We start from the raw sequence: 67,692 nt of genomic DNA, 5'->3' as shown, positions 1-67,692 counted from the left end.
AAAAAGTGGGCGGGGTCTGTAAAGTTGCTAAATATTCACACGAAACGTTGAAAAACATTATTTCCCTTTCTTTCCTCTGACTCGGTTCATTCTCTGCTTCTGTTTTTCAGTTCTTCTTCTTACGTTTTATTGGCGTTACGAATGTTACAGCGCCGCTCACAGTCCTGGCACATGTACTACAGCTGGTTTGAGTGGAGCTATTTCCTGAAACAATGGCATCTTTACGGGGGGGGCGCCCGACTGGGCGTGGCCTCAGCATCAGCTGTGTTTTGATCTCGCGCCGCACACAGGAAGCAATTTATTTAATGTTGAGAAAGATGAAGGCAGCGGCATATGATTATGGTCTGCTTTCTGAACATTAGAAACGTCTTTGATCGATTCCACTGCTCACTACGCTGTGGTTATGACCACAAGTGCAAAACATGACCTTCATGGAGGGAACGCCGACAAAAAAACGACTATCTCGGCTCGTTTCGGCGCCCGTTCTCCCTCCATACATCATTGTTTTATCCAAATCTAAAGAGAGAAAAAGGCCATGGACGAGCACAGTGACCAGGAACGCCGCCGCTGTCCGCGGATCGATGGCTGATTACAGCTCCTGCTTTGGTTTAAGCACCTTCTCATCGAGAGCCAAGTGCAGTCCTACAGCAGCAGCACGAGTCGATACAGACGACTGCATTAGAGCATTCATATTAGAGCGGCAGAGCCTTAAGCCTGAGTTATTGTCTCTCATTCATATAAGCGGATTATAACTCACTCCCACTGGTCAAAAACAGGTTAAATAAGCATTCACTCCCAGTCAGTGAATCAACATGTTCATTTCTTCTTTGTTTTTCCAGCAACAATGGGCTAATTTTTGTCATCATCATAAACTGTGTTAAAGAAGACGACTGCTGTGTCTGTGGTGGTGCTGGTTCACTGTGGGAGACTGGACTTGCCTGGCGTTTGTGGTTCTGCACTGGAATGTACTGCACTGGGTCATATCTGGCAGATTGAACTGTGTGTGTAAGGCTTGCTGGTTCAGTATCCTCATCTGCTGCCCTGCCATGCGGAGTCCCACAGGGCCCCTGCATTTCTTTTCATTTTATTTATTTACCTAGGGTTCCGTTCCTTAGGAAACGCGGAATCTCCTTATGTTGATGACAGTCAGATTTATGTAACCCCTAAAGCCCAATGGCCCCTGTGAGACCTGGGCCCTTTAGCAGCGCATGCTAAGCCTACAGTCACAAATCTGGGTTTTAAAAAGGACAGTGATTGACCAAAATTGGATTAAATTAATCCAGAAATCCCCGCCAACAAGGTGTCAACACACTGAGTCACCTGACACCTGAGAATTAGCTATACCCGCTAATTTTAGCATAAAAAGTGGCTTTAGAAAGATGGTGTTCAGGCTTCAGACAAGTCAAAACACTCGACTAGATGAGGACATGCATCAGACGAAGGCCGATTGGGAAGATCCATATTTGAAAATGACACTAAACCTGTGATTTGTTGAGCTTGATCTCGTCATGCAACTGCTTTCAGTCGAGGCTTCACTCGTAAGAGTTCCCCGCGTCTTCTCTTCTTGAAAAGCAACGGCAGAGATGTAAGAAGAAGAAGAAGAAGAAGCCTCTCTTATCTGTTGTCACCGCTCTGAGCACTTTTAAAACACGTCGAGACATAAAGAAATCATTAGCCCCCATTTTTAAGTTTGACATTTAAATGCAGACAATTCTCCTAAAGTCGTCCGGGAACACAATCCTGCTCCTCGACTAGAAATGTCAGACTAATAAGGTGCAAACAGCAAGCGCTGTAATCCAATTCAGTGTGCGTGTTCAAGCAGAAAGATGCGATCCGTGTACGTTCATCCCGCCGGTATCCAAGCAACATGTCTGTGTTTCTCTTGTTCACGGAAGGAATTTGTTTCTTTTCTGTTGTTGTTGTTGTTGTTGTTGTTGACATGGACCGATGTGCAGTATTATAGATAATGTACGTGACAAAACGTAGCTTATTATTAAGCCCAAAATGTGCCTTCAATTTGATGTCAAGCTTTCAGCCGTATCATAGTGCCTGTGATTTCATCCCCTCTGCTGTATTTTGCTGAAATAATGACAGATATTTATTTCTCATAAACATAAAACCATAAATAAATAATAAATATACTTATACACATACCTGTGTATGCATACACCCATATGACAGTGTTGTATGTGTGTCAGCAATCACCCGACGACTACATTTCCACTTTACACGTACAGGCCACTTTATTAGGTACACCTCACGACGACAATGCTGTGACGACCCTTTACGGGAAAGTCAGAGTTGGATGTTTTTACATTTTCTGGTTAGAAATCCAAGTTGAAGGAAGAACTCGGAAAAACGCTGGACTTAACCCGCGACACTTTTTAGTCTCCACTGTGACTGTCGCTGCAGATGGACTCACTTGGATGTTGCTGGTGTCAGCGGTGGATTTAATGGCAGTGCAGAGTTTGTGTATCGGTGTGTGTGTGTGTGTGTGTGTGTGTGTACTCTGAGGACCTTCATGGTGCTGCTGACTGCCCAGATTACAGGATTACCGCTGTTGTCAACCGCGCGACACCTTTAATTCAGGTGAAAGCTGCAATCTTGTTTCTGGCGAGGGGGGGGGCAGGATTTATATCATTCAAATCCTCCGTGCGGCCGAGATAAAACACATTAATATGACCTCACAGAACTGCGACCAGTTGAATTGGAAAATGAATGAACGCTCGGGTCACAAAAAGCAGGGCAAATATTTAAGCCATTGGAGATGTGTTTGATTTATCTACCAGGACACGCAGTCTTAAAGGGAAAAAAGAATCCCTCATGTATCTTTAATGAGGCGTCTGCTGTTGTTTTTGTCCGGGTCACGGCTATCAAGTCGTTTATCAAGCGAATTACGTGCATCACACACTCTGAGCTGGGCTTTTATCACCTCAGTATCGCCCACCGCGCTGATAAACGCGCACACATGTGCACACATAGAGGACTTGTAGGGGTCACTGGGGGATTCTTCACACTCCACACTCCACAAATAGGTATCTTGCACTTGCCCCAATGAGAAGCCATATATATATTATATATATGTGTGTGTGTGTGTGTGTGTTATGACGTGATAGAGGCCCTTTGGGTGTCATTCGGGCAGAAAAGGAACATCCATCTGAGTCCTAAAGAGACCCAGGCCTCCCTTCAGTAGAGGAAACGAAGGGAACCTCTGGGTTGGTTCCTTTATCCCAGGGAACAAACTATCCACACATCTTCATGAAAACGCGATAAAACCCACGGTGAAGTGCGATCAGCAGAATGCAAAGTCAACTGGTGCCTGAAAGTGACACGATCGCACAACTCACCGTAAACACAATCCGTGTGTTTCTATTCAGTTGAGCTACAGTAATAGCTTGACTACTACTTTAACTGGACTACTGCCTTTGTCCAAGTGTACGAGCACTCGCAGGGAATCCGTGTGACCAACTCCACTCCACTAGGTAGCAATATGTCCCCTTTGAGCTTGTTAACATTTTAGTTAAGTTAGTTTAGTTTAGTCACTTCAGTTCCAGTTGACCTGATCCTTCACAGACCATAACAACTTCAGCTGCGGCTAAATGTCCAATTCTTTAAGATGATGCAACAGTCCAAAAATGCACCCGTCTGGATTTCACCAGGTCTTTCTTGCCAGTGTCTTCATTGTCTTCTATGTCCAGAGCGCCTGCGCCAGTTTGGGTTGAGATTGATTTGAGAATTTCAATTTGGAATAGTTTCAGTAAGGTTACCGTGTAAAGGCCCTGGTATACTCACGCTCCAGGGTCCGGTGGTATCCCATGTCACCCTCGGGTGGCGTTACAAGCCTGAACCCAGGGGACGGGATGCATTCCTACCAAAGAAGAGGAGAACGGTGATACAGCTCCCTCGAACACATCTGGTTCACTGATGAAAGGTCTGTCGGGCAGGGGAGTCGGGGTGTCCGCCGGATCGAGGGTCGCCAGGTCGAGGCTCATGTGACTTTCCTTGGCAACGACTTCTTCTGTTGTCAAAATGTTTTTTCCGCTCGGTGAGCGGGACTTAAACTCCACCTACCAGAGGGGCGGAAGTTCAGTTCGCTCATGCTCTGTCCACGCGCACCCAACCTGCTCTTAGCGCGCAGTTCCAAAATCTGGACAATTTGTGCCATGCGCACCATTGGGTCCACGGACGTTTATGCAAGTTTACCCGTTTTAGTTGGGCTTGCTCATTCATTGAATGTGTTGATAAAAAAGGACAAAACAAACACCCATCTACATGTGGACTGGGCCTATATTGGGGGCTTGAACCGTCTGTGTTGGGCTTTGAGCTCAATAACATTGTTTCAGCGCCCGCAGCCGTCACCATGTCACGCCGATCACACGGCTGATTTTGACACGTTGATAGTGACAGGCGCCAAATGACCCACATTGAGGCAGCCAAAGCACGGTTCTCCTCAAGAGTCGGGGGTCCATTGACCCGGTGAATGCCGATGAAAAAGAATTCCCATCCAGGTTTAAAAGTGTTTTTGTGAAAAACACTAACGAGAGCAGTCGCGTTAAAAATCCTACATCTGGTGGATGACACGAACATAGTGAAAAACGAAATCAATTCCATCAGTTCTGACACAGGCACCATTTCCTCACTCTCTGTCTCTCTACATAATGTTTTTTGAAAAGCGGAGCGGGGGGGAGAAATATATAAATAAAGATTTGGGTCATCGCAGACAGCAGATTCATCCGGGGCTAAAAGAAAAATTGTTCATCGCTCTCAGTCTTTGCTGAGCTGGAGTTTAAAAAGGGAACGGGAGAGGAAGCCAGGAGGGGAAATGGCTTCGCAAAGAGATGGAGAGAGCAGCAGCTGTGCTGTCCCTGTCAGGCTGGGCTTATTAAATTGATGTCACTCCTTTTAAACTCCAGTAGGGTTGGGTCACTGGTGTGCACGACTGCGCGTGAGGGAAGGAAGGAAGGAAGGAAGGAAGGAGGGGTAACACAGATAACTGTGGTTTTCCTGTGAATCTGAAGAGCCTGGCGACCTTCCAGAGACTCGAGGAGGTTCCTGAGCCCCGAGGCGTTCCAGCCGCCTCTCCAATGAGATCGAATTCACCTCCAATTTCGCACATATTTGCGTTTGTGTGTGTGTGTAGGTTGTTGCTGCATGCACATACATGTGTGGGTGTGTGTGTGAGTAAACACACAAGTGTGTCTTATCACTACCACACAAGTCCAAATACAAACACACACACACTGCCAATAGCAGGAAAGACCTAAACTCTGTTATCTTCTTTTCTTTTTTTAAATATATCATTTGAACACATCAGACGATCTTTGTCAAAACTTTCTCAGCCTTTTATCAAAGGGAAAAATCAATATGTGACCACAAAAAAAAGAAAAAAGAAAGATACCTGGTGTGTGTGTGTGTGCTCGGAGCGCTTTGCAAGCATAATCAAATTGTGCATTTAATCCAATTTATACAGAGCGCTCGGTTCATGTGTGAAGCAAGAGATGAAATGAAAGCGTCCCGACGGAATGGACCGGCGTTGCCCTGCGACGATGGCGGCGTGGGGCTCTTCACGAGACCTGACCATGTGTCACAAGTATTTTTAAAGTGAGGAGATCAATTATTGACGTGGAACAGAGAGACAGTTTGGCTCCGCTCACTTTCTCTTGTCTCTCTTTCTGGTTGCAATTACAATAATGACTAAACTTGGACATAAATCTTCTCGTGGCCTCTCCACAGAGTCTGCCGCCGCTGCCTACCGACATTTCAATACTCCCTGGTGTGTGTGTGTGTGTGTATTGGAGCGTAACGCCGTCTCGCCGTCGTGAGTCGTGTCACACGCGGTTAACGCTGATGGTGCTTAGATAATGTAAATACTGGCGCTGTGCCTCGGTTTCCCAATAGAGAAGAGCGCGAAGCAAACTAATGCAATCGACCTAACTTGTAAACTGAGGGTTGCAAAGAGGCGACTCAGAGAATTCCCAGTAGATTTCCAGAAACGTTCCATGGGAACTTTTCATTCAGGTGAATTCATTTGCGTTGCTCCATCGTCACTTGGGGATAACACGTTTCTGGGCTTTTTATACGAGTTAAAAATATAGAATATAAAGAGCTATAAGAGCCTAAATCCATGTCTCCAGGTGTCGTGTGAACACTTTTATTGGCGTGTCTCTTACTGTTTGTGGTCCGTGGTAAAAAAGTGTTTGTGTTTCCTATTGCAGTACCACAAGTGGCCACTAATGGAACAGAGCATGTAGTGGGTGTGGCCTCAGTAGCCCAGCAGTAAGTGGCGTGCTAGTTACCTGTGATCGAATAGCACTGACGCGCAACTGTATTTGCATCAAATCGGATCGTTTTAGCCAAGAAATTTCCAGTTAAAATTGAGACTCTCAAAAACAACGTGCTAGGGCGATCATTTTGGACATTTACTGGCCGCAAGTCGCCGTGTTTGAAACAGAAGTGACGGACGCTGGCAAGTATTTGACGTCATCCGGAGAATGCCACCGACTGGCTGTCACGTCGCCACGTCAGCGTCCGGTGTGAAAACAAAACTGAAACTGAGACACTCAAAGAAGAAAAATCTAGCAAACATCTTATAATGTGCTCTGCTCTGCTCGGTGTCATAGCGTTAGCTTGCTAGCCTGGTTCCTGCTACGTACAGTCAGTTATCCAGCAGTCGTGTAGCTTCACTGCTCCTGGAGATAAGTACACTGGAGCTTTTTGATGAAATAACTATTAAAGGAGCACCTGAAGTTGTTTTTGAGCAGGTTTATAAAGCTCGAGTCATTTATGAAGCGGAGGAACTTCCTGCCAACACCATCCGTCTCTACATTAAAATCTCCCTCTGTCTCTTTTCGTTCCTCCCTCCCGTTTCATTCGTCCTCCCTCGCTTCCTCCCCTCGATGGCCCCTCTGTAGCTCACTGGCTTCAGTCCACTTTTTATTGTCTAGCTTAACTACACAGCACAGCAGCGTAATAGACTATTGACTTTTTGTCACGGATTTGCAAATAGGCTTGTACGGCAGAAGGGTTGGGAATAAATATGAAGCAGTTATGGCTTCACCATCCCGTCTGCTCGGGTGTTTGCGGCTCAGCTCTGTTGTCACTGTTGTCGGACTCGGACGTCGGATGCTGTCAGTACAGAATCAGGAGGTTGGACGGGTCTTGACTGCGGTTGTCTCTGTTGTCTCCGTCCTCATTAGACGGCTGGAGATTGACGCACACGCCAAAACCCCAACTCCACTCCTTTCCTTCTCACCCTTCAGCCCTGATGAAACCCTGTGAACACTGGCAATAATGAATCACTATTAGCACGGTCACACAAAGGGCTGACAGCCAATTTAGAGGGCGGGAGCCGCCGCAGACAGTGACGTGCAGGTAAATGTGCACTCGTAGCGGCTTTATTTATCCCGCTGAGAGTGGCGTTTTCAAAACCTCTGTCATGGCACTGATTACAGCTTGTCTGCTGATATTTGTCAGCTTACCTCGAGTCATTTTCATGCACAAAACAAACGCATAAGTAGGGTTCGTTTGAATGTTTGCTGCAGCAGTTGCTGACTTTTCCATAAGTGGGTACATGCTGACATCTAGTGGCAGCAAATAAGTACAACGAAGACATGTTTGCATGTTTTATTGTTTGTTGTTTATAAATGAATGTGTTAACACTACAATAAGGGTATGTTAATTGACACAAATGAATGCTGTTATAAATATTAACTCAACAGTTAATTCACGTTTGAAGTAAATACTTATTGATGTTTTTCAGGTCGACAGTGTCAGTAATAATGGACCACTGTTAAAAATCACATTAAAATCCCTTTTTATTTAGACAAGGGACATTAAAAACCACACTAAACAACGCCTCCGACAATGATGTGATAACTTTTAAGACAACAGCAATAAAAACCATAATAATAATAATAACACAAATAGTCCTGAAACAATTACTTGATTACTAAATTAATTAATTTATTAATTAATATTAACTATTTTGAGTGAGGTTTTTTTTTTATAATAAACAAAGTTTTCAGATTTTCTGAAATGTGAATATTTTCTAGTTTATTTGCACCGTATAACAAATAAATCATTAAAACTGATTAAAAAAATTTGACAACGTCATCATTTTCAGGTTTGAAAAACAAAAATTGACAAGATTTTTCTGACATTTTATGAACCAAACGATGACTTTATCGATTAATCGAGAGAATAATCGCCAATAATCATTAGCTGCAGCTCTAAACACAAACATTACCAATAAGGAAATATACAAAATATTCATAGACATACAGAGAATGGACTAAAAGTTTAGTAGAATAATATGTATACTATATATGTATGTGTATATACATATATGTATATATGTATACATATACATATATTTGTATGCATATGCACATGCACACATTTGTACATTCATAATACATACTGAAATATCTTTACTTTTACAACTACAGTGCCAACAAAGGGTTAAAATGGCTCCTCTGTCCCTGAGACTCCTCCTCTTAGGGATGACTCATCAAAACCAGAAACAGGAAGTGCTCACAGTCAAGCCCGGCTGCTGTCACAGGACATTTGTTGTCAGGTATGTTTTTGGCTCTAACACTTGTCATATGAAGCTGTCGGCTCCTTCGTTTGCCTCCAGAAGCTTTGAGACAGCGACCCTGTGTCTTCACAGAGCGGAAGTCGAGCCACAGAAATAAGAAAGTAAAGAGTTCTCTCCTGCTCTGTGTTTGTTAACTCAGTAGCTGATTGCTTTCACTTTCAGGCAGAGTCTCACAGTGTCAGCATGGCAGGCAGGCTCGCGGTGGACCTCTACTGCTCCATATGCTGTGAGATCTTCAAGGACCCGGTGGTCCTCAAGTGCAGCCACAGCTTCTGTAAGTCTTGCCTGCAGCAGTACTGGTGCCGCCGGGGGGTGAACCGGGACTGCCCTCTGTGCCGCAAGCAGAGTGTGGACGAACCGGTGCCCAGTCTCACCCTGAGGAACCTGTGCGAGTCCTACGCCCTGCACGAGAGCGAGGAGCAGGAGGAGGAGGACCTCAGCGAGCCTCTCAGTGAGCTGGACCAAGCCACCGAGATGTGTCTCCTCCACGGGGAGAGGCTCAAGCTTTACTGCCTGGTGGACAAGGAGCCAATCTGTGTGGTTTGTCACACGTCAAAGAAGCACAAGTGGCACGACTGCTGCCCCGTCAGTGAGGCTGTGGCCGACGTGAAGGTAAGGATTTCAAAGATGAAGTCGGCCGGACGTGGAAAGTTTGCCTTTTCCCCGGGGCTGTTTGTTCAAGGTCCTGCTGAACTGGAAGTAGGCGGGATCGCTAGAAAGAATATGAGGACAACTGAGGCTCCGCCCTCAACCAAATATGTTTATTGACGTTATGCACAGACTAAGTTTCAATAAGCTTTCCTGCATACATCTAGGTAAGCTGTCAGCCTCAGGTAAAGTAAGTGCTAGGACAGAAGATGCTCTTGGAAGAGCTGGATCTTCTAGAGCTTCTTGAAGTTAGACAGGGAAGCCTCTGTTCTGGTAGCGCTCGGTAGGTCATTCCACCAGCGTGCAACGACACTTGAAAAGAGTCTGGATCGTCTTGTGTGGGGCGTTGGCGCCGCCAGACGACCGGTCGACCAGAACCAACTAGTCACGTACTAACCACATTATTTCTCTTCGTAGGAGAAAATGGCGTCAGCCGTCAGCCTGTTGCAGGAAAAGAGGAACACTTTTGACAAAATGCGTAAAAGCTACGAGGACAACATGGCGCACATCCAGGTGTGGTGTTTCCCCGGTCACCAGCTCGTGCTAGTTTCTTTTCCAGTGACCCGCGCTCACGCACTTTTTTTGGCTTTTTAGTTCCAGGCCAGATTTGTGGAGAGGCGAACGCGGGAGGAGTTTGAAAGACTCCGCGTCTTCCTTCAAGCAGAGGAGGAGGTCAGGATGGAAGCGCTGAGGACGGAGGAGGAGCAGAAATGTGCAGAGATGAGACAAAAGCTTGAAGAAATGGAGAGGAAAATGGCGTCCGTGTCCACATCTATCAAAGCCTTGGAGGAAGAGATGGAATTAAAGAACATCCCTCTGCTTTGTGTACGTTTGTAAATGTTTGAAATAAGGATGAATACTGAGGCTGAAGTGTCTCATACTAATGAAATTGCCTTTTTTTTTTCCAGAGATGTCAGGACACACCTACAAGGTAGATAACAGTTTTTTGCTTTTGTTTTTATTTCATAACATGAGAAATAACGGCACGTTTCCCGCAGAACTGAAAGTGAAGGAGAAGATTTTACAATGGACCCGGTGTCTCTCATCAGTGTGGCCGAACATGTGGGCTCTATGGCGTTCAATGTTTGGAAGAAGATGCGCACAATCATCAAATACAGTGAGTAAACAAGGGCCTACTGACCTTCTTTGGGATGCTCTGCGATGTTTCGTTGGGTGATTTGGTTAGAGCCGCATACCGAGTCTTGTTCTTCCGCGTTTTCTTCAGCCCCGGTCATCCTGGACCCAAACACCGCTGCCCCGTGGCTCGTCTTGTCGGACGACCTCACCAGCGTCTGCGACAGTGACCAGAAGCAGCAGCTGCCCGACAACCCGGAGAGGTTCAACCCCGACACGGCCGTCCTGGGCCACGTGGGCTTCACCTCGGGCAAATACGCCTGGGACGTCAACGTGGGAGAAAACACGGCGTGGGTCGTCGGCGTGGCCAAAGAATCCGTCAAGAGGAAAGAGAAAGTGTCTTCAGTGCTGATGAACGGCTTCCTGTGCATGTACTTTTACCACCAGATGTACTTCGCAGGTACTTCTCCCCTGACCCGACTCGCCATGAAGAGCAACCCGCAGAAGATCCGAGTGTTGCTGGACTGCGACAAGGGCAGGGTGTCGTTCTACAACCCACACGACAACGCGCACATCTACACGTTCAAGCACGCCATCACAGAGAAAGTCTTCCCCTACTTTTGGGTCGGCTGTCAGAAGTTTCCACTGGCGGTCGACCCGCAGGAGGTTTCTGTGATGGCCGTGGAGTACTGCTGAGAGAAAGTTTGAGAGTTCACTGCACATCTGATTTTCTTTTCTGTTTCAGTGCACACTTACAGCTACAATGAGTGAAGTTTAAAGTCCGGTGAAGTTGCATGTTGCAGCTGAATATCCTTCCCCTCACCGTTGTCGGAGAGCCTGTGTCGCCTTCAATTAGCATCAACACTCGACTATAAAAAGCTCAATTATCAAGTGAAATGATTTAATCTTCCATTTCTGCCAAATCACCTCAAGTTTTACACTCTGGGCCTTTTCAAATTTCATGTTTACTCTGAGAAGTGCAATTTTGTCGCTATAATTCATTGTATGAACTAATGAAAAATCTCATTTTTATTGCACTATATCTACTTTAGCATGCCAATCTTCTCATGCTGTTACATAAGCCAGGTGTGTTTCCAATGTTCAAACACTAATGATGAAGTTTGTGGGCACTAATTTACAAATAAATTATTTCTAAATATCACGACTCACATCAAGAAATTCCATTTTTCTGGGGGAAAAAAAACAACTGTTCAGAGCTAAGATTATATCACCACACTGCATTACGATATCATCTTTTCAAAATAAAGTTGTGTTTTGCTTTAAATCGACAAAGTGCACAATACAAACATATTAATGTCACCTAGTTGAATAACGTGCCATATAAACTTAGTTACACAGACCATAGTCAGATAATAAGTCCAGTATACACGTCGACATATTGAAAACGCGTTTTAATATTAATATTCAAAGAAGTACGACTTTATTTGGGTTAATTCAATCAGTAAATGCTGTTTCCATGTGGCTTATATCCACTTTGAGACTGGTGTCTTAATCTGGTTTATATCCAAAATACTACGGTGGCCCTGAACTAGGAAAACATGACATTAACTGAAAACACACAAATGACATTAACTGAAAACACACAAACGATATTAACTGAAAACACACAAATGATATTAACTGAAAACACACAAATGATATTAACTGAAAACACACACACTAACAGTAACTGCTAACATAAATGCTGCTGTCCATGTAAACATGTTTGTTTGTTTTTTAAATATGTTTCAAACACTAAAAACTACAAATATTTCACGGCAGCCCCTTCAACACAAAACATTTATATTTATTGTTGTTACTTTCACTTTAATAATTATTAACATATGAGCAACTCCAGCATGAATTTAAACCATAGCTATAAAATACAAAACGTATGTATGATCATGTATAATACGTGATTATGTGAGAAACTGACTTATGGCAAAATAAAACAAAGTAAAAAAAAAGAAAAAAGAAGAAAGCCAGGGTTGTGAGATTAAAGTCAAACTTCGACTTTAATCTCAGAAGTCTGGTTCTTTTGTTTATTCAGTGCATCACAATTTAGTCGAACAAGTCAGTGTGTTTCATAGATTACACGGAACTTTGTTCTCCCCGCTGCTCTTTTTTTAATCCACACAATTAGCGGTTAATTGACTTTTGACGCTGCTTTTTTTCTTCCTCGTGGGTTTTTCCTTCAAAAGAGACGCAAAGGAGCGACACCGCAGCACTGAAGGTAAACGTTGAATCATATTTATCTGCGACATGTGAGAGATAATCCGTGTATTAGCTGCTGTGCTAACGAGGGCTAATGCTAAACTGAGTTGAGGTAAAAATAAAAAATGCAATTTAACTCGAAAAAAAAACAAATGTATGTGTGTAAACATGTGTTTTAGTGTCATTTTAACCAGGGATTATTAATCTGTCAGTGGTTTTATTGAGTTAGATGATCGGTTTTGTCAGTTAGGTCAATCGATTGTCAAAATAAATGGTGATTAGATGAAAAATGTTAAAAATGTTGACCAAACCTTGAAGTGATGACGTTCTCGAATGTTCTTTGTCACATTGGAGCAAAGAAACGAGAAAATATTCACATTTAAGAAGCAGAAACAATCAGAAAACACCAGCCCTAATTTAAACCGCTGAAATTAGACGACTTTATTTGAATTTATCCGCTAAAAGCATTCAAACTGTCTCATCAATCAGCAAAAAGAGTTGTAAAGTGATAAATCCAGCAGTTGGTAGTTGATTATTAAATGAGTAGTTGATTAATTGTTGTAGCCATGACAATCATTTATGCATTTATGTGCCTTTTATTCAATAATTCCCACACAAAGACAATTCAATTATTTATTTTTTTTACAACGTTTCATTGTTAAAATGCTGTTTTAACACTTTAAAATGAAGAAATGTGCAAACTCTATGGAAACTATGTACAAGTGTTCTTCCCATGAGTGAAATAACCGTGATAAACTATATGTCAGCAACTTCTCAGCTTTCAGAGACCGTTGGAATTTTCCCGATAGCGCAGCTACAGTAGTTAAAAGTGTCGCTCGGCATTAAAAGGTTTTGTGAATGTGAATGATTTATAAACTGGTAAATCTTGTGTAATATCAAAACAAACCTTTTCTCCTTCTTCTCTCTCCTTGCTGCCAGTTACCAAACCTGAATTGCTAAAAACAGTCCAGGTTCAGGGTCGAGATGGCCGCCCCCTCTTCCAGCAGAAGAAGCAAGAGAAACATGGCGGCTAGCGTTTCCGAGCCGCTGGCTAAATCGTCCAAAGTCACGCTGCTGAGTCCGTCCCTGCTCCTCCTGGAAATCCCCTCCGACACCAACACCAGCCTCCCGATATGGGACGCCATGAGAGCCCAGCACGTCGACGTCACCTGGACCGTCAATCCCTACAGCGTCAGTGTCCACTTCACCCCCAAGACCTCCAAGCCAGACAGGGAGGGGACATCCGCTGTGGCAAAGCCCTCATTCGGTTCCTCCAATGTTCTGCAGCCTCACATGGTCATTCAGTCCATCACCCCGCTCCACGACACCTCCCAGAACACCACCCGCGTCCTGCTCACCTTCTCTCAAAACACCACCCAGATATTTGCAGGCCAGCAACAGAAAAGACCGCTCCAACCTGAGCCGGCCACCTCCTTCATCTTCTCCCTGCCTCTCATCATCACCCAACCGCAGCCTGTCCATCAACCCACTGCCTCCACCACCGGGAAACCGCCCCTACCCACCATCCAGACCCCCAAGACCCCACCGCCCATAGCACCGGTCCCCACTCCTTACCACACAAAGAGCTGCCCCGACGTCCTAATCTGTGACGACTTCCTCTTGAACAAGTGTCTCGCGGGGAAGAAGTGTAAGCTGCACCACACGCCGTACCCGTTTCACTGGCAGCTGTGGAACGTGTTCACCCAGGAGTGGGTGGACTTCCCCATCCACGCTCAGGCCCTTCTGGAAAGGATCTACTGTGACGTGGAAAAGGACGTGGTAACTATCAAGGACGGGTGAGCGAGAACACAAACGTGAAATCAGAAATCTTGTGATACCTTTGTCCCGTGTTGTTGTTTGGAGCTCACTTTCAACCTGAACGTTTTTTGTGTGTGTTGTAACCCACGCAGACGAGACCGCTACACTCTCACCTTTGACATCATGGAGGTGGACGATCCGTCCATCTATGACGGCGTAAGACGACTCACCAACTCCGACGCGCCCGAAAGAAACAGTTACTTCCCGAGCAGTTGGAAAATCTACTGGTGGAACAACACCACCTGGAAGGAGTATGACGAGGTTTCAACCGTTATTTTCCATTTCTAAATCGTCACTCGTTCTTTTTAATCATCTCTCGCAAACTTGACCTCGTGCCACCGATTGCTGTCGTGTCTTTTGTAGAACATTTCCACCTTGCTGCGCAAGGCGATGCAGGACAAGGAGCCCGAGTGTTCGTTTTACATCAGCTCACAGGCGTACAAGGTGGACTTCACCACCATGAGCCAGACCAACGTCACCACCGGGTTCCTCAGAGACGTCCGCTGGCGACCGGTGTACCGCTCCCCTGCGTCCATGATGCCTCACCTGCAGTACGTTTTTTTTTTTTACTCTGTCCCCCTTTTATTTATTAATTGTCCGTGCTGTTGTTTTCATGTGTATCTCCTCGAATCTTCCACACCCAGGACAGGAATCCAGATTGAACCCCCTGAGTCTGCCACTGGTCCACTGGGGGGAAACTTCAGGGTGGACCCCCTGGAAGACTTCAGCACCTGGTATCCTCCAGTGTGGCATTTGTCCTCTCAGGAGGAGGAGTACAGCCTGGTGGACGTCCCGATGGGGACGAAGGCCTACCAGAGCATCCAGAGCCTCTTCTACCAGAGCCTGCCCGACACCAAGGTGGACATCGTCAGCATCCAGCAGGTCCAGAACCTGCTCCACTGGGACAAGTACCAAAGGTAACAGAGCTGCCGTTTTAGTCTTTTGTGTGTGTGTACAGTAAAAGTTGAGCCTCCCGTCCTCCTGGCGACGCTCTTGAATCAGTTGGTAAAGGCTCTCACGCGTCCGGACAAGGCGAGAGTGCTGCGACTTCAGTCATCGCAGCACCTCGTTTCAAAAGATAAGCAGCAGGAGTTTTTTTATGGAAGCCCATTTCCACCAGAAAAAAACAAAAACTTAAATAATAAATATCCTCAAATTAAGTCATAATTATGAGATAAAAAGTCGAAATTATGAGATAAAAAGTCATAAATGAGATAAAAAGTCGACATTATGAGGTAAAAAGTCATAATTATGAGATAAAAAGTCATAATTAAGAGGTAAAAAGTTGAAATGATGATATTTGCACATGTGCCTCAACTGTTATGGCCCTTATTTTCTGGCAGAAATGGGCTTCCGTAGTTTGTCGATGCCACATGTGCACGTGTGTGTCTTTGCTGCCGTTGCAGGCACAAGGCGTACATGCAGAAGCAACACACCAAGTCCAAAGAACCGCTCGAGAGACATCTCTTCCATGGTACAAGCAAACTGGCCGCAGACGACATCTGCCACAACAACTTTGACCCGCGCGTGGCCGGCATCAACGGCGTCTCCTACGGTTACGGCTCCTACTTCTCCACCACCGCCTCCTACTCCCACACGTTCACGGCCATGGACAAAACCCGCCACATGTTCCTGGCCAAGGTCCTGGTGGGGAAAGTGAACCTGGGTCAGAACAACTTCCGCCGGCCGCCGCCGCTCGTCTCCAGGACGAAGCAGCACTGCCTGTACGACAGCTGCGTGGACAACGTGTACAAGCCCACCATGTTTGTGGTGTTCGACAGCTGCCAGTGCTACCCGTACTACCTGGTCAGGTACAGAAGCCTCCCCAATGAGATCACCATTTAACGGAGGAGGGGGCGGGGTCGCAGCGGCGTTCAACGTTCAAATAGTGTTAAAGGTTCAATTTAGCAACATTTCACATGTAGCTGCGTCGACATTTGCGTCCAAGTGATAAATTACGTGCTGCTGAAAAAAAAAAATGGAAAAAAATGTGAAGCACTTGAGTTTTTTTTCAAAATGATTTTTTATTTTGGTTCTCGAAACTTGGATATTTTTCCGTTCTGGATTGAGTTGACGTACAAGAATGTCCTGTTTAAGAAAAATAAAGTGTTCACCGGGTACATTCATCCTCTCATGAGCATTTAGTGTGATCGTTCCACCTGACTGTGCCGCGTGTGGTGGAACGTGTTTCACTGAAGTCTCTTTACAATAAAAAGTATTTCAAAATACTTTATTCTCTCTTTTCTTGTATCACAATTTATTTCTTTTTTAAATACAAAATGACAGAACGTGATTTCTGTGTTTTAAAACCACGTCATATTTTTTTAAATTGCCTACGTATCCCTGAAAAGTGAGTTCGCGGGAAAGCAAATCAAAACAACTTGAGTGTCATATTTTCATGCATCCTTAAACAATGACATGAAGCCTTTAAAACGACATAATCTAATCTAATCCCTTACTGAACTCCTTTAATTTCCCTTACAACTCGAAAAGGAAGAGACGGGCAGTGCACAATCGACACGATAGAAAATCTCGTATGACTTGGATACACAAGCTCTGTTTTTCTGTATTTAAATGGCGTCCACCATTTTATTTATTCGTCTAAGCACGGCAACGATAAAACCCAAAAAAAAGAAAGAAGTTGCGACGTTGTCTTTTATGTACAGCGTGTATATCTGTACTCTTAAAATGTGCAATTCTGCGCTTAAATGATAATACAACATATTTTCAGGAGAAAGGAAAATCACAGTGACAAGATAAAAAAAAAACACAACAACACATGAAGAATGCACCTTCCACTCAGGAATAACAACAACAATAAAAAACATGATAGTAATGTTTTAGTCAGATTAAATTATGGCTGACGACGGTGAAAGTCCCCCACAATTCTAATTTTCTGACCAGGGGTGAAAATGCACGACGGATGAAGTGAAACTCAAAGTCTGCAGTTTGACCAGCAGATGGCGCCACAGGAGAAGCCTGATTGTGTAATCGTTTGAAATGCTTCACAAACACAGACTGAAAGGCAACAGAAGCAACGACAAAGAAAACTGCGAAAGGGTCGTGAATGACTCACTCGCGTTTTTCCCTTTTCACTGCTATATACACACATTTATATATTTATACAGTAAACAACAGGCCAAGAAGTGACATTGAAACAGTAACTGGAACCACGAGCGTCAATGAGACGTTTATGTGACGTCTCATTCATGTCGCTTCAGTTTCCTCGACTTCTCTGCTCAGATTTGTACGACGGAGACGGCGACGGCGTGAGGAGGTTCACTCGCAGGCCAACTTGCTGTCAAAGCTCGACAGGCCGATGGCAAAGGCTTGGAGGGCACACATGGGGTAGTTGTAGTCCAGGGTGAAGATGTCTTCGGCCACTCTGCCGAACTGCATGACGATGTAGTCGGCTGGGTTTGGGGGAGGAGACGGAGAGACTCTGTGAGATTATTACACGGACGTGCTGAGGGAGCGCGGAGTCGTGGAACCAAAACGACGCCATTTTGGCAGGAAGCTGCGCTCTTCACATCCACATAGAACCAGTATGACGCACTAATGTGGCTCAGGATCCGTATCTCCAATTTTGGACAACGCTATGCTTCCAAGTTTGTGTTTGGGGAAGGCAAAGCAAGGACTACAAAGACCTGACCTCAGACATGCTCTACAGAGTGAACGGACACAAATTCAAAGAGTTGTTGCTACCGCTGCTATACTTCAAACTGGCAGGAGCTTTTTCCTGCCGACATGGCGGTCGTGTGTGTGTGTGTGTGTGTGTGTGTGGCGGAGGTACTTACGGTCGTTGTCGTGAACGATTTGAAAGTTTTTGACCGACGCCTGCGTGACGCGGCCGTGGAAGTTGAGCACGTACGACTGCGTGTCGTCGTTCCACACCGGCGCTTTGTTGTGCAGCTCGATCAGGTTGTCCAGCGAGTGACTCTGCCACCGGCTGAGGAGACTCTCCTGGTCCTGTCACACACACACATGCGCGTGTTACACACCGTGAAGGTAAATCATCACATCATCTGATGAAGTTCAGACTCACACTCTGAGGTCTCACGGGAACTCTCTCAAAGTTCATGTTCATGCCCGGGATGATAACGGTCATCTTACGTGGTCCTTTGAATCCCAGTACGTTGGTTTCCTGTCAAACGGTGCAGAATGAATGAATGAATGAATGAATGAATGAATATATGAAGCCGGGGAGGCTGCTGATCTCTGTCAGACACTCACGTAGCACACGGCGGCCACTTCCTGCCGCGTGTTGCTCTCCTCCAGCAGAGTCCCGGGGGTTTTGCAGGGATTGGTGCCGTTGTCATACACCGTGAACTTAGTGCCCATGAGGTTTGACCTGGAGGGAAACACACACACACACACACGTAATCACAACAATACATTTAAAAGGCGTTTCACAATAAAAACACATTTGTGATGCTAAAATTCCAAATGCCCAACTTCCTGTTGAGTTGAGGCGATGGTTACGGTGGTCTTTTTTGTTCGCCTTGGTCTTTAACATCTTCCCACCAAGTTTCAGGAAATTCGGTGGAGCTCGATGTATGCCGCAGTCATAGAGCACTTCCTGTTTCATGGCAAACGTCCGAAATTCTGCAAAACCTTTTGATAACGTTTCACCTTTGATGCATCTTGTACAAATTGCCGTAGTTTTTACGACAAAACGCGCTTGCTCATTTACGTAGCGTGCAACTCGCCAAAATGGACGGCCCAAAATTCCAAATGGCTTCCTGTTGAGTTGAGGCCACGGTTACTGTCGACTTTTATGTTCGTCTTGGTCTAAAACATCTTCCCACCAAGTTTCGGGAAATTCAGTGGACCTCAATTTTGCCTCTGTTTTAACGTTAGGGTGCGCTATAGAGCCCTTGAGCGACACACGGGTCCAAAACTATGCCAATATCGCATTTTCGCCAGACCAAGGGTTTTTATGCATGTTAACTTCAAAAATGACCGCAAATCCACGGGTAGAATAATAATCTGAAGGAAAACAATAGTTTCGGCCTAAAGATTCATCTAAAAGATGGAAGATGTTGGGGTTTTATTAGCTTGAAGACGCTCAGTTTTACCTCAGTTTTCCAATGAAGCTCTCTCCCTCTCGAGACAGGTCAGTGGCGTCCACTGAAATAAGGTAGTTGGACGTCTTACTCTTCTTCCTCTTCCTGCCCGCCAACAGAAACACCTGCAAAGAGACAGAGTTCTTCATTTCAAAGCCTTGTACGTGTGAATTCTTTTACTGCCTCACGCTCACCTTCTTGCCGTCCTCTCTCTCCATGTGCATGAAGTAGGTGGGGTAGAGGCCGCGGTCCATGCCCTTCTTGTCCCGGGTGATCCGGCACTTGACCGTGACGCCGCGTGGCGCCGGACGCAGGACAAACTCCTCTAGGTCGGCCACGTCGATCAGCGCGCCGTCCGCTGTGGGCGACCCTGGGGTCGCGACCTCCTGAGGGAGCGGAAGACGTAATTTTTACGACATTTATTTACCACGGCTCTCACTCGGGGGTGTCGTCTTCACGGCGAAGGGAAATGTGCGCGGCTACTCACTGAGGCGTCTTTGCCGCTGGCCGCAGACGCCGGCCGGGTGGAGTCCGCGTGAGGAGACAGGGAGCGCGTCTGCTCCTCGTCCACGTCGTCCTCGTGCTCGCTAGACTCGTCGAAGTTCATACTACAGGACAAACCTGGCGAGAGGAGAGACACGACGGTGAGAGGGGAGGTCTTCATCGGCTGAAACTACCCATTTTTGCAGAGAACTGTCCCTGAAATGTCACTTTTTGCATTTTAATCTACAGTCTTGTGAACTGATGCAACATGTGAGCAACAGCTGGCCCCAAAATGATTGTGCATTATACTTGATTCCCGCGACTCCGACGACTCACGGCTTCACCGAGAACAACATGATTATTCAGACATGCTCACAGTTTCTCCAAAGGGGGGTGAGATTAATGTCAGTGTGAACAAAGCTCGGCCCTGTTATTAAACGACCCATTTCTCATGACTCGTGTCCCAGTTTTCAACCACTCTGTGAAGTGTGCAGCCGAGGGAGGAGACGACTCCCTCGGCTGCACACTGAGGAGGAGACGGAAGTCCTGCGCTGTGTGAAATGAGACGGTCTAACCCACACAACTCACGGGTTTCCTTTCTCCTTCTTTGCCTTCTATTAAATTTCATCAGGCTGTACCCTAAGAGGCTAAAGGCTGCCCTCTACAGTTCAAAGTCCTGAATCACACTGTTGAGTTAAGGGTAAGAAATCTGGTACGTTTACACAGATCTGATGTAAAATAAGCAGACAAAGCCACACTTCACAGGATCCAGACCCTGGAACGAGACAGTGAGTCTACCTCCACTCCACAGGGGGGCGGTTGTTTCCGCTAGCTTCAGTCGAGCGCTAAAAAGACTTTTTGACTATATTTTTGACTATAAGATTTGAGATTGTTTGTTCGTCAGTCGTCATTCACTCGGTTTATTTGTGACATTTTTTATGGCGCATTGTCAAAAACACACTTAGCTAAGTGGCTAACAGAGACAATAGCACTCCTGCTTATGTCACTTATTATGTGCACAGGTGGGAACCAAAGGCTGCAAACTAAGAAACTAATTGTGAGGCCATTTCATTTAAACACTGAGCTCATGTTTTCACCAAATGCCCAAAGACCGAGTCTCTCTCTGCTGCGACTCACCTTGTTTCTGCAGTAACTCGTGGATGTCTGTCTTGGGCTCGAGCAGCATCTCGGTGTCTTTGTCTCGCTCCGGCTCCTCTGAAGCAGGGGACTGAGGCTGGGACTGAAGCTGGGACTGAAGCTGGGACTGAGACTCAGATTGTGACAGAGACTGGGACTGGCTCACCGAGAGGATTTGGACTTTCGTTCGCTGATCGGGGGCTTCTGAGCTCATGAAGGCTGCCGGGCCGTCAATGCCTGCGGAAGATGATAAAAAAAACAATAGTTAGTAAGAATAACAATAGATAGCGAGCGTCCGTTGTTTCTACTTCTTCTTATTTTTCCTCTCCCGCGAAACTCGTCCCTGCATCGTTGAAAGAAAAAAAACACACACATCCTGTAGTGAAATGTGCGGTTTGATCGGGAATGGTGTGCTCTGACTTTTCTAAGCGCTGTGAATAAACACGGCGACAAAAATCTCCAAAAAACTGCAAAGAATTTCCACACACACATGAATGAGAAAACAATTTGAACCCAGCCCAATTTGGCGCCTCACAGTGTCGTCAGACTTTAACGTAGAGACGCGGTTGAAACTTTAAACGGCTCACAAGACTTGGGACTTTTCTCACCTAAATCAAAGTTTCGATATCTATTATGGTTTTTAAACATGAGTGTGTATTTTGCTGCTAGAGTTTTTACATAGAACGTTGCTCTGGTTGTCGTCTAACCCTTTGTGTTGTTTTCATTTTCATATGACTTGAGGTTTTTCTTAAAATCACCTAAAAGCACAGAGAGTTCTGCTCCCATGTTAAAGCTCGTTTCTGCGTCAGTTGCTTTCAGTCTGCTGAAAGCAACTGACGCTCACACGACAAACATTCACTCTCTGTCATCCACCGTTCTTGAAACACAACAACTTCAGAACGCGTCGCTTTGTCTGTTTTCCACAGTTAGAAACAGGTGTTTGGAAGGGGGAGGGGCCTCTCACCGTCCATGATGACATCGTTTGTGGCGCTGACTTGCGACTCCACCAGCGGCGCCTGCTCCTCGCCGCGCCGTGTCCGGGAGCGCCGCGGCCACGCCTCCGTGTTGGGCTGGACCATGAGCGGTTCTTGCCTCTTCCTGCGTTGCTTCTGCTCCAGCAGCGCCCTCTGTGGACCAAAACAGGAACTCAGTGAAGTGTATAAGCACACGTCTTCTTTTTGTTGGATATTTGAAAGACGTTAAGGGTTTTTAAACCGAGTAGAGATGGAGTCACAGCTGCTGCACACAGTAGAAGTTAGTGAGTAGAAGTTTCATTTCTATTACTTTGTAAACTAAAAGTGGATATACACAGCTAATACCACGCTGTACACGACTTACTGTACGAACTACTGTTACTTTTTCAGCACAATGTGACACCAACAGTGCTCCGAATGTTTAACATCGGGATTGAATTTGTGAAATTTGGAAACATGTCACAGTTCAAAGTTCTTTTGAACAAAAAGAAAAAACACTCTATGCTGTGACTTCTGCACAATGATCGCTACGTTATATCGCGTTTTTAGTCCGATGAATCGTAACTTTGACTCAACAACAAATAAGACGACGATGACAAAACACACACTTTTTAAAGCCTGAATATGTGACCTATTAACACACACACACACACACATACTCAGGATGTCCATATAAGGAGTTGTGTATTGTTCCCACGGGTTAAAGTCCCTGTAAAGTGTTTAACCGGACGCCCGCGATTGGCTCTGAGCTCCCGTGACGCGGCGAGTGCCGACTCCGTGCTCACGTCAGCGCTCTCTTGGCTCGGCGAGGCCGACGGATTACGCAATCTCGCCAATTAACGGCATCCGAGGCACGGCGGCAAGTCCTGTTCAGTGGCTGTGGGTCGGTGAAGCGGAAGACGCGTCGAGGCCTCGTTTATTTGTCACACTCGGGAAAAGCCTTTCACTGCAGTCGCCAGTGTGAGAGAAACAAGAGTCTCAGTGTTTCCTCTCACCCGCCGCACAACGTCACGGCGCGGAAAACTGGATTGGATGTGGAAACAACTTTTTGGTGTGGTGGAAAAAGGAACCCTGAATCGTGACACGACATTGTTCATGTAGTCAAAGCGTGACCAGGATGCTCCCTCACGTTGTGCTATTTAAAAACCACTCTCTTGGTTCCCGTCTTTTGTGAAGCGCAGACCAGGACGTGACTTCATTCAGGCGTCTTTTTCCAGGCCCTTCCTTTGTCTGACAAAAACATGGGGGGGGGTCGAGAAAGAGGAGGTCACTGAAAACAAACATGTACGATGGCGTGCGATAACGAGCGCGTGACCTACATGAGACGATCCAAATCAACACGGGGATGCAAATGCTGCAGTTTAGTCCCGGTTTTCATGCTTCTATGTTACGTATGTTTCTTTGAAAATGTGACACGTCTCATGTTTACAAGTTTGACTTCAGAGAGAGACAGGCAAAGTGACAGTGAGTTCTGCTGCAGAAAACTGGATCAACATGGCTTTGAAATGATGAAGAAGAAACTTTAGTGGTCACAAACCCGTTCCATCGGCGTGTCGAGCGATCGCGAGGCTTAAAGTTAAACGTGTTTTGTTTTTTCTCTAGAGAAATACCGTGACAGGTCCCGTTTGTGTCGGAAGTCTAATCCGTGGCTTCACACAGCGGCGTTCCTCCTGAGCACGACTCTTCCTCCCCTGTTGCTCATTCGTCTCCCACAGCCGAGGTTTGGGGATCGATGAAGCGGCGACCTCGTCCCCGTCGGCTTTACGCGGTTTCTCCGGCACAAACGGGTCCGTCCCCGAGAACCAAGCGATGTGTGTGTGTGTGAGTGTGCGGTCACTGCTGCTGACTGAATCAGGAGTCATTAGCACTCCAGAAGGAGAGAGGGAGATAAAGAGGGGAGGGGGAGGGAGACTGTGAAGTGCGCTCCGAGTCGCGGCGCTGCAGGAAATATGATCTTTCAATGCTTTGTATTTTGACTGTTTGAGATAAAGTCATTAAGAAAATATGAATGTTTTCACATTAACCACGAGGAGTGGGACAAGATGAAACTCAAACATGTACCATTACTATTATTATACTGTAAAATGTCAAATCTAACACGCAAAATCTGGTGTTTGTGTACACCTACAGTGATTGTAAATAAGTTATTCTGGAAAACTGGGCGAAAGCACTGACTCACAGGACATTTTCTGGCCCTTTTATGGTTAAAATAAGCCTGAATAATCCATGAAATGTTGAAACAAAATTATTGATTGTTGTCTCCCAAAAATTAAAAAAATTAAAAATGATGTATTGTTGCTATACTTTTTTCTCTTATTATTATTTTAGTAACATAAATCATAATCTAATGGTGAGTTACTCTGCGTTTCCTAACCCTAGTTTCAACAACGCCAACGTCTGATCCCTCTTCTGGGCACAAGTGCATGTGTTTTTGTCTCCATGAGTTATGTAAGAGCAGAGGAACTCTCAAATGAGGCTGTTTGGACTCAGCTGAAAGTGTGAGTCACACACACACACACACACTCTAAATCCTCATCTCTTTGAAGTCACCAATCTGGCTCTCGCTCTTTCTTTTTCTCCAGTAAGTGTGAGACACTGCGGCGGCGTCAAAGCTCGACGACGGCGTGACGCTTACAGCTGCGACGTCTGAGATAAAGTGTCTCAAAAATAAGCCTCGGGAGTAAGAGGACAACGGGAGGGAGGGACTCAAGCCGCAACACGACAGCCATGATCGACACCAGACGTCGACGTCTCTTACCTGTTTCTCCAGCTTCTGCTGCATGAGGCTGACGCTGTCGTTCTCAAGGCCACTGCAGGGAAAAGAGAACATTTTAAAGCCAAAGTGCATCTATTCTATGTTATAAGTAGAGGTTGACTAGTGTGTGTGTGGGGGGGGGGTCTAAGTGATGTAAGTGTGTTTAATGACAACAAATATCAAAAACATTCAGTAACTGGGTAGATTTTGTAATATATGCACAATTAAAATAACCCCAATTGTTGAAACCTCTAGGTAAAAAACCTAAGTGGGATGTTTCGGGCAGATTTGAGGATTCTGATTTGACTTTGTGTTTGCGATAAACATCGAGGTTTAAACGAAGCTAAACGGAGACGTTGATGCGCGACACAAACAGGAAACAGGTGAAGGAAAGGAAATGATTGAGTGTTTTAAAATGACAACAACAACTGTCACAACCCCAAGGTAAAGTAGCTGTATGACAAACCAGCAGAGGGCGCCGCTGCTGTTGTATTAACAAAAAGCAAGTAAGACTTCTGGTCTTATATTAATATAAACAACACAAGGCCTTTGATTACATACAAATAAGATTTGTATGCATTTTTGCTCTTTTCAGTCGCTGGAAACAAAAACCCTCAAATGTGTAATAAGGGAGAGAAAGAGGACAAAACCCCCGCTGAGAGAATGCCTCGCACCCTGGGTCCTGTGGACATTTACCCCGGACGGTGTTGCTTGGCTACACCGAAGAGAGGGAAGGGCATCGGCGGGAGTCGGAGGCCGACTCGATCTCTGCCACTGACTCCAGTCGATCTTTAAAGACCTCCAGAGAGAGGATGAGGAGACATTTGGACTTTCTCCTCCCGACTCCCTGCTTCCATCGCTCACCCTCACACCCTCACGTCCTCTCCACACACAGTGGGGTCAGAACACACCGCTCGAGCCTGACACCTGCATCATCACCACCGCTCACGCTCTCTGTGGAGAGCAGTCAGCCGGCGGAGGACAGAGCGACGAGCGCTGCAAACTCTTTAATGCACCTGCTCCACTCTGATCATGATCAAGGGCCGAGGACGAGGAGGAGGAGGAGCCTGACATTCTGTGTGTAGTCGATGTGTCAATGATGAGATAAATGAATTATTTAAGCAAGTATTTAACCGTGTAAACCTGTGAGTTATCTGCATTTCACTGTGATACAGATACATCGTTTTTTTATCCAAATCTTTTCAGCTGATTCTTATTCATATTATTGAATTATTATCATTATTGTTGTTGTGTGCATTAAAGAGAAGAAGCTTGACCAGGTTTATTTGACCTTTGACCTGGTCAAACCTGTGTTTCGTGTGCAAAATGATCTGCTGTGAATAATCAATAATCATAGAGTCCACTGACATAATTGTAAGTCATATTCCAGGTTAGTGACAGTTAAGGACAAAAGTTTGTCTCAGTGTGAGACACATCACAGTATGACATGAAATATTTAATAATAAATAAATATTAACTTCATCACAAAACTAATAAATTGGTACAGCACAAAAAAAATCACTAAATTCTACTACATATGTGTTTTGGGCTGAATGAGAGCTTAAATCAACAGTCTGTGATTCAAGACTTTGAACAGTAGAGGGCAGCGTTTTGGTGAACAGCCTGATTTGATGGAAGAAGAAGAAGAAGAAGAAGAAGAAGAAGAAGAAGAAGAAGAAGAAGAAGAAGAAGAAGGAGGAAACCCGTGAGTTGTGTTCATGACGTCTGTCTCCTCCCTCAGCTGCACACTTTACAGGATCCAGACGGTTTCCTGGAATATGCTGCTGATGATGATTGGTTTCCACCTGAGCAGGTGGTGAGAGAGCAGCCACTCATCCCACAGGATGTTGATTATATAAGGACGGCCGGAAGAGGAGCTCTGGACTTCCTGCAGCGTGCAGCACCGTTAGAGCACTGCTCGGTTCTGCTTCTGAGATCCTCTGACATCCACGCCACACAGCAGAGTCTATGTTAGCCACACTGGGTGAGTGTTTTTGAGTAGGACGACACAGTTTTCTGTGTAGTTCGTCTTGTTTAGTGGGCAGTGAGGGCGAGGCTCTGTTTCTTTGGCGCCTCACCTTAGCCCTGACAAATAAAACCTTCCTTTTCTTTTGAAACCATGACTCGTTTCAGCTCTCGATTTAACATGTACCCCATCCATTGTTTGAGCCTCCGATCACCCATTTTCCTGTCCTCTTACTCCACAAAGAAAACTATTGCTTATTTTCATATGAGAGGCTGTTTAGGAGGACTGTTTTCTGACTCTATCCGATAGGCCAGTATAGCGGGAGTGCTTGGGCCACTAACCGGTACGATTATTTATATGTACAGTATATATATATATATATATATATATATGTGTGTGTGTGTGTGTGTGTATATATATATATATATATATATATATATATATATATATATATGTATGTATATATGTATATATACATATATATGTATATATGTATATATATACATATGTATGTACAGAAACCCAGAAGGTTGCAGCCTTTTTGGCTGATATTGCACCAGTAATATTGTGCGTCCCTATGTTTGCCGTATATTGCCACCCCTGTATCTGGGTGTACATCGCAGCACCTGATGCTTGATGTGCACCGATGTAAATGAAGCTCAGCCACAGATTGGTCTCACTCTGTGTTGTGTGTCGCTGTTTACCTTGCAGTGGAGTTGGACGAGAAGCTGGCAGAACTGGAGGGTCTGTGGCACCGAGGCAGCGGAGCCCAGGACATGTTGAGGAGAATAAAAATGACACAAACAAGATGAGTAACACTGACTTACACTGACTTGTTGCTCCAAATAAGGACCGGCTTTTTTGTCCAATACTAAAATCACAACCGTGAGTATCTACTGATACCAGTGTCAGCTGTTCATGCATGATTTTAATATGTGCACGTGCATTTACCACCAAGCTGTAAGCAGACATTTTAAAGGCGTAACGCTCCAACTGGGTCACAAAAATTCTGTTCCTGCTGAGAAGAAATTAAAAGTGTTTAAAATGTGATGAAATTTGGAAAAACTGCACGTCACAGTTAAAAAGTTCACTTGGCTTGTTTTTATGAACGAACAGAGAAGAAAAGCTGTATTTTGTGACTTCTGCACAATTATTACTGCTACTTTATATCATGACTAAAGGTGCGATATAAAATAAATCATAACTTTGACTCAAAGACATATAAGACTGAAGAAAACACTGAATATGTGACCTACAAACACACAGGATGTCCATATAAGGAGTTGTGTATTAGTACCATGGGTGCACCACCTTTTTCCTTCTTCCGATTTCCCATTCCACTGATTTCAACAAGGACTTTGATAGAGAAGGTGTTTAAGTCGTTTTAAAAGACAAAATCTTACTAATCTCCTTAGTATTTTAAGTTTAAGTTTATTCGGGAAAAATGGACAAAAGCACCAAGTTACAGGATTATTATTTGGCCCTTTTATGGTTAAAATAGTGGTAAAAAAAAAACAAAACCATCCAGATGGACATTTAGAGGCTTTGGTATTAAAGGGTTAACCTTAACCATAACCAGCTGATGACTAACCACAATTCAAACTTTAGCCCTAAACTCAGCCAGTTCCTCAGAAATGAGCTTCTGCCTCATTAGGACCAGGTTTTTGGTCTCCATGAGGACTGCTGGTCTTGATATGGTCAGTGTTTATGCAATACAAGTACACACACATACACACACACACACACACTGAGGGTGCCAGCTGTGAGTGATCAATGTTTCATCACTTCATCACAGCTTGGGTGACGAGAAAAGGACACGCCACCGTTGTCCCCTTCCTTGTGTCCAAGACCAAGGTAACCATGGAGATTCCAGCCTCGTCAGCAGTGCACCTCCACCGCCACTGATTAAAAACCTGCTTACAGCTCCAGTGTAATTAGACTCCGTCTTCACACTGTGCTGCAAAGATTTACTGAGTGACAGCGGGGAAGGGAAGCGCCCATTAAAATGTGTCTCTTCAGAACAAACGGGATTTCAGCGCCTTGAAAGATATGAACGCTCAAATGGTAATAACCGTCAGACCAACCAGGCAACGGCATCAAATCTATTTATCGCCCCTTATTATGTCTGCTGCTTATTTTAATTAAAAAATCCTTGTCACTTCAGAAGAAAAATTAAGCGTTGAACGAGCACGACTTTAAATTCTGCCACAGGCAATTCCAACTTGGAGACAGTACAGGAAACAAAGAGGGCTGAGAAGATTAAATGTTCAATGCCCTGAGGCTGAGAGGTCACCAAAAAAATAATTTAGATGAAACGGAACCAAAAATAAATGCACGAGAGACAAAAGAGTACGGAATCTGCCACGTGACGAGGGAGCCTTCCGTGACCTTTTGTTTTTCGCGTACACAGCTACAATCCTGAAGCTTCCCCTTATACACCACAAATGTCAGTTATATTACTGTATTATTATTAATAATAATAATAATAATAACTTAATAATTGTTACTTTATTAACAGTACAGAATAAACACTCCCTGAATGAGAACACGAGGAAGCGTCGAGCGCTTTTAACTAAAATCGAATAATACTGCATCCAGATACACAAGTCTGTGAACCGGATCAGGATTCAGTGCCACCTGCTGAGAACATGCACACAGGTGTCCCTGAGACGCTCCGATATTAATGAGACAGCGTTGAGAGTTGTGGGCACTTGTTGCGCCCCAGGTCTCTGTCATCAAAGCGACACCTTACGACTCTACGATCTCTGTTGGATCCTGAAGGGGAAACTACTTCAAACGGTCTATGAGACTGCAGCGTGCATTTCTAGGAGATCATTACAGGACCCCTCTAGGCATAAAGGTTGCGTGATGAGTGCTTAACTCAAGCAGGTCAAGCATGAAGAAAAAAAACGTCGAGCAGATAAACGCACAAAAGTCATTAACTCTGGTTACAACATACACAGTCACAGCCTGGTGCTCTGAATAAGTAAAGACGCGGCAACAGAAACACGAGCGAGAGGCACATCTTTGACTGCAGGTCGAACTCTCAGCTGCCAGCGCCATGGAGCAGTGACTGGAGGAAACATTATCGTCGCTCTGAACTCAATCACAGAACACAGCTCGTAGACCTTTTAGCCAATGAAGGAGTTGGGTGTCCCACTCAAACAAACAAACAAACAAACAAACAAGCAGTGCGCCTTACAGGGCAAACGAAACAGCAGCAGCTTCTAGAGCAAAGATCAGAAATGTACAAGTGTGCGGCTACCTGTACGACCAGCGACTGAAGGCAGGCTGAGATCCATCACTCTTTAACGTCTCCATGGACGCAGCTGCAGGAATGCTAGTGCTGGGCTCTCCTGTATCTACACTTTCACAAATACACTCATTCACACTGGCCGAGTTCACAGTGCAGAAAGCCCCGCAGGCTCCAGGATCTCTGCTGTTGTGTCACTGACAAAGAGAACCCACGGGAGTAACATCGACCAGTGCGGCGGTAGACTGAGGCTGGGAGGGCTGGTGCTGTTACCATGACTTCACACTTTGGGCCATGTGCGGGGATTCTGCTGGGGATAGGTGTGTGAAGTCATGGTGTTCTGTGAACTTGTGCAAACCACGTTATTTAATCCAGTCTGACATCATAAATTAAGAGACACTCACCGGCCAACTCAAGTATCTCATCAGCCAAAACTTGGCATCAATTCAATTCGACGAAGACCGATGAATCGGTTGATCTTTAAACTTATTTTAAGTAATTTAACTGAAGCTGCTCTCCGGCGGCCACCATGTTGGACGTGGGGCTCCAACGATTATTCAATTATTATTAATTGAGCTGGGTAGTCTGTTAGGTTAGGTACGGCCTGATTTTTCTTATATTGAATAGTGCAGAGCGACATGACCGAGGCGACAGAGGCGACATGATCTGTAGACTAGATTCAACGGGTCGTCAATCATGACACCCAAGTTTCTTGGATGTCATGGAGGAGCCAGAGATCGGGAGTGGATATTAATGCAGATGTTGTGATGTATCGTTCAGTTCAGTTTTGGAGGTGATGGGCTTGGATCCGTACAGATGTGTCAGAGAGACAACCTGACATGGGAGTTGGCCAAACGTGTGTGCAGAGCAAAATTAAACAGCTGGCAGATTCAGCTGGGCTCGCACCAATTAACAAACAGCGGTTATACTCGCTGTCCATCCATTATCTATACTGCCAATCCTGTTTTGTGTCATGGGGGCAGAGCTTGAGCTAATCACCCAACTTCCTATATTCTTACAGCACAGACTACTTTCCATAACTTTCTGTGGGACTCAGCAATGACACACTGCTTGTTTCGCTTCCTCTGACTCATATTGTGAGGACACTACTTTTCAAAAACCACTGGCATCTGACGTTACATGTGCAACAGTGGGGAATTTGTAAAGCTTTAAATAGCTCTAAATCTGAATTACTCTCTACTGTCGGTCAGCGTATGATTAAGATATTCCAGTCCGCAGTAAGTTCCTTAAAATAAGAGTAATGACCACATGCATTTATAAAAAGGTAGCTCAATAAATTCAAACCTATAGATTATCTTGTCTATAAACATCCAGCGTGTGGGGAATGTATTCTAGTTGCTAGGAGACCAGAGATCCCAATTGGGTTTTTTTTTCTGTGCCTATTTGCAAGAGAATGAAAGGCAGGCAGAGAAAACAGTGTGTATGTTTGTGTTTGTTTGTCCTCAGAGACAAAGGCATAATGACATATGAGTCAATGGATGATAAGCAAGGGAATCACTCACCAGAGGGAGTAATTATTCAGGTGAAAACAAATGATGGAAATATGCTACAAGAGATGCTAATAATACTACTTCCCCCGAGGGTTAGAAAGGGAGACCCATGGTTCTGTTGACCAGCTTTCAAGACAATTTAAACTGCTGCGCGTTGAACGGGTCGGCGGTCAACGATTTGTCGCGAGGCATTTTTATTTCTCTCCGTTTCTCATCACATGAGAAAGTGCGTGTGTTACTCAGGCCAGCTGGACCTTCATGTGTATGTTTGGAATCCCGCGGACGACGCCAGCCAAACACAAGTCGACCATAAACCACAGTTTATCGCTGCAAAGGTCAAACCACTGTCCTTCTGGAAATGTTTTCCGGTCTTGATTGATTGATTGATTCCCAATTCCCCAGTTGTTTCCCAAAGATTGGGTTGGGACCCACAGAAAGGTCCCAGGTGATTTTTTGTGGGTCCCCAAACAAATTTTACGTTTGAAATCTCTTCCTCTCCATCTCTATGACTATTCCTAGCTACTAACATCTCTTTGTATTGACTTGCTTATCCATTCTACATAATATTACCGGTTACTATTATGGCTGTAAGTGACGCTGGATTCATTTAGAAGGATGGGGATACACTGTTCAAATAAGTATGGTTGAGCATGGTTGCTACCTCTTCCGAAAAACTGTTCAAATGTTTTGTTTGTTTTTTTTTATTTCAAGGTCGTTTGGTATTTGCTTCTGAAATGTGAATATTTTCTGGTTCAATTAACCCCGAGACATTTTTTGGGTTGTTTTTAATTTTGAGGTTTGAGAAACCAACAGAAGCCACACCATACAGGGGCTTTTTTTGTGATAACGATGCACCTACGGGTATTAAAGTGTAACCACAATCACAGTAGAGAAACAAATGCTGCAATTAAAGCAGATAATTCTAGGCATGATCCCTGCATTACCAAGTGACGGCTGCAACAAAGGAAGTTTAAATTTATCAGCCGCCCACCTTCAACACTGCACTCTTACAAAGAGACAACATGGCACTTGTGACGCTGTTATGAAAACTGTCGCCCTTTCGATGTGTCAGTTCTGGGATTTGTCGCCGTCTTTCCTCTGACCTTTATAATCACCAGTTACAAAGCAAGGAATGGAATGTAGACATATGGACAAGGACAGCGTTACAATGGCCGCTTGTATAAAAACAGTGAAGATGGGAATTATACGACGAGTAAAGTTGCTCCGCTGCCTCTCTTGGAAGGGCGTTCCAAATGTGAGACATCTGTGAACTTTAACACAAACTGTGAACATCACAGCTGGTGTGCTGATCAGGAATGAGACCACTGCGGCGCCTCGCATTACTACGTCGACTAACGCGGTTACAGATGTGACAGATTTCCCAATCGTACGACTGATAAAAGATTTATCTTATCTCCTCTTGTCTTACAAGGCCAAGAGTTTCCCTTGTGCTAATGTGAAGGAAAATGTAAACCGAGTCAAGCCAAATAAAACTGAGGACTGGTGTACTGCATAAACACTCTTACATGGAGCAGAAACATACGAAATTGTAATGAATATTTTCAAGAGCTACCTCCGTATCTCAGTGGGCGTTGTTTGGAATTTACGTGCAAATGGACAATTCTCACAAACTGATAAAAATCACATAATCACACTGAGACTGGAACAGGAAAAGGTGGGAGCTACTTTGATTTCTATCTCCCTCGACGTCTCTGTTCCAGTGTTTGAAACTGTGCAGCTTCTTCCATCGCACACAAACACGCGGTTGTGGTTTATTTACTGGGTCTAAGGAGGAAAACTACCTGACAGAACGCTTCAACACAGTCATGTCAGAGGCTACAGAAAGGCATGCTCGTGCATGACAGGCAAACCTTTGCTTTTGTTTTCTTTTTTTTGCAATGCTCCTCACAGGCTCTATTCCTTGCAATCCCTTTAAAGAGGCTAAGTACCTGAAGATCAGTGATACACAGATCGTCTGAGTCTTGTACCGATTATTAACAGATCACCTAACAGTTTGCCAACTGTTTTGAGGCTCAATTAATCAATATGTGCTTCTTAAATGTGAAAGTGTTCTGGTTCCTTTGCTCCAGACACCAAAGAAACCATTCAAGCTGAATGGATTTGGTTTGTGGACAAAACAAAACATTTAAAAACATGCTTTTGATTCAATTAATCAATCACATATGGACAAAAATCTTTGGGAATATGGGGTGGGAATCACAGGGTGGTCCACGATACCAATAACATCACAATACAACGATTCTGTGATAATCAATACATTGCGAGACGATCATATAGCGATACATCACGAGGGAATAAAGGCTGCGTATTGAACGAGGAAGGAGCGTTTATTCTACAACTCGTCGACTATTTTCATAATGGATTTATCGGATTTCTGATTGTTTCAGCTTCTTAATTGTGATAAACAAAGAAATCATTAAAAATGAATCCTTTTCAGACATTTGAGAGCATCATCACTTCCCGGGGTGACAAACACCGATTGACATTTTCCAACATTTTATGAACTAAACGATCACTCGATTAGTCGTGAAAATAATCGACAAATGAATCGTTAGTTGCGGCTCTAAAAGTTGACCCTGGGTTATAAACATGCTAAAACTCATTGGTTTGTAGAGGAAAAAGACTCTGTAGAGGTTTGATAGAGTGATGTAACTGGGTCTTTGGTCCACGATGAGGTCACGCCAGGTCCATTTAGTTTCCACACAGGTCTGAGGATGCGTTTCTATGTATATTTATAGAAGTTAAGATAAAAGCAACGAGGAGCGTTAGCGATTGTTTTTGTATGTTTTGCTTTGAAATGAATGCCTTTGTTTTCTAATGAAGCTAAAACAGTCGTGTTGTAGTGAAGCGTCGTAGCTTCATCTTACACGGAGTGAAAACTCACCGTCGAAGTGAGACGCGTCATGTTTTTGTTGTTTTATTATCCGCCAGCTGTGGAACGTAATAGCTAGCTTATTACCATCGGGAGCTAGCGTTAGCTGCCTCCGCCGTATAACGCAACGGTGACAAAAGTTGCGGGCGACGCTGAAGTTTTTTTGCGTAAAAGACAGCGTCCGCCACATTTGTTCGCGTCTCGTCGCTCGCGCAGTCAACGGAAACAAGCAGCGTCGCGAGATGTAAAAAGCGACATACTAATATATATCTATGTATATATGATGTGTTTAAGTTACCTCATGTTGTAGAAATCCATGTTTGTCCGCGGTTGCTATGGGAGGTCCTCATGCGGCACTTACGCTGCCCGCGGACGCGGCTGAGGAGGAGAACTCTTGTTGCTCGGTCCTTGGTTACCGAGCACGCCAAGAAGCGGCGCTGCCATTGGGCGGCCATTTTGTGAAGTGGACGCTGATTGGAGGGCGTTCCACGGTCAGGGGAGGAGGAGGAGTTTGTCTGGATCCAGGTTATCATAGTTAGAGGTGGAGTGGGAAATCATTTTTTTACTGTAAAACACGATGGAATATTAGGGCCAAACTGAAGAGAAAACAATGTTTTAATCTGTCGAGAATAATGTCGTAATATTACGGGAATAATGTCGTAATATCACGGGAATAAAGTCGTAATATTACGAGAATAAAGTCGTAATATTAAAAAAAAAAAAGTCACATGTAACGAGAAAAAAGTCATAATATTACGAGAACGAAGTCGTAATAATACGAGAATAAACAAACCAACAAGGGCATGGTCGGGCATGCTGATCCGTAACCATGACAACAAGGAACCAAAAATGATGAATGGTCTATATATGGCGATATACCTCTTTTTTGTCCCTTCTGTCTAAAAATATAAACAAACCGCCAGTGGTACCAAGCTTCCTCTGGTGGTAAAATCACCGCTGTATTTTAACGTTGGTGATAATGGTGTTACTTTGAGAGCTCAGTATTTTCTCCTTGGTATAAAAAGTCTGAGAACCACTATATTATTCTAGTTTATCATCTTAAAATACTGTTTCTGTCTTTCTAGGTGTTAATAATGCATACTTGCAATGTGTTAACTTCACTTTTTGCTTTGTTTGCCACTGTAACTTTGCAGATTTCCCCACTGTGGGACTAATAAAGTATAATCTTATCTTATCTGATATTATTTGTTGTTGTTTTTTTAAAAAGACACTACCACCCCAAATGTTTCCTTTTCTGTTTCTACATGAACATTTTATTGTTAGCAGCATAGCCAAAAACAACCAGTATTCTGCAGCATCTTCTTATGTCAACATGATATCTGTGATAGACTACAGTCCTGATTTACAGTATTCATCAGACAACTCATTTTGCTGGAGATCAAGATTGGAAAATGAGCGAATGCCTCTGATTTGCAACATAATTATGATTTGTTCAGTATTTGATGTTTGGCAAGAACTCATTAGACCCGCGGCTCATCATGATGCGGTTCATTTAAACGACTGTAAAAAAAAAAAAGACAGAGACAATCAGTTGTCCATCAAGCTGTGAACAAGCACGTCTGAATCAGAGAGATGGCCTTGTTCTTTCAGCAGCAACATCAGACTCCTCCTCCTCCTCCATGTCACTTTCAGGCCATAGTCTCTCTCTGGTGAGTCAGCCACCAAAATGTCAGATTGCTGATTACATGGCTGAGCAATTAGCAAATGCAAAGTGGGAGAGGAGGGATGACTTCTGCCATCTTGCATCAGTTCTGGAGTGTCCACATCAGGTGGCAGACAGACACTGCTAAACTCAGTGGAGACAGGTGTTGAAGCACCGTCTGACAGAAGTCCACTTCTCTCCCCTTGAAGGGATGAAGTTTTAGGTTGGTCACAACATCTTCTGGAGGACACAGAAGATTTCTCCTCATCCCGTCTTCTGACTGAGGCCGACTGTCTCTTCGGTGTATCGATGATCTGTGCACACGACACAGGCTTTTTGAGTTGACGTGACCCACGTGGCTGATTTCCTGCACCAGAAACAGCAGCAGACGCTGTGGCTGTAGTTTTCTTTGTGCGTGCAGTCCTTGTTTTCAGAGACTGGTCTCTTGACCTTGCCTGAAACGATAACGAGGGGAATTTGCACACGCTGCTTTTCCTGGACAGCTGACTGGAGCGATCGAGGATGCTCGTGGTCGACTGGCATTTCCTCCTCCCTCGTCTCACTGGAAGTGCGGCTGCAGCTGAAGTGTCAAACTGTGGGCTTACCTGCAAGATTAAAACGAATTAACAGTCATGTAATAACTACTCCCTCCATCTATTGTCTGTTTAAGTCAAAGTCAGTGCAGGAAAGATGTTGAGGATATTTTCTTGAAGCATTACTAATAAGAAAAGCTCGGGTTTTGTAGCAAACACATTATATTTCAACAAATACAGAGACAAGCTTTTTCAAGTCTTTTACTGAAGCCTTACTTACACCTCTCAAACTCTACAGAGGCTGTAGATCATTTAAAATACTGTTTCTGATTTAGTTTACCATTGTACTGTTTTTTTTCTGCATCTAGATCACATTAGACCAGGTCCACGTCAAACACCTGGATTGGATTGTTGCAGAGAGGCTGTGGATTCTTTAAAACACTGTTTCTTGATTTCAAAAAATGTTTGAGTTATATGTGAAAATCCAAAAAGGGACATTTATCTTACCCATGAATGAAGAGCTGAGCTGCTGTGTGCTTGTGTCTCTGTGAAAAAGTCTTTTGGGTTGACAGCTGTTCGGACTTCGGGGCCTTTTTGGAGTCTGGCTCCACCTAGAGGCCGCTCCAGGAATAGCAGGGGAGGCTTCTCAGTCTTTGAGGCTTTACGGGGCATTGATAGAAGTCATTCCAGACCACCTGGTGAACAGAAACATCGACCTTTACGTTAATAACTACATTGCAAACATGATAAATTAGCTGTATATGGACCATCGCGCTTAATTACGTCCACAGCCAGCGGTATACTTTCAAAAGTTACGTGTAAATAGCAAATAATACGCACCGTGATGCGGTTCCTTGCGTGATGTGCGTACGTCATCACCTGTAATCAATATACTAACAATATATGCGTGTAATACACAACGAATGTGACATGAAGTTGTCGTTTCTGAACTATATCTTTGTCTTTCTTTCTTCGTGTTTTCCACAACACTTCCGGTTTCCGCCATCGTCGTCTGCCATTGGCCAGCCGCATGACTCTGCCTAAACTGCTATTGGTGCAATTCTGCACCGCGTGATCAAATCGACGGGGGCCGTGCCCACAGCGCCAAAATTCAAAAACGTTTCTGAATCGGACCGATGGCGTAAAATAACATTACTGAATCAAAGGTTATTGAACATATCATGGATGATTCGATTATACACTGCCACCGCGAACCGTGGCAGCAATCGAGCGCAGTTGCCCCAAATGTCGCAGTGATATGAAGGTTTGTGTCCATTGTCCCTGTTTGTTTTTACTTACAACAACGTAGGTGGCTAGCCACCTTGCTAACTTAGCTTAGCATACGACCTCATTTAGCGTAGCCGCTAGCTGAAATATGCCGGGTATTTATTTAATGATGATATATTTAATTCTCTTCGTGTTTGTCGAGACAAAGCTGACGATTTCAAAATACTGCAATTGAATTAGCAACACAGCGCATGTCATTCGCGTGTGTCAAAAGAGGAACAAACTGAACTCCCTTTGTGCTTTACGATATTGTAATATGGTCGTTAGTTTTTGCTTTGTTTTATTTTGTAATTTTAAATAATGAAATGTTTTTATTAACTATTACAATTATCTCTGTCATTAGGCGTTTCTTGCATAAACAGTGCAGCGTTTGTTGTACTGGAACGTTAACATCAATTTAGCAGCACAATACATGTCATTCGCGTGTGACAAAAGAACAACAAACTGAACTCCCTTTGTGCTTTACGGTATTGTAGCATGGTCCCTAGTTTTTGCTCAGTTTTATTTTGTAATTTAAGAAAAAAATATGTTTTTATTAGTTATTACAATTATCTGTGTCATTCGGCATCCCTTCCCTAAACACTGCAGCGTTTGTAGTTTTGAATGTTAGCACAAGTTTAGCCGCACGCCATTCGTGTGTGTCAAAGGGCCGGCGAACTGAATTCAACTAGAGCATTACGCCGTTTTGGCATTGTCGACGATTTTCTGTCAATTGTCCGTCCTCATTCGAACAATTTGAAATGTTTTATTGACTATAAAGGTCACTTATTTAATTCGGCATATCTCACGTTGATATCACACCGTTTATTCATTGAGTTCATCGAGACTCCGTTCAACGAACAATATACGTCATTTGTGTGTGTCAAACTAAACTTAACCTGTGTATGACGATATTATTGCATTGTCTTCAATTTTTGGCCAGTGGCACATCGCAACTTGAACAAATTGATGTGCTTTACTAACTATTACAACCACCTCAGTGATTCGGCATACTTTACGTAAACAGTGCAGCGCTTGTTGTGGTAATTTGGTTAATTAATTTGCTGCACTGCTCGCCATTGACTATATGTGACCGTGAACGTTACATCATTGCAGACACCTGACGCCCGTTGTTCCAGAAGGCATCATCAACGTCTAACTGACCATTCCAGAGCAGAAAAGGAAGTTGGCGGAGGTTGATTAGTTTAACTCCGTATCGAGTCTCTGCACTGCAGGGAACTGTTGAACCAAAATCAATCAATTTCTTGTCGATAGAACTCGGACCCAGAGCTTAATCCAGTTTAGTTTGACAAAGTAGCGAATCATTTGTCATCGACAGCGTTCATCTACGAGGTAAACGTTAATCTACTGGTAATTAACAGTTTGTTTTTTTAGTATGATGTGTATACACGGTGATAAAAGCTGATTAGTATTAAAGCTTATGTTATATTTTGCCAATCTATGTAATTTAGAGAAAAAATAAATACATTTCCATTTAGTAAAACAATATAAGTGCACTGAAATAGCAAAAAAAGTTCACTGGAATTTGAAGAATTATAAATCATTGCAATTTGTTTGCATTGTTATAAAGTTAATATAGTAATATTTTAAATTAGATTGGAATATTTTTATTTTTGAGTTTCTTTTGAATGATCAAGATCAAGTTTTCGAGGCTACCCATATCATCACCATTATTATTGTGCCATAATTAAAAAGTCGATATCATTAACTGTATAAACCTGTAACCTGATACAGTTGTTGTGTATCTGCTCCTGGTCTCCCTCTCTCTTCTGTCTCTACCTCATCTCCCTCTTGTCCTTTCTCTCCCAACCTTTCCACTGTCCCCCATTTTTCCTTTCACCCCACCGGTCGAGGCAGATGGCCGCACATCTCTTAGCCTGGTTCTGTCAGAGATTTCTTCTTCTGTTAAGAGGGAGTTTTTTCTCTCCACTGATGTCTAGTGTTTGCTCATTGTGTGATGTTGTCTGTGTACAGTGCCTTGAGATGATGTATGGTATGATTTGGCGCTATACAAATAAAATTGAATTGAATTGAATGTCGTTATATTACTACATTCTGTATGTGTTGCATTTGAAGAAATGTGTCCCAGATGAAATGAAGATTGATCTCAAGCTCTACAGCACTAGTTCTATGTAGACATATATCTCTCATTGTAACTTTATCTGACATATTTGCGTGTGTGTTTTGTCCATAATTCCAGTGAAGATAAAGGGGCTTTTCATTGATTTGCTGACCATGAGGCGGAGCCCGAGGAGACCCCTGATTCTCAAGAGAAGGAAGTTGCCTTTTCAGCAGAATGATGATTCCACGGCAGCTGGTTCTGCGTCCAGCTCCAAGGAGCCGCCAGCGTCGGCAGCGGGTCAGTCCTTCCCCGACAGGATCCGCATCATGAATCACCCGTCCATGTCCGACACTCAGGTGGTCGTCATTCCCAAAGCGGTGGATCTTCAGGCCATCATCGGTGTCCTCACTGCCAAGGGCAAAGAGAGCGGCACCCAGGGGCCCAATAAATTCATCCTTCTGAGTGAGAACAGCGACTGCAGCGGTGGATCTGTCCGTCAGGTGGCTCCTGAGGTTGACGGCGTCACTAAAAAGAGTACAGATGGACAACCAGACAAAGCAGAGACCTTCCCCGATGCTACGCCTCTCACTGGCTCTAAACCATGTATGGAAAGTAAGAGTCTTTCCCCGCCACAGTACGTTATTCTTTATAATCTTCTCCTCCTTCTTCTCTGTTTAAACAACAATGTACTTTTGCTTTTCTTATCAGTAAAAAAGAAAACTGAATGTGGTCCTTTAGACGACAGCCTCACCAACATTCAGTGGCTCGGCAGAATGAGCACGACTCCTTTGAAAGGAGATGGAGACGAGAAAGAGAACAGCGACCCGAAAATGGAGGTTTCTCAGGTAAAGTCGGCTGCTCGCTGCAGCTTTGGTTCATTCCGTCCGTGTTGGACTCCACGCTTGATGATGACATCACTCCTACAACCGTCATTTCTGCATGTGATTTGTCTTTTGAAGGCACACGACGGTCAAACAGACACTGAAGCCGCTCAGCAGCCGACGTCAGAGAGGCCACCGTACTCCTACATGGCCATGATCCAGTTTGCCATCAACAGCCGAGAGAACAAAAAGATGACGCTGAAAGAGATTTACACGTGGATCGAGGATCACTTCCCTTACTTTAAAGAGGTGGCCAAGCCGGGATGGAAGGTACTTCAACAATATCGGCACACAAAGTAAACGACTAATAACGCGAGTCGCCTCGACATGACAGTTATTTGTGTGACATGACACACTTTTATTTGTTCCTGCTTCATTTATTGCGTGTTATTTAAAACACTATATCACCTATACCCTATATCAGAATGTCACGCAGTGTAAAAAAAATGCATTTAAAGATGATTTTGACTCTTTTATTATCGTAGAATTCCATCCGTCATAACTTGTCCCTGCACGACATGTTCATCCGCGAGACCACGGCAGACAACAAAGTGTCTTTCTGGACGATCCGGCCTGAGGTGAACAGATGCCTCACTCTCGACCAGGTGTACAAGGTGAGCACGAGTCATGCGGCGTCATTCTCACACGTGGTATTATGAGGTGAGTTTTAATTTAATTTGAATCTTTTTCATTTCTCATTTTTACAGCCTGGTTGTGACCCAGTGACTGCTCCTGTTCCGCTGCAAATGCTTTTATATTCACACCAAGTAAGAGTGATTTACCCTTTTTTACGACTTTATTAAGACTTCATTCTGGTAAAATTACGACTTTTTTAATATTACGACTTCATTCTGGTAAAATTACGACTTTTTTAATATTACGACTTCATTCTCATGAAATTATGAAGTTTGTGTTGTGATCACAAAAACAAATGTGTCTCCGAAACTAAGCTCCGTCTGGTTCTTCTTACAGCAACAGAAGAGGACGCTCCCTGACACGAGGAGGACGCCGGGTGGTGAGTTCACAGATCTTTGAGATATTTGCAGAGATGAGAGAAGCGGCCTGAGCTGGACACAAATACCTTGATGTTGTTCTTGTCCTTCCTCCGCTCAGAGAGAAGGATCAAACCTCTTCTCCCTCGAACCGAGTCCTACCTGGTTCCGATCCAGCTGCCCATCGCGTCCCCCGTCTACCTGCCGCCGTCGTCGGCGCAGTTTCCTCCGTGCGTCTCGCAGCAGAAACGAAACCTCTCACGGGCGACAAAGAGAGTGAGGATCGCACCAAAGGTAAAGATGATCCCGAGTCTCGTTGTGAGTGTTAAGGACACAGTGAAACTGTTTTAACTGTCATTTGTCTCACAGGTGACAAAAAGTGAGGCCCCAGCCGTGACAGTGAAGGCGGAGATAAAGGAGGAGCCCGTGTGTGTGCTGGTCACACGTGTGTCTCCGCGGAGACAGAGCAGCAGCAGCAGCAGCAGCTCGCGGCGTAAACAGCGTCTGGTTCACTCTCTGCACGAGGAGCCCGTCCTCATCTGTCCTGACAACACTCTCTTTGACTCCGGCGTGGCCTCCGACGCCTCCACGTTCCACGACACGCGGGACGACGAGCACGAGCAGCACGAGCAGCACGAGCAGCACGAGCAGCACGAGCAGCACGAGCAGCACAGCCCCGACCGCGAGTTCTCCTTCAAGACCCCGATCAAGAGCAGCAGTCAGCTGACCTCCTCCACCCCGAGCAAGCCGCCCTCTCACGTCTTACCCGAGCCGTGGAAAGTGACGCCTGTGGGCAAAGGCAGCCAAAACCTTCTGGATTTCAGCCCCATCCGCACGCCGGGCGGTCCCGCCGTGACCCCGCGGCACGAGTACAACACGTTCAGCTTCAACAGCACGCCCTTCAAAGACTGGGCTCTGTTCAACTCCCCCAGAGAGCCGCACGCGTCCTCCAGAGCGTCGGCGGAGTCGTCCGGCGAGGGCCCACAGAGCGGCTGCTCCAGGTCGCTCCTCCAGGCCGGGGGAGCCACGCCCACAGGAGCCCCGCCCGCTAACCGCTCCCTCACTGAGGGCCTGGTCCTGGACACGATGAACGACAGCCTCAGCAAGATTCTCGTGGACATTAGCTTCTCCGGCCTGGACGACGAAGAGCTCGGTTTGGCAAACATCAGCTGGTCCGAGTTCATCCCACAGGGTATGTAGTCACAGGTCCACGAGTCACATGATTGTTTTTAACACTACGAGCAGCAGAGCAGGTGCAAATGTACGTGAAAATGAGCAAAAAGTAGAGAAACCGGTGTTTAAACAAATAATCTCAGCGTTTCTAGTTTTAGCCGATGGGCTAATTCCTCATAGCACACTTCCAAAACACGGCTCGAGTTTGTTGGCTTTGGAAAACTAATAATAAAAATGTTTTTGTGTAAAAAGTTTTAAAACAGAATGCAATAATTTTTCCACTGAAGAATATTTTTCTATTCCGTCGTCTTTCGGTCACTTCACTGATTCTTGAGTTTGAAACAGACCATAAATCACTTCAAACATGACATGACAACGTTCCTGTCGAGTAAGAGCAGCAAATGTCTGTCGTGCATTTTCAAACAACACTTTATGAATCGGCCACAGATCACCTCATGACCAGCTCGTCCCTGATGTAGAATTGCAGCTTTAATGAACCTTGTGTTAATGAACCTTTTTAAACACGCTTGGATTTAAAGCTGCTCTCAGACGCGGCTGCTCTGTCCTCACCGTCGTCCCGACTGTCCGTCTGTCTCTAAACGACTCGTCTCCAGTTTTGAAGGAATCTCCAGAGAATAGAAATCCGTCTAAATGTATATGTAATGTTGATTTTGCACATTTTAATATATAATTTGTTGTTTTTAGCTTCATGTAAATGATGAGATATGAATGTTTTTTCCTGATTGTCCAGTGAGACGCGTCTGTGCCACGTGGTTCGGTCCATTTGTCCTGGGATCAGCTTTTAGATTGTCATGTAGGAGGTTTTAGCAATAATTATTCTAATAATAATAATAAACAAAAAGAAATAGCATAGTAACCCAAAAAGCACACAAACGAAACAGCAATAGGATTGTTTTTTTGTCGTACTACTTCCTCATTATCAACGTCAGGGCACTTTGAGGGAATGTTTTTCATCAAAAATGCAAACGTGTGCATACGGGAGATTGTTTTTGTCCACGTATCGCCATCGTTTGGAGAATAGAATGGGAAAATGTAAAAATTAGCGTTCGTGTGTTTGCGTAGGTGAGGGTTTTTAACGTTGCTGTTGTCTCTGCTTGTGTTTGTATGACTGTACAATAAAACTGTGTTGGTGCCTCACGACACAACCAAGTGCTTTTTATTCAGCCGTGTTAATAATCATTCACTCACTGAAATCAGCCACAGCGCAAAGTGTACATATGTATGTGTGTATATACAGTATGTATGTATGTATTTATATATATATATATATAGATATAGATATATATAGATATAGATATATATAGAGAGAGAGATATTAAAAAATAATCCTTTTGAGTTTAATTGCAGTGTGTTTATTTTTTCTTTGAAAGGTTTTATTAGAGACAAGACTTATTATCACCTGACAAATACAACAAAAAACTAAAAATAATAAAAACCAAACTAAAACTAAGCATTTACAAAATATAAAAATTAATAATAAAAAACAAAAACTATTGTAACCTTACACTAGTGCAGTTCTATGCACAATGCCTTTGTGCTAGTTATGCTAAATTCACATTTTAGCGTCGGTGTGCAATATAAATCGTTAATTCACACAAAATAGCTGAACTCAAATCCATGTGGAACAAGTTACTAAAATACTGTCAACAAATTCACAAAAAATAATAAAGACAATAAGCTTAATATAATGTTTTCAATAGAGACAGATGGATATTCAGTGGAGAGGCGAGAGCGGCCCGGAGTTCTGCAGAATGTCGGAACGGTCCAGTTCTGCCACTGTTCTGCTACTTGGTCCTGGTTCTGACACATTTTACTTGAGACGCAGCGTCGAGTCATTGACGAGTGTCCTTGGCGTCTTCAGTACGTCTGGACTTCCTGCTGAGCCACTTCGAGAAGGATCTGGAGCTTCCTGTTAAAGTAATCTGGGAAATGTAGACAGATTAAGAGTCAGATTACGCCACGAGCTGAGAGGGATTTTCATTCTTACTCCTGGTCGAATTCCAAACCCTCCACTCGATCCGCCTTGAGCTTTAGGTTCAAACGACAGTTTTAATTGCATTTAAATTGTTTTTATTACCTTGAACATGAAAGGACGAACACGGTCTGTTTGCCCAAACGTTAAAATCCAACCTGTTCATATGCAATATTTCTCATGGTTTGCAGACAAAACAAAACAAACTTTTCACTTGTCTTTTAAACTGAAGCTCTAACAAACGCTTCACAATGACAAGAACACGCAGGAGAAACGAGCTGCAGATTCAAAATCACAAAGCAAATGCAACGTGAGAAACGTCGTGTTTTCTCTCCTGCTGGTGTTTTCTCTCCTGCTGGTGTTTTCTCTCGCCTGTCAGGCCACCGTACTTGGCCCGTGTAATTGCACGTGTATTGAAAACTCTGAAAACACTGGACTTACTGAAGATGCGTTTAAATTTTTGGGGCACGCAGGGGCGGTGGATGGTCACGTAGTAAACCGGGAGTCCGGAGAGTGTGAGAGCGCAGCTGCAGCCTGTGTTAAAGGGGTCGGAGTACAGAGACAGGCCCACGATGAAGAAACAAACCACTGTGAAGGTGACTGCGATGACCAGGGGAACCTGAGGAGGAAGAGTGACAGTGTTTGATGTGAAGATGAAACAAAAGAAGAAAGGTCTGTCGTCCAGAGAAGTAACTGTTCAGAGAAACTAACCTTGAATGGTCGGAGGAGGTGAGGGAAGCGGTAGCGATGGATGAGCATCCCCAACGTCGACAAGGCGATGAAGAACCAGCGAGAAAAGGAGGCAAAGTTCACAAGCTGGTAGATTTCACCGCTGGAGATCATCAACACCGCCAAGGGGAACTGGAGACGAGGACAGGTGAGTGATGACGAGGGCAGACAGGTGAGTGACGAGGGCAGAAGGCGGATGTGAGGGACATTGAAGATGAGGACAGAGGTGGTGCAGACAGGGACACAGGTGAGTGAGGACAGGTGAATGATGAGGACAGAGGACAGGAACGGGTGAAATATGAGGACAGATAGGTGAGTGATGATTGAGTGACAAGGACAGGTGAGTGGCGAGTGGTGACGAGGGACAGACGGGTGAAAGGACGACAGGTGAGCGAGGACAGGTGAGTGATGAGGACAGACGGGTTGGTGACGAGGACAGGTGAATGACGAGGACAGACAGTGACGAGGACAGACGGGTGAAAGATGAGGACAGACAGGTGAGTGACGAGGACAGACAGGTGAGTGATGAGGACAGACAGGTGAGTGACGAGGACAGACAGGTGAGTGACAAGTATCAAATGGTCTTTCGCGGCCCAGGTTGAAAACACGTTACCTGCAGCAGCACAGCGGGCAAAGGCGTGCGTCTGCGGATGTGGATCATGGAAAAGATCTGCGGCCAGTGGCCTTCCCTGCCTCCCACGAACAGCATCCTGCGTCGCAGTGATGTACAGTCAGCGTGACGTTCCGTTACAAGCACAGTAATAAAGTTTTATGCAGCTGAAAGGACCTGGGTGAGCCGAAGATTCCACCGTTGAGCGCTCCGAGGCACGACAGGCCCACAAGAACCGGAATGAGAGGTGCGATGGCCTGGATGGCTCTGTTAGCAAACGTCTGCGGGGAAAACGGATCAGAGGCGTCGTTCAGTATCGGCACAACACAAAGCTTTTTTCCCTCAAACTATTCTCCGTGTGGCACTGACCACGGCCACGGCGTCAGACATCAGCAGCTGAGCCGGTGTCATCACGGTGTAGTAGGCCACATTAGTAAGGACGAAAAGAACCGTCACTGTCACCATGGAGAGGATTATAGCCAGAGGGATGTTTCTGAGTGACACAGGACACACGGAGGAACATAAATATGCCGGCGAGGTGACGTGGTTTTCACAAAATGACAGAGAACTGACCGGTTTGGGTTAATGACCTCTTCTGTGACACAGTTCAGATAAAACCTGAAGACAAAAAGACAGTCGCCTGCTGTTATGTTCTTTCATAAACTGTATGTTATTCATCATTAACCTCTTAAACGTGAAGGATTTATTCAATAGTTTCACTATGAAGGGCCTGTATACTTCCTGCACTGTTCTCTTCTTCTTTGGTAGGAATGCATCCTATTCCCTGTGTCCAGAGTATACCAGGACTTTGAACTGAAACCACACAGATTACCGGGAACTCTTTTCTCCAGATAAACAATTTCCTGGTAATGTTGGTGGAAAACGGGGGCTTATGTGTTATAAACCTAAAGAACAAAGCCTCAGCGTTTGTGAACAGTGCACAGCAGCGTTGTTTACCATCCGCCATAGGCGTAGAGACCATTATAGAACGCGAGTGGCAACTTATCCAGCGTTAACAACTCGACCTCGAAGCCGTTCTGGAAGTTCTCCGTCTTCCCTGGAAAGAAAAGAGACACGAGAGTGAGGAAGTAAACGTCCGCGTCCTCAGAGGAAACACCGGACTCTTACCTTTCCCCAAGGCAGTCAAGCCGGGGACGATGATGAGGACCAGCGCAAACAATTTAACAAAGGTCAAGACCACCTGGACACGGGAGGTCATGGTCACGCTCCAGCAGTTCACTGCTACGACGAATGCTGCGGAGACACAAAGAAAAGATCGTGAAGGGTGAATGTTTGACTTATTGTTGTTTAAGCCTGGAGTTCAACTCAAAATGACTTCCTTTTAGCGACCAGTGGAGTCGCCCCCTGGTGGACGACTGCTACTTTCCTAAGCTTCACTTTGAAAACCAGAGCACGACGTCCATCTGTGCGTGCATTGGGTTGATGGTCACATGGAGGTGGAATCGTGGAAGGAAAAGGGAACAGAAATGTACTCACTCACTCCGAGGACGCTGACCAGTTTGATTAGCGCGACAGGAGCAGCACACGGCGCAAAGAACGGCTCCACGGTGTAGCCGCCAAACGCCAGGGACACGTAGGCGATCACAGCAGGTCTGTGTTTCATGCAAATTATTAAACATTTACTTTTTACAAAAAATAGAAAATCATTCATATTTGATATGTATGGAAAGGACTGAAGTTGGTTTAAAAAAGAAAAAAAAAGGAATCGTGTACAATATTGGCGCTCTAGGTGTGTTAGCGTAACTTTTTTTGAAGGCGCGTCTAAGGGTTAAAGTAAAAGCCATTAAAAAAAAAAAGTAACAACTCGCCTGATGAATACAAAGTCTGCCCAGAGTCGCAGGAAGCCAGGCATCGGCCCCAGCGTCTCCAGCAGGTACGTGTACTGGCCTCCGGACTTTGTAAAGGTGGTTCCCAGTTCAGCGTAACACAAAGCTCCTAATGGAAGAAACACAAGAGCAGGATTTGTTGGTAACTAGAATATTCTGCGGCAAAATTTGGATCGAGCTGCTTCTTGCTGCCGATTTGGGTGCAATGAACCTTTAAAAAAGTATTTAGTATTTAGACAAAGGTAGGTTTGGTGGAATCAACCTTTAAAACTTAGAGAGTCCACAGTGTGTGTGTGTGTTTCGTACCAAACAAGGAGAGGATTCCGCTGAGCGTCCACACCAGCAGAGACAGACCCACACTCCCACTGTTCATCAGGACTCCCTTGGGTGCGATGAAGATGCCACTGCCCACCACGGTGCCAATGATGAAGGAGATGGCCGGCAGCAGGCCGATCTTCCTCCGCAGCTGCACCGCGTCCTCCTCCTCTTCCTCCTTCTCCTTCTTCCCATCGCCTCCCTCTGTCCTCACCTGTGTCCTCACCTGTGTCCGCTGCATTTCTGTAAACACACCTGTTATTACACTCACTGTGGGACAGACTTTAAGTACGGGAGTGGATTAGTGGTAAAAAAAATACAGGTAAAAAAAAAAATGAGATTAAAGTAAGAATTCTGAGATTAAATTAAGAATTCTGAGATTAAAGGAAAAAAATCAGAATTCTGAGATTAAAGAAAAAGTGAGTGAGATTAAAGAATTCTGAGATTAAATTAAGAATTCTGAGATTAAAGAAAAAAATCGGAATTCTGAGATTAAAGAAAAAGTAAGAATTCTGAGATTAAAGTAAGAATTCTGAGATTAAAGAAAAAATCAATTCTGAGATTAAAGAAAAGTAAGAATTCTGAGATTAAATTAAGAATTGAGATTGAAAAAATCAGATTAAAGTCAGAATTCTGAGAAGTAAAATTCTGAGAATTCTGAGATTAAAAGAAAAAATCAAATTCTGAGATTAAAGAAAAAGAATTCTGAGATTAAAGTAAGAATTCTGAGATTAAAGAAAAAAATCGGAATTCTGAGATTAAAGGAAAAAATCAGAATTCTGAGCTTAAAGAAAAAATCTGAATTCTGAGATTAAAGTGAAAATTCTGAGATTAAAGGAGAAGGGGAGAATTCTGAGATTAATGAAAAAGTCAGAATTCTGAGATTAAAGAAAAAAGTCAGAATTCTGCTCTGGAGGCGGAGCTTCAGAGGGAAGTTAGAAGAAAGGGGCGTGGACTTTTGAATTGAAAACTGTTTGTCCAGGTTCTCCAACCCTACCTTTAAGTGGCGGCCACATGGAATGGATTGGTGAGGGCTGCATGTGGCCCGCAGGCCGTGACTTTGAGACCTCTGCCCTCGAGGAATTAGGTTCAGTGAAGACATCTGTGCGTGGTTACGTGACCTCACAGTAAGGCTGTGTGTGATTTACTACGCAGGGACATTTCCTGTGTAACTTAAAATTTGCTTAAGTTTATTTTATTAGGATTATTATCTTCTTTCTGTTATAGTTGACCTACATTTACTATCTTCACATTCCGGTCCGGTCCAATTAGGGTGGAGGAGGGGGTTGTGTTATTGTGTTAAGCTGTGTTTTGAATTTGTTTGTAATTTCTTCCCTAATCCCTAATGTAATGTAACAAGTACAAACACAAGTTTCCTGTATTTTCTGGACATACACAAAAAAACAAGAGCGCGTGAAAGACATTTTCACCCACTGCATCCAGAAGACTTTGTGCAGAATTTGAACAGAACTTTACCGACATGTAGCCTCTACCTTCTTACACGTGACACGGGACAAAATTCATCCTGATCCGTTCAGTTCAATTTCAAAATGATCGTCTACACATCGCAAGTTTTGTTCAAATCTGATGAGTTTTGACAGAGCTGAGATGTTTCCACCAGCCTGGCTCTTCAAGATAAACCCACACTGTTGAAAACATCATTAAATAGTTCTTACTCCAAGTCTAAAAGTGGTGGCCTGAGACTCACACAGCACAGTGTTTTAGATTATATGTACATGTGAAAGAGGGAGAGAGGGAGAGGGGGAGAGACAAATGAGCTTCGGAATCTTAGTTGAAATTTTCTTACCTCCTGCTTTTGTCCAGCCGTGTCTGGTTTTCTCTCCACAACAGCACAGAATCCCTGTGGACACATGTTTACTGCAGTCACGTGCTTGTGGAGCTGTGACCACACTGGTCACACCACAACCCCCAAGCCCCCCTTTCATCTCCTCATCACCCCCCCGAGCAAAGAGTAAAGCCGCTCTTCCAGGCTCCTTCTACGGGGACGAATGATGGCAGTTTGAGAGCCTGACACAAGTTCTTTTCTTGTGCTGTTTCTACGTGAGCATGAGAGAGTGGCCTTTGGGGTACAGCACTGGGGAAAGGGTCAGGGTTTTGTGAAGGCAGCTGTACAGACCACGGGGGGCATTTCACCCCAACATGTCCCCTCTAAACTGAGTAAAAACCAAACTGAATCCCTCAGTTTTTACACAATAAGGCAGTAATGTTTTACACTTACCACTGTGTAATCATGTCACTTTCACTTCACTAGTGGGTCACGGTGCTCGTTAAAATTCCTGCACACAAGTTTTCTCAGCTGTTTTTTCCACAAGGACACTGTGTCACTCATCGCTGTCTCTGAACCAAAATTCTGCTTCGTTAGGACCAGGTTTTTGGTCTCCATGAGGTCTTCAGGACAAGATAAGGTCTACAGGACATAATAAGGTCTACAGGACATAATAAGTTCTACAGGACAAGATAAAGTCTACAGGACATAATAAGGTCTACAGATCAGTGTTTGTGCCAGAAAATGTCCCTGAAAAAGACAAGACGTATACTTTTGTGTGACTGATTGATTCTGCTGTAAAAAGCAAAATATCAGATGTGTGACAACAACAGTGTCATGTGAAGGCCGTAAAAATCAGTGTGGACATAAAGAACTGCTGCTGTGGACATGAATGAAGTGACTGTGTGCGCACTAAGTTCTTCACATTGTTGAGAATCCTTGTGTTTTCAATCATCTTGGTAGAATTCAGCACAAAAGCATTTTTTTTTAAAGTACAAACTTGGTGAATGTGGAAAACTTCAGAGCGTTCTGTCAGATGCTCACGTCCCTGTGTTCCACTCGACTCCATGGCTGTCATCTCTGGGATGTACTTCCTCCTGTGGCCAGCAGAGGGGGACTCTTTCACTTAATTTACTTCAGTTTGTGTCAAACTGATGTGTCTGACTTTAAATGACTACCAAATATATTTTAAATAGATATTTCAAAATTGTTACTATTTCAGATCATATTATGTAGAAAAATGGATGAAAGGAAATCATATAAAATGGCAGGTTTGTTTTTGTTTTGCTTTAAATTGTACATTATGTCCACTGTGGTCACTTCCACAAGCCTACTGACATTAAATCTGAGCATTCATAAATAAATAAATAAATAACAATGGTAAAATTAGTTATTTTAAAAGTTTTAACTTTAAGATATGGCCACGGTTAGAAGATAAAAAAAAGATAAAAGCAAGTATAAAGTGTATAATTTAATTTATTTATGAATGCTCAGATTTATTGTCAGTAGGCTCGTGGAAGGGACCACAGTGGACAATTTAAATTTATTTCATCCATTTTTGTACATAATATGATCTGAAATAGTAACAATTTTGAAATATTTATTTAAAAACACACTATATTCGGTAGTAATTAAATAACTTTATTTGTGATGTTTTTTTTTATATAAATACGGAGGAAAACGTGGCGGTGAATGAGGGAAATGTGAGATTGATTGATTGATTCATTGATTGATTCCCATGTCCACGCAGGTGTTTTCACTCAGGCTGATGACGGAGTCATTAAATCCGCGGCTGCATCCTCCGCCTCCTCTTCTTACGTTTCCTCCTGCGGACACGTCGGTCCAGTCACAGCGGAGCCGCAAAAACACGAGGAAAATACGCCGTTTAACGACAGAGACTATTCGTGAAGGAGGGAAGTTTGAAAAAACAAGAAAAAAGAACGAAAACAAAACAAAACAAACAATCGCGGCGCGTGACGTCAGACGCCGAAAAGGTGGTCGCGTGGCCGCGTGGCCGCAGCTCGTGTTTTAAACGCAGAAAGGAGATTGAAGATGGCTGATTTAACCTGGTCCAGATGAATGACTCGTCCAGAACGGTGAGTAACTTTGGTCAAGTTAAATTAACTCAACTGTGACTCAGTGGGTTGAATTCTGCCTCAATGTTGGCTCGAGTATGTCCTCAAAATTAGCCGGAGCTCAATGTTAGCCAAGCTGCACCTCATTAGCTCAGTGTGGGTTCAATTTAAGCTTAAATATTTCCTCAAAATTTGCCTTAGCTCTATGGAGGACGAAACCTGACATAATGTATGAATAAAGAAATAAAGAAATAAATGTATGAATGCATAAATAAATAAATAAATGTATAACTAAATGTATAAATAAATACAGGAATAAATAAATGCATAAATACATGTATAAATAAATAAAAGAATAAATAAAAGAATAAGTAAACATAAGTTTTACATTTATTTCTACATTTCTGTTAACCTACTTTTTTTTTCTGTGTCCATATGTTAATGAGGTAGGAGGTCCTAACCTCAGTCAACAGCATGATTGGTTACAGGAGTGTGCTCGATTCGGGTCAGTGACCTTTGCCTCACTAGCGGCGCTGAGTCGTGTACAGGAATGTTGTTAAAGTCGCTATTGGCTATCCTAAAGTCGCTAAATGACATAATCGTTGTTGCGGGACGGACGCTTGCGCGTGTCCCCCTAGAGGACAGAAAATAATTCTGTCCTCTAGGGGGACAGAATTGTTAGCCTTATTTACGCCCTATTGTCATCTTAATTCTGCCGTGCTTATTTGCTTCATTTCAGCTTTAAAACAAACTAGAGAAGCCAAAAACTTTTACTCAAGTAAAAGTACTGAGTTTCTCCAGATTTGTTTTTTGAAATATTCAGAGCAACACAAATGGTACAAAATAGACAACATAGATAACACAACAAATAAAGATATGTTAAATAATTATTTTAAATAAAACAATAAATACAGTCTTTACAATACAATAAATAACCCTTCAACTAAATCAATAATACATTAATTCTCTGGGAAATTAAATACAATAAAATTAAATACAATAAATTAGGATTATCCAATTCAGATACATCAGCACGGTAAAAGCTCAGTTGGTGTCCGAGCCGCTTGTGTGTTTTAAGTTGAAAGGCAGATTCAAGGTTCCATAAATAAAGTATTGTCTAAATCTCTAAACTTTTAATGTTTTTTTTTAAAAGGAACAAACTTGTGCTTCCTGCTCACGGAGACCAGGTTGGACCAGGTTGGACCAGGTCCATGTTTCAAAAAAAAAAAAGGTGAGTGGCACCAAATTACACCTCATTAGAATTGTATTAATTGTTAATGTGAAATTAACTTCTACGTTTAGAGCTAATTAACATAAATTACTGAACAGATTAATAAACACAGAATGAATTTAATTTTAATTTATTATCTGTACAAATCTTTTAAAACTGTTTAAGCGATTTGCACTTCTCACTCTCCTACACCAAACTCCATGTTTGTCAACTACAGCTGAATCGATGAATCGATTATGAATCGACAACTATTTTGATATTCGAATAATCGGTTTGAAACTTTTTTTCATGATTAAAACAGTATTTCCGATTTGTTTAAGCTTCTTAAATGTGAGTATTTTCTTCATTTCTTTGCTCTGGATAACAAATCATTAAAAAGTCAATGATTTTGGTTTGTGGACGAAACAAGACATTTGAGATCATCACCATTTGCAGGTTTGACGAACACCGATCAACATGTTTTAAGGTTTTCTGATATTCTGAATACCAAACGATTAATCGAGAAAATAATCGATAGATTAATCAATTATCAAAAGAATCTAATCTCAACAAGTGACTAAATACACACAAGTCAAAATTGTTGGAGACAGCAGTGGACAAGCAGCTCCTGTCTCATCATGAGCTAAAAATGACGATTTTAAAAACTTTAAATACCCTGTTAAATGGTGGTCAAACATGTAAAGCAGTGAACACATTAAGATTAGATTAATAATCTGTACCTCATACATTCATGTTCCAGAACACCTGAACTAGTTGCTTTACACCTGTTGTGGCAGGAGCTTGAACATCGTCATTGGTTTGAGACTTGTTTGAGACTTGACTCTAAACTGTTTTTTCCTTTTTTCTTTTTCAGGTTGATCTTCATGAAGCTCTTCAAAAGTAGGTGTCGAGCATTTGAATCCTGGGTGGCCGCCGTGTCCCCAGACTTCTTCTTGGCCGCCGTGCCTGTATCTATCCAGCTTTCCTTCAACGTGCTGAAACTGTTCTTAGGTCCAACATGGCCACGTTCTTTCTCCTCTCCTGCTTTCCATCTGTCAAATAGCTGAGGGTTGTACATGGAGCATTAGCTACAGACAGTGGTTGGATGATGTTGTTTTCTGTTTGTTGGTCCATTATCCACTGGGTGTTAATCTGGTCCTCTGTAGTTATGTTTTTGTCAGACTGCTGAGCAAAGGATTTGGAAGAATGAGGTGTTTGACTGATACTTGGTGGTTTTAAGGTTCTTTGGATGCTTGTCTTTGAACGAATGCTTGAATGGGATTTGTGTGATGTCTGGAATGGATGGTCGAGATGCTCTGAGAGTAGGATTCTGCTCAGCAGTTCACATTAAGGTAGATATTATGCGAAGATGCTTGGTTGTAATGCACTAACCTTTCCTTTTTAGGTCTACCAACGAATGGTAAGTCCACATTTATTTCTTCTTTGGGGGCTAATGTGTTGGCCTCCTTAGGTTTTGCAGAGTAGGGGAATAAAAATAAAACTTGTGTGGTGTCTTTTTTGAGTGAATTTCATCTTCAGGACTTGGCTGTTGGCAAGTGACGTGCTAGTGCAGTTGCCCACAGCTAACTACTGAAGACCATGTACCCCAGCTTTACTAGACGATTCACCCAGCAAATTTATCTGGGTGAATTCTTCGCTGCCGCCGTGCCAATCTGTCCTTTCCTCACTTTATTGAAAAACGTGTGTTAAAGTAGGAGAATGTGTTTTTTTTTTTTTTCTTTGCTCATGACCTGTTGTTGGAGGACCAGATATTAAATCAGCTTTAAGCAGATCGATGCTTGTAGATGGTAGGAATACAACGTTGGATGTTGTGTTATCACAAGGCTTAGGTCTTTCCGTCAAATATGGCTGCCATGTCATAACGGTGCTACTGCTTTTTTCCTCTTTACCAACGTGGCCATTAATCAACAGTTAGACTTAAACACGTAAAAATAGATCCTGGTGATCTACAAACACAGTTCCTGGCTTTTGTTGTGGCCGCCGTGCCACAGCCTTTGTAAAATGATACGTCCCATAATGCAAGTCGGTTATGACGGCCGCATGTACTCATGGCCTATTTGTATTATCGTACGTCCCATAATGCAGGTGGGCAATGATGGCTGCCGTGCCCTCATGGCCCACTTGTATTATCACTAGTCCCCATCACCTTGCGCGTCTAGTCATACACATCCTGACCTACAAACATGGGTGCCTCAGCATCCATGCGTGGTAGGTGTACGGTAAGTGGACTAACCATTTATTTTTCAGATTCTCCAACGAAGGGGACCACCCGACATCACTGGATGGATCTTAAAATTAGAAATTGCGATTTTAGTTAGTTTTAGTTAAAATATTAAATCAAACCGGTAAGTGCAGTTCTTTTTGCTTGGTCGCCGTGCCGTCACTCTGTCTGTTCTGCTTTTTCACACCGGTCTCTTGATTCTTCATGGCCATCGTGTTGTGACTGTGCTAGGTCACTGCACCTGTCTATCATTTGTCCTACTAAATTTTCCTGCTGACTGGATTGTGTGTGTGTGTGTGTGTCTTGGTATTTTTGGTCTGTCTTTGTCTGTCTTTTTTGTGTCTTTTTGGTCTGTCTTGGTCTGTATGCCTTGGTCTTTTGGCCTGTATGTCTTGTCTTTTGTTCTGTTTTTGGTCTGTATGTCCTTGGTCTTTTGGGTGTCTGTCTCTGTTGGTCTTTTGGTCTGTCTTTGTCTGTCTTTTTTGGTCTGTATGTCTTGGTCTTTTTGGTCTGTCTTTGGTCTGTATGCCTTGGTCTTTTGGCCTGTATGTCTTGGTTTTTGTTCTGTCTTTGTCTGGTCTGTCTTTTTGGTCTGTATGTCTTGGTTTTTTGGTGTCTTTGGTCTGTATGTCTTGTCTTGGTCTTTTTGGTCTGGTCTTTTTGGGTCTGTATGTCTTGGTCTTTTGGTCTGTCTTTGGTCTGTATGCCTTGGTCTTTTTGGCCTGTATGTCTTGGTCTTTTTGTTCTGTCTTTGTATGTCTTTTTGGTCTGTATGTCTTGGTCTTTTTGTCTGTCTGTCTTTTTGGTCTGTATGTCTTGGTCTTTTTGTCTGTCTGTCTTTTGGTCTGTATGTCTTGGTCTTTTGTTCTGTCTTTGTCTGTCTGTCTGGTCTGTATGTCTTGGTCTTTTTGGTCTGTCTTTGTCTGTCTGTCTTGGGCTGTCTTTTTCAGGCTGTCTTTCTCTGTCTATTTCAGGTTAACTTTGGCTGTCTTTTTCAGGCTGTATGTCTTGGTTTTGGTCTGTCTTTGATGGTCTGTCTTGGGCTGTTTGTCTGTCTGTCTTGGGCTGTCTTTTTGCAGGTTAACTTTGTCTGTCTTGGGCTGTCTTTTTCAGGCTGTCTTTGTCTGTCTTTGTCCTGGGCTATCTTTTTCAGGCTGTCTTTGTCTGTCTTGGGCTGTCTTTTTCAGGCTGTCGTGTGCTGTCTTTTTCAGGCTGTATGTCTTGGTCTTTTTGGTCTGTCTTTGATGGTCTGTCTTGGGCTGTTTTTGTCTGTCTGTCTTGTGCTGTCTTTTCAGGTTAACTGTCTGTCTTGGGCTGTCTTTTTCAGGCTGTCTTTGTCTGTCTTTGTCTTGGGCTATCTTTTTCAGGCTGTCTTTGTCTGTCTTGGGCTGTTTTGTCTGTCTGTCTTGGGCTGTCTGTCTTTTTCAGGCTGTCTTTGTCTGTCTTTGTCTGTCTTTGTCTTGGGCTATCTTTTTCAGGCTGTCTTTGTCTGTCTTGGGCTGTTTTTGTCTGTCTGTCTTGGGCTGTCTGTCTTTTTCAGGCTGTCTTTGTCTGTCTTGGGCTGTCTTTTCTGTCTTTTTCAGGAAAATCCAAGTTCTTGTAGTTCGTCTAAAGTTAGGTTCCAAGGTGCAGTAAGAAGTAAAGTAATGCATTTGATTAACCTAGCCCATGGGAAATGTTATGAAAAGCTTTATTTCAGACATTTGTTTTTGATATCCATTTAAACAGACTTTGTTTCTAATGCAGAAGCTGTAATAAAGTGATATTTACTGCCATTAGGCTTGGTAGTTTAAAGTGAAATGTTAGTGTTAACTGGAATTCGACATTTCAGCTGACTTGTCTCTTGCTTTGCCAAGTTTAGTTCCCACTAAAGATGCTGAACCTTTTTTGTTCATGTTTTTTTGCATGTCATGTTGGGAGGCCTCCCAGCAGGGGATTTTAGTCATCCCCTGCAAAACCGTGCGTTAACTCGTGTCTTGTAGGGATGCAGGTATATCCTGGACAGTTTCCTACATGGAATTGTCCTCACGGTGTAGGTGGCAGGATTAGAGCGCGTTCTTTAGGAGGAAACAAACTTGGCAGAGAGACAACTCCGATTATTTTAATTATGGTTATGCTAAATTTGAGAACTTTATCTTTTATGTTATTTAAAATGAAACCTTATCCTGTGGGCTGAATTTCACAAGTCATGATCAGAAAAAAATCTGACAATTTAGCTTAAAGTTTGGACTCCAAATATCTTCTTGTGGCAGGATTTAGCAGCTGCATCATAAGAATTGATTTTCATAGTTAGTAACTTGTTTCTTGGATTCACTGTCTGCAGCTTTGGTTAACCTTGATCATGCAAACTTAAGTTGTATTGTGCCTCTTATTTGCAAAGCTGGTAACTGGAAGAGGTTTTTTGTTGTTGCTAGGATAGCATAGGGCTAACTCCTCACCAGACTAGCAATTTCAGCAATTGTCTATAGTTCACCATCATCCATGACTTTCATTCAATTTGTAAGTTTGACATTGACATCCACTTAATAACACAATTTAGGCAGCTTGCGAAGTCATTAGGATGATGCTTAGTCATGATGCATTGATTGGCTGCCTGGAAAAACTGCAAGTCTTCCAGTTGCCCAGGCAAATTTCCTTCTCTAATTTTGTAGCCTCGCCTCAAAGTTTCTCTGCTTGAACCATCATTTTGCTAAGCATGAAATCAACTCCACTTTCCTGTCCTTGGATGTCATTTTCTCTCCCTGCAGCCTTCCAACACTCATTGCTGTCGTCGCCACATCTGCTAAAGGTAGCTGTGTCTTGATTCGCTGCATCTTCATGTGTTTGGTAAGATGTGCCACTAGTCTACTGACAGAGCAGACACCTTAAAATGCTTGGCCTAATTTACCCAAATGGTTCAATATTTTACAAGACTTGAATTGAATTTGACATTTTCGGGGTCAGTAACCTGACCTCTAAACCTTTGGGAAACCATGCAAAAGATCGCAAGCTCTTCTGCATGACCCAATAGATTCAATATTGAGCAAATTTATTGCTCAATGTGTAAGTCAGTCAGGATTTAATGAGCTGGTTATCTTCACACAACAGAGAACAAGGTAAAAAGTCGACTCATAAAATGGTAAGGCTTGTCCTTCCCCTTCTTCTCTGTGTGTCAGGAAGTCAAGCCACAAATCCTGACTGGGTGGCGTACCATGGCTGTGCGGTTTCCAAAATCAGACAAGGATCCATCTGATTTTGTGACTCAGTCCATCATGGTATGCTTTGATCTTTCTCCAAAACAAACAATTGGTATGGACATATTTGTCAATCACTTGTAGACAAAGTGAAGCATTTGGTCAAATTCAGGTCAAGCATTTTCAGGTGTCTGCTTTGTCAGTAGTCTAATGACCCATCTTACCCAACACATGCCGATGGAGTGAATCAAGATACAGCTGCCACTAGCAGAGGTGACAACAGCAGCAGTGGGTGTTGGAAGGCTGCAGGGAGAGACGATGAGATCCAAGAGCAGGAAGTAGAATTGATTTCATGCTTAGCAAAATGAGGATTCAAGCAGAGAAGCTTGTGGCGAGGCTACAGAATCGGAGAAGGAATTTGTCTGGGCAACTGAGAGACTTGTAGTTCTTCAGGCAGCCAACCAAGTCATCAGGATTAGCATCATCTCAAATGGCTGGCAGAGTGAGTAGTGTTGGTTTGATTTCATGAAATCTTCAGAACATGGTCTGATATTGAGTTGTGGTTGGAGGTAGAGATGGTTAAGAAAACTGTCAGTGTAGAACAGGAAAGTCATTTAGAGACTGGGGGAGGGCATCCATCGGTGGACTCCATGTTGGCCACTATGACCTGGATAAGTTCCATTCTGGATGGCTCCAGCGAGGACCTTGCCCAAGAAGAACAGACCCTCCTACAATGATGGGATCTCTTCAGGTACTTTCTTTCAGATGGTACTAACTTTTGTTTAATCCGCATTTACTTTATGCTAAAGTATTTCAACTTTATTTTCAGATGTTGGACCTACGTCACTCTGCCCAGCAGGACATTGTCGCACCTAATGGCAAAGAGTCATCCAATCCAGGATCCCCTGACTCCATTTACCCATAACCACACATCACTTATTTCAGCCTGTATTGATTATGACATTGAAAACCTGCTTTTTTTTACCCTTTATATTAAGTTAAATATATATATATCTTAACTTGATGGTTGACTTTTTTTTTGCTAAGCATGAAATCAACTCCACTTTCCTGTCCTTGGATGTCATTTTCTCTCCCTGCAGCCTTCCAACACTCATTTCTGTCGTTGCCGCATCTGCTAGAGGTAGCTGTGTCTTGATTCGCTGCATCTTCATGTGTTTGGTAAGATGTGCCACTAGTCTACTGACAGAGCAGACACCTTAAAATGCTTGGCCTAATTTACCCAAATGGTTCAATATTTTACAAGACTTGAATTGAATTTGACATTTTCGGGGTCAGTAACCTGACCTCTAAACTTTTGGGAAACCATGCAAAAGATCGCAAGCTCTTCTGCATGACCCAATAGATTCAATATTGAGCAAATTTATTGCTCAATTTGAAAGTCAGTCAGGATTTAATGAGCTTGTTATCTTCACACAACAGAGAACAAGGTAAAAAGTCGACTCATAAAATGGTAAGGCTTGTCCTTCCCCTTCTTCTCTGTGTGTGAGGAAATCAAGCCACAAATCCTGACTGGGTGGCGTACCATGGCAGTCCAGTTTCCAAAATCAGACAAGGATCCATCTGATTTTGTGACTCAGTCCATCATGGTATGCTTTGATCTTTCTCCAAAACAAACAATTGGTATGGACATATTTGTCAATCACTTGTAGACAAAGTGAAGCATTTGGTCAAATTCAGGTCAAGCATTTTCAGGTGTCTGTTTTGTCAGTAGTCTAATGACCCATCTTACCCAACACATGCCGATGGAGTGAATCAAGATACAGCTGCCACTAGCAGAGGTGACAACAGCAGCAGTGGGTGTTGGAAGGCTGCAGGGAGAGACGATGAGATCCGAGGACAGGAAAGTGGAGTTCATTTCATGCTTAGCAAAATGATTGTTCAATTAGAGAAGCTTGTGGCGAGGCTACAGAATCAGAGAAGGAACTTTGTCTGGGCAACTGAGAGATTTGCAGTTCTTCAGGCAGCCACATTGTCACACTTAAAGCCAGATAGTCATCCAATCCAGGATCCCCTGCCCCCATTTACCCATAACCACACATCACTTATTTCAGCCTGTATTGATTATGATATTGAAAACCTGTTTTTGTTACCATTTATATCAAGTAAAATATATGTGTATCTTAACTTGATGGTTGACTTGTAGTTTTTTTCCATGAGTTGAACTTGTGGCGATGTAGATTTCTTGAAAAATAAATTGCATTAACATGTTACTGTAGACTTGGCACCTTTGACTCTGCTAAAAGTGTTAGGGTTAGATCTTAACCAGAAAACTCAAAGGTTAACCCTAGTTGTCCTAAACACTTTAAGGTCCTTGTATTACTACCCCATTTAATGAAAATGTGACTCTTGAACTCTATTAAGATTTAGAATATAAATTGTGTTGACCCTGAGGAGCAATTTATTGCTTTCATTGAGTGGCTTAAGTGGCAAGAACAATGTTTACGATTAGTCTTTTAATCTACAAACTTTTCTGGTTTGTAGATTAAAGAGAATTAAAGAGAATAATTGACTTAAAACTTTAGTGTATAGGGTTCCCACAGGTCCTTGATAGTTGGAGTTTGAATTTGGGGTATTTTGAATACTTACTGTAACTAAACTCCTAAACTACCTTTTTCAGGTTAAAACTAGTGTAAATGATGATCTAGTTATATTATTTAGTGATCCAGGTCCAACTCTTGGTAGTTTTGTGTAAAGTATTTGAATTACGTGTTAGAAATGGGTGTATGTACTGCCTTCTCTGGCTAAACACCTTGCATTACATTTGAATTTTCATATCAGCTGGCTCTTACCGGGCTGTTTTCACTGTCCCGGTTATCTGTCACTAACCGTCCTCCTCTCCCTGGATGAGAGGAGGACACCTGAGTGGGATGCAACTCAAGTGTTTAATAATGATGGTTGAGTTCATGTTTGTGGAAAAGGAAGGAAATGGGGAATATGCTTGGGAAGTTTAATGAATAAGGAAAGAGGTCTTCTGCTTCAAGGTATGACTTTGCACAGACAGGTTTTGAAGTGAGTTCACAGCCAAAACCATTTATTTACCATGTCGTAATGACAGTGTTTGTGCTTGGAAGAAAAGAATAACTGCAAACATTGACTTACCTTCATTCTGTTTGGGTGTGTCCATGGTCGACAGTATTTAAAAAAGACACATTTTTACCCAGTAATCAGTAAGCCTTGGTAATCTCCTCCCTTTTTTGGAAACTGCATGCTAACTGTACACCCTGAGGACTTCCACTTGCTGAGGAGATGCTGAATAAAGTTCCCTTCTGTTTGAGACACATTGCTAGTCTTCAATCTAATAAGACCTCGCTGAAGACCCAAACCAGGACTTTGGGCTGTCATAGCTACCATAAGGAGCTTCTCCAAAGAGGACACACTTCCATCTGGGGCATTAGAGGTTTGTGTAAAGAGTTGTTTTGATTGCAGAATAATTGTGAAAGGTTCCTGCCTCAGACACCAGGCATTCATATCAACTTTTACGTGGGGAACCGCAGTAATTTAACATAAACTTAAACGTTTGACTCCTAGTGAGAGAACTAAGTCTTTTATTTATTTTAATACCAGAGTTGACATTTATTTTAACATTAAAACATCAGCTGAAACCCTCAGCTAAAGCAGATTACTATGACCACCGAAAGAGACAATTTAGCTGCTGCTACTTCAGGTGTTTCTTTTGGTAGTGACACTTCATCTAATCTAATGGTAATTTTTGATAAGTTAGCAATGGGAATAAGAAGTTTTTTTCTTTCTTTCAAAATTTCATTCAGACCTGTCAGCTACAATTTGTAAAACTATAAACTAAGCCTGTAACAATATGCATATTGAAACCGAAATCAAGACACTTTAACCCACAAACCTGCGTCGCGGCCTTATGAGCCGTCAGTGCTACTAAACTTTTAAATTGCAATTGAGTTTATATTTGAAAAGACAGAATATATCTTTTCTCATCAATGCGTGTCATTGGACTACGTTCACAATCAAGAGTTTGGCTACCGCTAGTAGATTACTATGTGATGAGTGGAGGAAACATGTCTAATAACATTGAATTTACGGACCCTCCTAGTTTAAGTCAGCAGTATGGGAGCATTTCGGCTAGATATGGCAATGTCATTGTCCACTAGACCCCCACACCATTTTGCCAAAACAAAACTTCCTGGAGTTACAGCACCATGTTGATGCACGTTCAACACCATCCCGAGACCGCCACGGTCTACCCTGCCAAATTTATTTACCGGACAATTTGTACCGGGTCTTTCATGGCACTGCATATGTGGCCATTTGCGATGGACGAGAATGAGAGGTTCAAGTATTTGCTCAGTGTGCTCAAGCCCTGGCAGCCACATCTGTTCCCAGTAAGAGTGTTTTCCACTGCAGGGGACACTGGGGACAGGGGACAGTGTCACAGCACAGAGAGCAAGCCTCTCACCAGACAATGTGGACTTTGTGGTCAATGTTTAAGTTTTTGTGGTTTATGGCTCAGAAAGTTCGTTTTCAAATCTTAAATCATCTCCAAAATGGTTAATAATAAATAATAATAATAAATTATATTAAATAATAATAAATAAAATAGTTAAGTCGTGTCTATTTTTTTGTGGTTTTTTAGAGAAGAGATAAATGTTGCTTTGTTTGTACTTTTTTGTTATTTAATTTCTGGTTAATTTCCCCGAGGGAACCTCCCAAAGGGATTAATAAAGTCGTCTGTCCGTCTTTCTGTCTGTTTACACCAGAAATGTAAGTCACACCTCAGAGTGTGGACATTACGTTTAACAATAATTTATGTAATTTACTTTGTTACATTATGTGGAAGCTATTGATTCATTTTTCTTACCTTTTTATGTTCACAAAGTTTTTTAATAAATTGTCCTTAGACCCCCCTATCAAATAAATAAATCGACCTGTGGGTCAAGAATCGTGATGTAGACCAAATTGTGACTTTTGGTTTATTGTTATAGGCACTAAGTGTAAATTGGTATTCTTAGTAAAATTTAGAAATTCCCAGAAAATAAAATACATGAACTGAACTCTTTTAAATTTTAAATGAGTCTATCTATATAAAATAACGGTCTCTTTGGATTGTGATGTAATTTAATGTTCTTTCTTAGTCCTCGCCCTTCGTGACACCAATAGCTGAAAGACATCGACTAAGGAGGTGATGTGGAAATCAAGTGGGTAATCTCTAATAAATTAAAGTTATACTTCTGACATCCTGTAAGTGAGAGCATATTCGGTTTATGTGTCCATTCTTTTATTTATTCATTTTATTTGTTGCCAGTCATGGTCACGTTGATGCTCTCAATGTTCCAAAGTCCTTCTGTTACTGCTGAAAGCCAGAGGGACGCACTGAAAGACTGTCTGGCAGACGCAGACTATGACGAGCTGCTGCAGACGCTGCAGGCCGGCCTCCCGCTCATCGCCACGCCTCATCATGTTGTCATAGTCGGAGCTGGGATGGCTGGACTCACGGCTGCAAAGCTACTGCAAGACGCCGGACACCAGGTACATGTTTTTGGACCTCGAGCAAGTAGATGGAGTCATATTGGGAGGTTCAGACCACCACTCTGGAACTCCCTCCCTGAGGTTGATTTACTCAGTGATTACACTGTGTGCACAATTATTATGCACGTTGTATTCCTAAAGATTAGTTTTGTTGAATAAATACAGTTCTCTTAGTCAATCCAAAATGTTATTAAAACCTACATCCTGAATATTTAACAAAGGATAAGTGAGTTTTGGCTTTGTCAGGATAAGCTGTGTGCGCAATTATGAGGCAACTGAATGGAATAACTAAAATGTTCACATCTCACTCGTTTATTTTTATTTATGAGTAAGAATAATGACTCAAATTTAGTTGTCTGTTAGTTTCTTAATCGGTTGACAATCACCCACAGCCTCCCAAATACTATTACTAGTATTAGTACTAGTACTGTTACTACTAAGAGGTGTATTGTCTTCCCTCGCTTGCTTCAAATCTCACGTTCAGGAAGAGCCCAAAAGTCTCGAGTTTAGGTCGGACGAGGAAGGCTGTGATGTCAAGAGTCACTGTCATTTCATGTGTCCATAAAACCTTTGAAAAATCTGTCTTCAGTTATTTCTTGTCACAGTCTTGACGTTTCAACTGTCTGTTTTTATCCAACTTGCCTGATCCCCAAAGTCTGACACAATGGTATGTATGTATTTGAATTAGGTCACCATTGTAGAGGCTAGTGGTCGTGTTGGAGGACGTGTGCAAACCTACAGGAATGAAAAAGAAGGCTGGTATGCTGATTTGGGAGCCATGAGGATCCCGAGTCATCACAGGCAAGTTCAAGATACACATACCTATACATATATGTATATATTTGATCTTGGGATCTGGGCAAGTGGAGATCACAAATTATGTTAACCTGGTTTTGCTTTTTCTTTAACCCAATAATCACCCGATTATTTAATAGGTAGGATTAGGAGGATTCAGTGCACAAACCCCTTGGACATTCTCAAAGGGCCTTCCGTTTGATTGCACCTTGTAAGGGATGCTTATGCTTACATGAGGAAAAGTCAAAAATTACTAAATATCTCTGTGAATCATATAGCAATTAAAATGTCTCTAAAATATGGGTCAACTTATCAATCTAATGCTGTTTGGAATGGTTTGGTTCAGACTTGTATTTTGTCTGAGATCAGTACCTTTATTTGGTAGGGGTGTAGCGTGGCATCGTACTGGTGCGCATAACAAATGGGACACAGTAGACAACGGTGGTCATGCATCAACAAGACAAGCTTTGTATGAGGACTGTGGACGATTTTCTGACGCCCAATCCGCTGATTGTCGAGGGATCGTACCATACCATTTTACTCTTGTACCCCAAGGGAAGGGTGCCAAAGAATGGAACCGTAGGGGCTGGTTATTTTGGGGGTATTCCTAATAGAAATGCAACAAAAATACTTACCGCACTGTACCAATCCAAACCGAACAAGATGTTCGCTGTCACATGCTAACCCTAGCAACACCATCCCCTTGACAGCATCGTCTGTTGGTTTGCCACAAAGCTGGGGGTCAAGTTTAATGAATTTCACATCGCAGACCCCAACACTTTTTACTTGGTGAACGGGCTGCGGGAGAGGGCTCACACAGTGCAGTCAGACCCTGACGTCCTTCAGTACAAGGTGAAGAGCAGTGAGAAAGGGAAGTCGGCCATTGAGCTCCTACAGCAAGCTCTGCAGAAGGTATGTCCGACAAAAACCCTCAACAAAACCCTGTGTCAGACATTCAACAGCTGATTAACTCCATTTAACTTTTTTTCTTTTTAAGGTTAAAGATGAAATAGTGACTAACGGCTGCTCTGATGCGCTGAGAAAATATGATCGTTATTCACTGAAGGTAACGCACATGTCAGATTCAACTGTCCAGACCAAACAAACAAACAAACAAAAAAAACGTATCCTCACTCCTCAGGGGTCTCCAGCAATGTACATGACAACCTGAAAAGTTTTTGTTGAACAGGAGTATCTGAAAGAAGAAGGAGGTCTGAGTTCCGAAGCGGTGAGAATGATCGGCGACCTGCTTAATGGACACAGCTATATGGCAATGGCGCTGATGGAGATGATTCATGACAACTACGAAATCAGTGACAACAAAACGTAAGGCCTGAACTAACAACACGACGACACAAGGACAACAATTACACATTAGCATTTTTTTTCCCCACAAAAGTGGTTGAATGTACGAGCTGCGCAAAACATTTGCACCGCGTCACAGGGGTGGCCGATATGTGGATTGTTTGCTCGTCATGTGAAACAATAGCTTGAAGCGGTTCTCATACATGTGGAGCTCCTGGAGACAATAGTAAGACTTGTCGAGTTGTGTCCAGTTCCGGAGGCTGGAAGCGAACGGTTGGAATATTTTAGGTTTGAGTTGTCCTTTCAGAAAGCTCTGCAGGCTCACCTGAGGACTGAGAAATGTCTGTGGGTTTAGTGGCACTAGCAGCATTTTTGCAACATATGTTACACACTAGAGCTTAAAATGTTTAATTGTGCATTTACTTTATTTCGCTTGCTACAAGAGAGCTTACAACACATGTATTTGTCCTATTTTTTGAAGGTACTACGAGGTGACAGGTGGGTTTGACCTTCTCCCTTCAGCTTTTCTTAGTGTCCTCAATGGCAGTATTCTACTGAACTCCAAGGTCAAGCACATCAGCCAGTCTGATACAGGTGTCACTGTATCTTACCAGACAAGCCAACAAACGTCTTCTCTGACCAAACTTCAGGCAGACGTCGTCCTGGTAGCGACCACAGCCCAAGCAGCTGTTTTCATGGAATTCAGTCCAGCACTTTCCGTTGAAAAGATGGTGGCCCTGAGGGAAATCCACTATGACAGTCCCACTAAAGTCATCCTCACCTTCAGGGAGAAGTTCTGGGAGAGGGATGGCATTTTCGGTGGGAAAAGTATCACCGACAGGCCCTCTCGTTTCATCTACTACCCCAGCCATAGTTTTCAGACGAATAAGGAGATTGGCGTCCTCCTAGCTTCCTACACTCTGGGTTATGAATCCTTTCTTTTCCTTGGAGTAAGTGATGAAGACCTGAAAGAGCTGGTTCTGAGAGATCTGGCAGAGATCCACGGCGACTACGTCAGGGATCTGTGCACAGGGATGATTGTAAAGAGGTGGGTTTTGGATCCTTACAACCTGGCTGGCAACGCTTTCTTTGCACCCTACCAAACCTTGGAGTCCT

General features: G+C 43.3%; 7 protein-coding genes across 13 annotated transcripts in view; 4 read left to right on the top strand and 3 right to left on the bottom strand.

The window, feature by feature from the left end:
• The first annotated feature begins 8,411 nt into the window (after positions 1 to 8,411).
• On the top strand, positions 8,412 to 11,480 carry LOC122767172 (nuclear factor 7, brain-like). The gene is made up of 7 exons (XM_044022562.1): positions 8,412 to 8,575; positions 8,759 to 9,208; positions 9,662 to 9,757; positions 9,839 to 10,069; positions 10,153 to 10,175; positions 10,243 to 10,361; positions 10,470 to 11,480. The coding sequence occupies exons 2-7, from the start codon at positions 8,780 to 8,782 to the stop codon at positions 11,012 to 11,014; spliced, it is 1,443 nt and encodes a 480-aa protein (XP_043878497.1). The 5' UTR covers positions 8,412 to 8,575; positions 8,759 to 8,779; the 3' UTR covers positions 11,015 to 11,480.
• Positions 11,481 to 12,333: 853 nt separating this feature from the next.
• Positions 12,334 to 16,578, top strand: LOC122766552 (protein mono-ADP-ribosyltransferase TIPARP-like). Of its 2 annotated transcripts, XM_044021507.1 has the most exons (6): positions 12,334 to 12,551; positions 13,472 to 14,328; positions 14,443 to 14,611; positions 14,714 to 14,901; positions 14,995 to 15,267; positions 15,757 to 16,578. In XM_044021507.1, exons 2-6 carry the CDS (start codon positions 13,517 to 13,519, stop codon positions 16,193 to 16,195), a joined length of 1,881 nt encoding a protein of 626 aa, XP_043877442.1. In that variant the 5' UTR covers positions 12,334 to 12,551; positions 13,472 to 13,516; the 3' UTR covers positions 16,196 to 16,578. The 2 variants fall into 2 exon arrangements, with proteins under 2 accessions (XP_043877442.1, XP_043877441.1); XM_044021506.1 differs by lacking the exon at positions 12,334 to 12,551 and having other exon boundaries at positions 13,203 to 14,328.
• On the bottom strand, positions 16,355 to 34,799 carry tulp3 (TUB like protein 3). Of its 3 annotated transcripts, none has more exons than XM_044021510.1 (12): positions 34,687 to 34,799; positions 27,436 to 27,477; positions 24,769 to 24,820; positions 22,001 to 22,163; positions 21,037 to 21,273; positions 19,904 to 20,037; positions 19,611 to 19,802; positions 19,429 to 19,541; positions 18,584 to 18,701; positions 18,396 to 18,494; positions 18,148 to 18,319; positions 16,355 to 17,763 (listed from the first exon to the last, which is right to left on the bottom strand). In XM_044021510.1, exons 1-12 carry the CDS (start codon positions 34,704 to 34,706, stop codon positions 17,630 to 17,632), a joined length of 1,476 nt encoding a protein of 491 aa, XP_043877445.1. In that variant the 5' UTR covers positions 34,707 to 34,799; the 3' UTR covers positions 16,355 to 17,629. The 3 variants fall into 3 exon arrangements, with proteins under 3 accessions (XP_043877445.1, XP_043877444.1, XP_043877443.1); XM_044021509.1 differs by lacking the exon at positions 34,687 to 34,799 and adding an exon at positions 29,997 to 32,195; XM_044021508.1 differs by lacking the exons at positions 24,769 to 24,820; positions 27,436 to 27,477; positions 34,687 to 34,799 and adding an exon at positions 23,621 to 23,902.
• Positions 34,800 to 35,634: 835 nt separating this feature from the next.
• Positions 35,635 to 37,574, bottom strand: rhno1 (RAD9-HUS1-RAD1 interacting nuclear orphan 1). Its single transcript, XM_044022453.1, has 3 exons — positions 37,425 to 37,574; positions 37,092 to 37,279; positions 35,635 to 36,656 (listed from the first exon to the last, which is right to left on the bottom strand). Exons 2-3 carry the CDS (start codon positions 37,254 to 37,256, stop codon positions 35,937 to 35,939), a joined length of 885 nt encoding a protein of 294 aa, XP_043878388.1. The 5' UTR covers positions 37,257 to 37,279; positions 37,425 to 37,574; the 3' UTR covers positions 35,635 to 35,936.
• Positions 37,575 to 37,588: 14 nt separating this feature from the next.
• On the top strand, positions 37,589 to 44,159 carry foxm1 (forkhead box M1). Of its 4 annotated transcripts, none has more exons than XM_044022452.1 (10): positions 37,589 to 37,848; positions 40,072 to 40,545; positions 40,642 to 40,778; positions 40,893 to 41,084; positions 41,300 to 41,428; positions 41,522 to 41,581; positions 41,787 to 41,829; positions 41,928 to 42,100; positions 42,176 to 42,419; positions 42,456 to 44,159. In XM_044022452.1, the coding sequence occupies exons 2-10, from the start codon at positions 40,107 to 40,109 to the stop codon at positions 43,004 to 43,006; spliced, it is 1,968 nt and encodes a 655-aa protein (XP_043878387.1). In that variant the 5' UTR covers positions 37,589 to 37,848; positions 40,072 to 40,106; the 3' UTR covers positions 43,007 to 44,159. The 4 variants fall into 4 exon arrangements, with proteins under 4 accessions (XP_043878387.1, XP_043878385.1, XP_043878386.1 ...); XM_044022450.1 differs by adding an exon at positions 38,967 to 39,203 and having other exon boundaries at positions 42,176 to 44,159; XM_044022451.1 differs by having other exon boundaries at positions 40,072 to 40,536; positions 42,176 to 44,159.
• A 178-nt stretch (positions 44,160 to 44,337) lies between these two features.
• LOC122765896 (cystine/glutamate transporter-like) lies at positions 44,338 to 50,532 on the bottom strand. Its single transcript, XM_044020367.1, has 13 exons — positions 50,281 to 50,532; positions 48,465 to 48,716; positions 48,141 to 48,267; positions 47,809 to 47,924; positions 47,440 to 47,565; positions 47,269 to 47,368; positions 46,885 to 46,929; positions 46,681 to 46,804; positions 46,489 to 46,592; positions 46,315 to 46,411; positions 45,684 to 45,833; positions 45,414 to 45,591; positions 44,338 to 44,922 (listed from the first exon to the last, which is right to left on the bottom strand). Exons 1-13 carry the CDS (start codon positions 50,417 to 50,419, stop codon positions 44,858 to 44,860), a joined length of 1,623 nt encoding a protein of 540 aa, XP_043876302.1. The 5' UTR covers positions 50,420 to 50,532; the 3' UTR covers positions 44,338 to 44,857.
• An 11,705-nt stretch (positions 50,533 to 62,237) lies between these two features.
• LOC122766864 (L-amino-acid oxidase-like) overlaps positions 62,238 to 67,692 on the top strand; it is a 5,810-nt gene continuing 355 nt past the window's right edge. Inside the window, exons 1-8 of the mRNA XM_044022070.1 lie at positions 62,238 to 62,377; positions 64,083 to 64,145; positions 64,253 to 64,476; positions 65,165 to 65,277; positions 65,982 to 66,183; positions 66,269 to 66,337; positions 66,461 to 66,597; positions 67,058 to 67,692. The exon at positions 67,058 to 67,692 is cut by the window's right edge and continues 355 nt beyond it. Coding sequence (XP_043878005.1) covers positions 64,133 to 64,145; positions 64,253 to 64,476; positions 65,165 to 65,277; positions 65,982 to 66,183; positions 66,269 to 66,337; positions 66,461 to 66,597; positions 67,058 to 67,692 — 1,393 coding nt within the window. The 5' untranslated portion in view covers positions 62,238 to 62,377; positions 64,083 to 64,132. The remainder of the gene's footprint in view (positions 62,378 to 64,082; positions 64,146 to 64,252; positions 64,477 to 65,164; positions 65,278 to 65,981; positions 66,184 to 66,268; positions 66,338 to 66,460; positions 66,598 to 67,057) is intronic.

The sequence above is a fragment of the Solea senegalensis genome, linkage group LG3, assembly GCF_019176455.1.
Source record: "Solea senegalensis isolate Sse05_10M linkage group LG3, IFAPA_SoseM_1, whole genome shotgun sequence".
Classification (NCBI taxonomy): Eukaryota; Metazoa; Chordata; class Actinopteri; order Pleuronectiformes; family Soleidae; genus Solea; species Solea senegalensis.
Note: the sequence above shows the minus strand (reverse complement) of the source record. Positions and strands in the feature narration are given on the sequence as shown.

What these genes read in the sequence shown, in the direction of transcription:
- LOC122767172 (XM_044022562.1), top strand. Translation starts at nt 8,780, where the DNA reads ATGGCAGGCAGGCTCGCGGTGGACCTCTACTGCTCCATATGCTGTGAG. An exon ending in TGTCAGGACACACCTACAAG is followed by an intron (nt 10,176 to 10,242) that starts GTAGATAACAGT and finishes CGTTTCCCGCAG; the next exon opens with AACTGAAAGTGAAGGAGAAG. An exon ending in GCGCACAATCATCAAATACA is followed by an intron (nt 10,362 to 10,469) that starts GTGAGTAAACAA and finishes CGTTTTCTTCAG; the next exon opens with CCCCGGTCATCCTGGACCCA.
- LOC122766552 (XM_044021507.1), top strand. Translation starts at nt 13,517, where the DNA reads ATGGCCGCCCCCTCTTCCAGCAGAAGAAGCAAGAGAAACATGGCGGCT. An exon ending in TCCATGATGCCTCACCTGCA is followed by an intron (nt 14,902 to 14,994) that starts GTACGTTTTTTT and finishes TTCCACACCCAG; the next exon opens with GACAGGAATCCAGATTGAAC. An exon ending in CACTGGGACAAGTACCAAAG is followed by an intron (nt 15,268 to 15,756) that starts GTAACAGAGCTG and finishes CTGCCGTTGCAG; the next exon opens with GCACAAGGCGTACATGCAGA.
- tulp3 (XM_044021508.1), bottom strand. Translation starts at nt 23,872, where the DNA reads ATGACTCCTGATTCAGTCAGCAGCAGTGACCGCACACTCACACACACA. An exon ending in CACAAACGGGACCTGTCACG is followed by an intron (nt 22,164 to 23,620) that starts GTATTTCTCTAG and finishes TTTGGTCCACAG; the next exon opens with AGGGCGCTGCTGGAGCAGAA. An exon ending in AAGTGGCCGCCGTGTGCTAC is followed by an intron (nt 18,495 to 18,583) that starts GTGAGTGTCTGA and finishes ACCGTTTGACAG; the next exon opens with GAAACCAACGTACTGGGATT.
- rhno1 (XM_044022453.1), bottom strand. Translation starts at nt 37,256, where the DNA reads ATGCCCCGTAAAGCCTCAAAGACTGAGAAGCCTCCCCTGCTATTCCTG. An exon ending in GCTCAGCTCTTCATTCATGG is followed by an intron (nt 36,657 to 37,091) that starts GTAAGATAAATG and finishes TTAATCTTGCAG; the next exon opens with GTAAGCCCACAGTTTGACAC.
- foxm1 (XM_044022449.1), top strand. Translation starts at nt 40,107, where the DNA reads ATGAGGCGGAGCCCGAGGAGACCCCTGATTCTCAAGAGAAGGAAGTTG. An exon ending in CGAAAATGGAGGTTTCTCAG is followed by an intron (nt 40,779 to 40,892) that starts GTAAAGTCGGCT and finishes TGTCTTTTGAAG; the next exon opens with GCACACGACGGTCAAACAGA. An exon ending in TGCTTTTATATTCACACCAA is followed by an intron (nt 41,582 to 41,786) that starts GTAAGAGTGATT and finishes TTCTTCTTACAG; the next exon opens with CAACAGAAGAGGACGCTCCC.
- LOC122765896 (XM_044020367.1), bottom strand. Translation starts at nt 50,419, where the DNA reads ATGAAAGGGGGGCTTGGGGGTTGTGGTGTGACCAGTGTGGTCACAGCT. An exon ending in GAGGTCATTAACCCAAACCG is followed by an intron (nt 46,805 to 46,884) that starts GTCAGTTCTCTG and finishes TGTGTCACTCAG; the next exon opens with AAACATCCCTCTGGCTATAA. An exon ending in ACCTCCTCCGACCATTCAAG is followed by an intron (nt 45,592 to 45,683) that starts GTTAGTTTCTCT and finishes CTTCCTCCTCAG; the next exon opens with GTTCCCCTGGTCATCGCAGT.